Here is a 71,392-nt window from a genome sequence, read left to right on the forward strand (position 1 = left end):
AGCACACAGACCTAACCTGATGTTTCGAGGCCCTATCGCAAACTCTGGGTATGTTCTATCAAAATGTTTCCATGCCTCTGCATCTGAAGGATGACACATTAGATCATCTTCTGTTTCATGATTTGCATGCCAAGTCATGTGTTCAGCAGTGGCTTGAGACGCATAAAGCCTTTGCAACCTGGGGATTAAGGGCAAATAAAACATTTGCTTGTATGGTCTACGCTTCTAATTACGACCCTGCCTCCTGTTAATCTTGTACCTAGGTTGGCTACAGAATTTGCATGATTCTACATTTTCATCGTCTCTCCAATATAACATACAACCCCTACTACATACATCAATCCTTACAACTGGAAGACCTAAGTTATCAACTAGCTTTTTCATATCGTAAAAGTCACTTGGCATGATGTTATCACGAGGCATTGTTTCCCACATTACTTCAACAAAAGAGTTGAAGCAATCCACAGACACATTATGCTCTGCCTTGATATTTAACAGTCTTGTTGTCACTGATACCTTCGTGTGGTTGTCACAACCTGCCCATAAAGGTTCATGTGCTGTTTTCAACACTTCCCAGAACTTATTAGATTGAAAAGTTCCATCACACACATTCTCATCAAAACCTGTAACTCCTATCTCTTCCAATTGTGATGCATGACTAGTTCCCACTTGTTCAAGTGTAGGAGTAAAATTAGTACTTGCATGATTCGATTCTGAAACAAAATTATGACCGGCTTCATCAAACATCATCCCCTGATATGGGTTCAATTGGTCATAATAGCTACATTCTTCCCTAACTAAAAATTGGTCGCTTCTTCGATATCCATCATCAGATATAAATGGTTCACCATGGCAAGTCCAATTATAATAGTTCGGAGTAAACCCAAATCTACAAAGATGTTCTCTAACTTTGTCAATGTCTTGAAATTTTCCATTACTGCACTTTCTACATGGACACCTTAACTTATTTCCATCCATGAACTCATATTTATTACTAGCAAAGTCCAAAAATAGTTCCAACCCGATTCGAAACTCATCGGTCAATCCTCGACATCCAGGTAAATTCTTATTATACATCCAACCCCTGTCTCTTTGCATTGTGTCTGTATAAAAACAAAAAAATTCTCGTACAATATTAAAAATATCAAATCTATTGTTTAATATTGTTTATTAAAACCATAAATTTCTAACAATTACAATTTTGTTTTTTACAAAACAATTACTTTCAACTTGAAAAAATGAAAAAATTACAATGTCAAGAAGACTTACCAAGTATTTGACTGAAACCTTTGTAGTAGAAAGTGATCTATTTGATGAGAATTGTAACGTTCACTTGGATTGTGAGACCTTCAAATGGACACGTACCTAAAATAAAAATAAATTACTTAACATTCATTTTTTAATTATCTTTTATTTTTTTCTCTTTCTTTTTCTTTTCCTTTTTTTTCCTTTCTTCTTGGCCGGTCGCCGGTCCGGCGAGCTCGCCTGGGCAAGTTCTGGGCGAGCTCGAGCTCGCCGGCGGCGAGGCTGGCCCTCACGCACCGGCCGGCGAGGCGAGCTCGCCATGGCCGGCGAGCTCGGCCCTCGCCGTGCCGGCGAGGGCCAGCCAAGCCGCGGCGAGCTCGAGCTCGCCCGGAACTGTGCCGGCGAGCTCGCCTCGCCGGCACCGGCGAGGCCGAGCTCGCCCGGATCGGGCGGGTTACGGGCGAGCTCAAGCTCGCCGGCCATGGCGAGCTCGGCCCTCGCCGGTCTGGTGAGGGCCGGCCTCTCCGCCGGCGAGCTCGAGCTCGCCCGGATCTCGCCCAGATCCGGGCAACCTCGAGCTCGCCGGCCATGGTGAGCTCGGCCCTCGCCCGTGCCGGCGAGGGTCGGCTCGCCGCCGGCCAGCTCGAGCTCGCCGGCCATGGCGAGCTCGGCCCTCGCCCGTCTGGCGAGGGCCGGCCTCGCCGTTGGCGAGCTCTAGCTCGCCCGGATCTCGCCCACATCTAGGCGAGCTCGGCCCTCGCCCGGTCTTGGCGAGGCCGCCTCGCCGCCGGCCAGGGCCGAGCTCGCCATGGCCGGCGAGCTTGGTCGGCGAGCTCGAGCTCGCCGGCCATGGCGAGGCCCATGCGAGGCTAGCCCACCTGGGCGTCGGCGAGGCCGATCGGCGGCCATGGCCAGGCCACTGGACCTCGCCCCATGGCCGGCGATCTCTCCGGCGACCGGCCAAACCAGTAAGGAAGAGAAATTTTTTTTTCAATAACACCAACAAATACAAATCCAACGATGAATAATTTTGCGACGAACTGTTTTCGTCGCCAATTAGTCACGAAATTAGCCACGACACTTACCGGCGGAAAAGCTTTACCGAGATTGATTTGTGCGTGCACAGATAGGTAAATCGAGAGAAATGAAAGAGAGAGACGGAGAGAGAACAGCGAGGGGATAAGAGGAATCAATCGACATAGAGAAATTGGGGTGAGGACGGATATCAAAAAAATTATTTTCCGTGTCGCAAATTTGCCACGAATAATTTTTCGTCGCAAAGTTGGTTGGAAATTTGCCATGAATAAATTTCTGTCGTAAAATTCGTTGGAAATTTCCGACGAAAAATTTTTCGTTGCCAAAATTCGTCGGAAATTTGCGACGAAAAATTTTTCGTCGCAAAAATCGTCGGAAATTAGCGACGAAAAATCTTTCGTAGGAAAATTTGGTCGGAAATTTGCGACGAAAAATTATTCGTCGCAAAATTCGTCGGAAATTTGCGACGAATTTATTTTTCGTTGGAAAAGTCGTCGCAAATTTCCGACGAAAATTTTTTCGTCGCAAATTTTCGTCGGAAAATCCCGGTTTTTTTGTAGTGGTTCTATAAAATGGAGGTTCGTGTGATCAAATTTCTCACCATCAGCTAGTAAAACTGCATCTCTACCCTCAATAGGAAGAAAGAAATGGCTTCTCTAGTCGCTCCTGATCACTTCTCTCCCGTCGAAGATGCTGCAGCTCTCCAAAAGGCATGCAAAGGTACATAACAATCTCTCTTCATCAGATTAGAGGATGGACAAAAAGGAGAGCAAGTAATAACTAAGATCAATGTTGGGTCCACAATATAAGGGTGAGTGTTTGTCAATCCATATGATTATGTTGACCCCACGGCTCATAGGTGTTTCCAACCCTAATTAGTGTTTGCCATGCACCGAAAGGTAATTCGTAAGCATTGAGCAGATATCCACCTTTAAGATTTTGAATGAAGTTTTAGAATTTGACGAGAGATAAAATGACTATGTATCTTAAAGAGTTTGAGGTATCACGCTCGAACTTCACTCAATCTTTTGGAATTCGATCGTGAGGAAGTAATTTCTCCACGGTCCCCTAGTCTTTGATGCGAATGTTCAGTCTTAAACTAAACAAGATATTGTTATTTGTGCGGAAGAAGTATGAAATCGATTCAGGTATCACATGAACCCTACAAGAAAAGAGCAAAGGGAAAAGAGATTCTGAATAAAGAGGCCAAAGTCGTGCATTAGTGGTAAGATGTGCATGGCTCAGAAATTACGTATTTCGGTGCCAACTTTGTCTTAGGTCGAATGAAAATTGGATGTTAAGTAGCACAGTGAGTGAATGCCATAACACCTAAGCAAACACTTTATTAGGTAAACTGCTTCGAAAACCCAACCGGATCCCATTTGCTTAATTGCTAATTCTAAAAGTGCGATTGCGTGCTCAGATATGCTAATTTAAGTGTAGGATCTGGCTATTCATTTATGACATGGAGCTTTAGGGGGAAACAATGGATTCTGTAGGGGTCGATGTTCTTGATGTGGTTCTTGGGTCAGTGCAAATAGCGTAATGCTGTATAAAATGGGGATGGGGGATGCAAAGTTTTCCTTCACATCGCACCGTAGAGAGACTAGAAAGAGAGAGTGATAGTAATGGCTAGCCTTGTTGTTCCTGACCACTTCTCTGCTACTGAAGATGCAGAAACTCTAAGAAAGGCTTTTGAAGGTTTGAATCTCTCTCTCTCTATCTATCTATTGATACATATATTCAACTTCTGCCTATGCATTTATTCGTACACTTGTCGAGATTTGCTATGATTTTAAGCTGTTGAAAGGCTTATGAATCATTATTTTCCTATATTCGGGCAATGAAATTAGGATGGGGAACGAATGAGAAGGCGATCATAAAAGTGCTGGGACACAGAAATGTAGCACAGAGGAAGCAGATCAGGCAAGCCTACGAGCAACTCTTCGAGGGAAATCTCGTCAAGCGCCTTGAGTCTGAGCTCTCCAGAGACTTCGAGGTTATTTTCTTTTTGTTTTTAAGACACGATTTTCTTGTTAGAAGTGCTTTTAAATCATAGATTGTTTATAGTGTGGTCGTCATCTTCATCGACAGTTGTCACATGTTGCATGCATAGATTGCACTTGGCAATTGATATTGAATTGGTCTCGCATGATGCGTCCAAACGTTACCAATGGAAAGGCTAAAAGCTAGTCTCAAAGAACCACCTGTTTTTGACTTCATCTATTAAATGTTTTAGGCGGGCTAACCAAGCCCAACCAAGAACACTTAATGTTGCGTAGGACTCTCTCCTCAGAGCACCAAATCTGCACTACAAATTTAGGGATCGTATGTAAGAGTGGAAAAAGAAACTGGATGGTCTTCATCTTGTCAAAATTATGGAGGAAGAAAATGAACCATGCAATCTTGATTGTTTCTTGAGTACAGAAAACGATCTTATAGCTTGATATATGTTTCCATGACAATTTCTCGAAGAAAGCTGTGTACCGTTGGATACTGGACCCGGCTGATCGGGATGCTGTGTTAGCGAATGTGGCTCTAAAGAAAGCGAGTCCTGATTACCATGTGCTCATAGAGATTTCTTGCATTCATTCCTCTGAGGAGCTTTTGGAGGTGAGAAAGGCCTACAACCTTCGCTACAAGCACTCCTTGGAAGAAGATGTTGCTGCACATACCACCAGCGAAATCCGGCAGGTACGTTATAAAGCGAGCACAAAATTTAGTACTAATAGGCTACATATTATGGTATTCAAATTCGCCTTTACTAGGTCTAGATGAAAAAAAATGATAAGGTAGTTATCGTTTATGTACCACCGAGAATTTGCCAAGTACTTTTATGCTTTTGCTTGCGATTTGGAACGTGAATTCATAGATTATCTAATGCGGGCACTCGTTATGCAGCTCTTGGTTGGTTTAGTGAGTGCATATAGGTACGAAGGAGAAGAGATCAATGCAAGGTTGGCGAACTCGGAGGCTGATGTTCTTCACAATGCCATAAAAGATAAGGCCTTCAGCCATGAAGAGGTCATAAGAATCTTGAGCACCAGGAGCAAGGCTCAGCTCAGGGCCACTTTCAACCGCTACCAAGGGGACCAGGGCACTTCCATCACTAAGGTACCAAATATGTTCATATATGACTTGTACAGCAACTTTCCTCATACTTCTTTTGCAAAAGACCTGCCCAAATTAATAAAATTCACGTTACTACTTAAATTACTGTCAATTGTGTTTGTGTTTCTGGTGGGTTTCGAATTCAATTTTTCACACATTGTCTGGTTTCAGAATATGCTGGCTGACCATCCTGATGACTTCTCGGTGGCACTGCGCACGACCGTTCGGTGCCTCAATGATCCCAAAAAGTACTTTGAAAAGGTTAGAGCAAATTGTGTTACATTGCAATACATGCAATGCAGTGTTAATTAGGTGGAGAAATCAAATGTGTCGAGCACAGGTCTTGCGCAACGCAATCAAGAGGGCCGGGACCGATGAGGATGCATTGACCCGTGTGATCGTGACTCGGGCAGAGAAGGACCTGGAGGAGATCAAGGAGGAGTATTACAAGAGGAACAGTGTGTCGCTTGACGAAGCAGTGGCCAAGGACACCTCAGGGGATTACAAGGCCTTCTTGCTCACTCTCCTGGGCAAGGAGGAGTGATCAACCAACAATTTTCCCATATCGATGTTTTCGTCCTATGAACTTATTAATAAGTATGAGCTTTGTGCGATTTCAGCCGGGACTTTTTATGTGGACAATGCTTGTTATTTCATAATTGGCGTGGCTCAATTATCTATTTACGTGATATTTGTCTTTGCACAAGCACTTGTTCCATAGAAAGCACTCCTTCATTGATCAATCACTTGGATGGAACCTCATCAAATGAAGTATAGATAGTACACCAAAAGTACTGAATAAAAATCGTGATTTTGGTCGCCGTTTTCCCTAAGAAATGAAATCCGCGGAGTTTGGCTTGACTGTTTGCCCGTCTTTTATTGATGGCTTTTATCTTCTTTTGCACTAAACATTCGAACAGCCATCCACAGAACAGATAGTAGTAGCTGCAAAGTCGACAACTTTGGTTAGCCTTTGATCAATGCCAGACTATATGGTTCAGCAGAGAGTGGAAGATAAGAGTAATAAACTTGGTTGAAGGCAAAGAAGTATTCACATAGCCTGGATGTGAACTTGGTCGATTTGGTGGCAATGAACTTGGTCGATTTGGTGGCAGTACCTTGCGCGTGGCGTCAAACTCACAGAACACTGAAAGTCCATCACATGAAAACATCACATAAGAAGACATTCAGAGAGAGAGAGAGAGAGAGAGATGTGGGAAAGGAAAGGACATGCAAGATTGGTTCTTGAGGTTTTGATACGTGGTTTGAGCTATAACGTGAATGTGTTCCTTGCTTATGCATTGCCAACATGAGTGATTTGGTTGGTGCTGGCTGTGAATTAACATTCTTTAGCAATATGGATTGGGAATCTCCTTTAAAGCCAGACAAACCAAAACCCAAAACAGGAAAAAAATAAAAATAAAAAGACAGATCTTTTATTTGATGGTAAATCCAGGAGGTGATGATGACCCTTAAAATTGTTCTCTCGTATTAAATTATCAACTGTTTCAGTTATTTTTTTAAAATTTTTTTTATTAATAGTACTTGAGTTTAATAGTTTTTTTTTTATGAGAAATTGATAGTATTTCAAATTTCACGTCTCATTAATTTACTCGCCGAAAAAGTCATCCTCTTGAGAAAATACGTTAAAAAACTATTCTTTTGTCGTATGGTTTGGTGTATTGCGCAAACCTTGACCAAAGAACTTTGTTTTTACTTTCATGACCAACATCAAGCTTTCCAAATTAAGAAGAATTCGATTTTTTCTTTCTCTCAAACAACAACAATTGGATTCATTGAGCTAAGAGAAACTTGGTATAATTCTTTTAGTGATAATTCGGCAAAAAATCTTAAACTTTTCTTTGTGAGATTTTTTTCCTCTCACCAATATTGGAAGCTTATACCAACGACTCAAAGATACCTCCCGTTACACTTTTACCTGTTCATGTATTCAGCCATTTATTGCAGATTCTTGCTTTCTACTTCAACACAATGCTTGCAAATTGGGCTTTTAATCAAATAGGAATTGCATCCTCTTTTTTTTTTTTTTTTCCATAATCTTCCATCTAGAGTTAAAAATATAATATCAGTTGAGTTTTTATTTTTATTTTTATGTATCGTTCTAACGTAGGTACTGCTTCAAATTTGTAATGTTTTGTTTGAAATGAAAATTTATATCTAGCATAAACAAAAAGTAACTACCAAATTGACACACCTTTGAGTTTTAACAACGAGTAATACTACACTCTTCAAATGTATATGCCAAAAGCTAAGCCGACTAACGTGGCTTCTCATACAAGCAACCATGTCCCTTCCCTGGTTTTGTTCTACCTGCACCTTCGTCTTTCGTTATATTCATCCCCATTCTCCAGCTTGTCTTCTTCTCATCCGATGCTCTCCCTTGTCGAAAAAGTCTTACAAACATGGAAAAGAGTTCACTCGATGATTGTTTTCTCTTCATATGTAATCCACCCATTATTGCGCATGTTAATGGCGATTGTTTCCAAGGTGAATAGGTTCTACAACAAGAACTTGAATTTATTCTGTTAAAATCGATTTCCTCAGGAATCGGCTTGAAATCTAAGAGCCTAACTTTATGTAATATAAATGTTAACTTTCTAGATTCCTGACCCGTCCTCAACATGTCTATATATTTTTTAAACAAAGCAAAAGAATAAAAGAAAAACTAAAAACCGGTTCCACAGAGAATCGGCACTAGAACCAGTAGTTTACAATATAAAAGTGTGAGCCGAGTTGGTTTGTAACAGCCCAAATTTCGATGTAATTCCGGGATCAATAAAACTGATATTAATTCGCATTCCATTTTAGTAAGTCTCGCCCAGAGCTGATCATTCTCGGGATACTAACCAATAGGGTATGGCTAATTAAGAAGCAGTACGTGGACCAGGGACTCGACAGTGAACGGGACACCGATCTCGAGATCGATGAGTGAATATTTTGGGCCAACGTGGGTCGATATTAGGAAAGGTGATGGATTTGGTTTGGCCAAGGCCAACGATGTACAATCGGATCGCAGGTGATTCTGCAAGACCGAAAGTGCACGTGGCCAACCAAACCTGAACCTGAACCGAACAATCGTGACCTTTGGAACTAGTGATAATTTCTCATTCTCTCAATGATCGGGACCGTCGTAATTCGAATAACCCTAGATTGATACGCGTATGTCCTAAACAGTCGCTCGTTAGCCAGAGACCCTGAAATTGAAACTTGAGCGAGTTTTGATCAAGAAATTGGGCCCGGATTTCGATGTCAATTTTCGAAGGCTTAAGAGACTATTTTTGGGAATCTGATGTCATATTACGCTGGCCACACATGTTTGGAGTTAGTACGAGTAAAAATTGGAATTTCGGTCCGGAGATGAAAAATTACGATTTTGCCCCTCGGGACGCCAGCGTTGCTTTTCAAGGCCAAATGAGGTTATTTTTCGAGGCCGACGCCATTTTTGGGTGGCCACGCATACCAGGAGTCGTTATGGCCAAAAATTGGAGTTTCGACAAAAATTGGAAAAATAATATTATTTTATTCCCGAAATTTTGGCATGGATTTTCGAGGGCTTGCGCGATGAATTTCGCGATTCCGACACTGCATTATGTTGGCCACGCTCATGGAGGGTTGGTACGGGCGAAAAATGGAACTTCGCCCCGGGACCGGAAAAATGACGGTTTTGCCTCTGGGCTATTTTTGGTTCCGAATTTTGGGGGATAATTAAGGAAATTAATTAAAATTGGACTTATCCTAATTATGGAAGCAAAGGACCAAAATGCCCTTGAATTATTGGATAAGATTCAATATTAGCCCTTGGATGAGGGGTAAAATGGTCACTTTAGACTAGATCTTTGACACTTGGCACCCTAGCCCCTATGGTTTGACCAAGATAAGACTCTCTCTCTCTCTCCTCTCACCCTCATCTGGCCAGATCAGTCCTCCCTCTCCCGTAGATCACTCCCCCTCTCTTTTTTCTTTCATTTTTCTCTCTTGTTTGGCTTTGTCGGAGCAAGCCGCCGGTCACCGGAGCACCGCCGCCGGCCGCCGTGCCCCGCCGTCGACCACTACAGCCCCCAGCCTCAGCCTTGCCTATGTCCGACCCCTTTCTCTCTCCTTTTCTCTCTCTTTCTCTCCCTTTTTCTCTCTCGGGTTAGCACCGCCGCCGTGCCGGAGCCTCACCGCCGCCGCGCCGGAGCCCGATCGGCTGAGCTGCTGCCACTGTGACGTTGCCGACGTCCGTACGTCACTGTTCATCTCCGCCCCGTACACTGTCCGTACAGCGTCCGTACGGTACTGTTCACGCCGTCCGTACGGTCACTGTTCACGCCGTCCGTACGCCGTCGCCGGGAATTTCGCCGCCGGTTTCACTGTTCACCAGTGATCGGCTGTCGTTCCCCGTCGTCGTGACCTTGGATTAAGTGAGTAAAATTCCTAAACCTGGATTAGGACTGATAGTGCATTTTTCTAGACTGGCTTAGGTAGTATCAGTGTGTATTTCAGACTGGGTTGAGGACTAATTGGTAGAAATTGTTATCGGAAAAATTTAGTGGATTAATGAGAATTATTTGGGGAGATTAATTGGATTAAATGACCAATTTAGGAGCCCATTGGAAAATTACCGGGTATGTCCGGGTTGACTGGTTGTACGTAATTTGTGCTTAATTGTGATTGATTTCGTACTACCATGTCGCATGTTGTGTGGCTGAATTATGTGGAGTGCGATTGACCAATGATTGGTTTGAAATTAATTATTGAATTGTGAATCGCACGTTGGGTCACACGGTATTAATTGGGCCAATTGAGCCAGGGGTGTGATATTGAGTGATTGAATTTCATTGGTGCTCATGGTGCATTGCATCGCTTAACATGGACACGCATTATGTATGCCTAGAGTGAGGCATGTGGTGGAGTTGTGCGAGAATGCGTGCCTGCCATGAGTGTGTGATCACCTAAAATACCCTGAAGCGTTTTACGCTGGGTTCAGATAATAATTGGTTGTGTGATCACCTAAGGACCTTCGGGTCATGACCTTCGGGTCGATACCGTCCTCATGCACTTTGAAGCAGGACGATGCCCGGTACGTCCGGAAGACGACCATCCTCATGCACTTTGAAGCAGGCTCTGGTTCGTAAGGAGATCAGTATTGCGCCTCATGCACTTTGAAGCAGGCTAGAGACACTGGGCTAGATCGGTTGCTGCGCCTCATGCACTTTGAAGCAGGTTAGACGCACCGGGCCGTGAATATTGTTGACTCGAGTCGTAATAAATAATAAATTGGGCGATTGCCAGTGTGTCAGTGTGGGCCAGTGGGCCGGGAAATGCATATGACATGTCAACGACATTTGCATGCAGGAACATGCATGGACTGGCATGCGAGTGTGTGAGACTCGGTGCATGAGCATGTGATTGGCGTACGTGTGACTATGTGTGCCATGTATGTGCCGTGTTGATTATATATTGAACTGTCTAACCTGCAGGGTCAGAGAATCATTGATTGTTGTTGTGCTATGGTTTTTAAATATTTGTTTTCGGTCAGGAGATTGCATGCTAACCTAGCCTAGGTTTAGGGGTTGAACTCACTGAGATTCGTTTCACGGTTGTGTAAACCGAAACTTTTCAGACCCTCGGCCGTAAGGATGGAGAGACCACCGCCTCTTTTTGGGATTCCTGTACAGATTCGGCAGTATACTAGTACCTACCCCTCAGGAAATGGGGAGGCTTTCGTGAGGTATCGATCAGAACTAATTGTGAATATAGGCGAGTATTTTTACCAGAAGCAGGAGTACATGGCGTGGTGCCACCGGAATGCCAATGGAAATGAGGGAGAGCCCCTCAGGACCTTTGATATCCCGGTCGATAGTGTTGGGTTGTTGCACCCAATTATAGCTGATGGTGAGGTGATAAACCCTGAGGTCACGCCCGAGTGGATGAGGCAGGAGGAAGAGATGGATGAGGAGCCCGATGTACTAATGGAGGACCCCGAGCTTATGGATGAGGAGGAGGATGACGAACCCGAGGCCATGGAGCAGGACGTAGAGGAGGACGGAGAGGTTGCAGAGCTGGGATCAGACGAGGAGGGCTTCGAGATTTACCTGGACCCGGAGTTGGAGCTGGACTCCGAGGACGAGCGAGCTCAAGCTATGGATTCAGAGGAGTCGGGGACTAGCGAGGATGCCTCCGAGGAGCTGTCAGATGATTCTACTGAGTCGTCTGATCCTGACTGGGAGCCATAGAGTCGTCCCGTGTCCTTAGCTAGTAGTGAGGGCCGCTACTTTTTGGACTGTAGCCCTTTTCCCAAGTTTTAGCCTAACCTCCCTGGCCACTTACCACTTTTTGACCAAGTGGCTACTGATCGTGTGTACCTTTTGTTTGTACTTGTAAATATTGTACAAATGATTTTTAATAGCAATATAAATGTGTAATTATTTTCTACGATGGTGTTTGATGTATGGCTATCCTTGGCTCATATTGTAGTTGTCTGGGTTTGTTTATTTTATGCTTCCGCTTGTGTTTGATCTCTGTATGGGTGTGGGTCGACGACGCTTCCTGGGACGTCGCAGTCAAACGACCGAAGGTGGGATGCTCGCGCTTCGTGCGGTACGGGGCGTGACATGGTTGATGGCAGTTTCCTAAATTTTTACTTAGGAACTTACTTGATCCTTGTGCGAACCGGTCGGGTAAAGCCGGTTAGGAACCAACCCAATTTGCTAACCCCTAATGCACCCATATGGCAAGTCTGGACACTAGTTTACTTATAGAAGTATCAATAGCAGTCATATTTTTTTCTTCAATTCAGTCCTTGATTCATCTCGTCCTTCCTAGTCCTAGAGAGCACGGAAAGAATACTCAAAATACTTGTCTGTTCTCTTTCAAAAAGTTTCAACAAGATTCATGGGAATAAACAGTAAAGTACGTTCTTCAGAATATGTAACGCTTTGCTTTGAAACGTGATCTCTGTGAAGTGGCGCTGATATCCATGCTGGGTTTTTCATGTGAGAGAGTGCTCTATAAATTGGAGGTTTGTGTGACCAAATTTCTCACCATCAACTAGTAAAACTGCATCTTTACCCTTAATAGGAAGAAAGAAATGGCTTCTCTAGTTGCTCCTGATCACTTCTCTCCCGTGGAAGATGCTGCAGCACTCCAAAAGGCATGCAAAGGTACATAACAATCTCTCTTCATCAGATTTGAGGATGTACAAAAAGGAGAGTAAGTAATAACTAAGATCAATGTTGGGTCCACAACATATAAGGCTGAGTCTTTGTCAATCCACATGATTATGTTGACCACATAGCTCATAGGTGTTTCCAACCCTAATTAGTGTTTGCCATGCACCGAAATGTAATTCATAAGCATCGAGCAGTATCCATCTTTAAGATTTTGAATGAATCTTTAGAATTTGACGAGAGATAAAATGACTATATATCTTAAAGAGTTTGAGGTATCACGCTCGAACTTCACTCAATCTTTTGGAATGCGATCGTGAGGAAGTAATTTTTCCACGGTCCCCTGCTCTTTGATGCCATAACACCTAAGCAAACACTTTATTAGGTTAAACTGCTTCAAAAACCCAACCGGAACCCATTTGCTTAGTTGCTAAGTCTAAAAGTGGGATTGCGTGCCCAGATATGCTGGTTAAGTGTAGGATCTGGCTATTCATTTATGACATGGAGCTTTAGGGGGAAACAATGGATTCTTTTAGGGGTCGATGTTCTTGATGTGGTTCTTGGGTCAGTGAAAAGAGCGTATGCTGTATATAAAATGGGGATGGCGGATGCAAAGTTTTCCTTCGCATCCCACTGTAGAGAGACTAGAAAGAGAGAGAGTGATAGTAATGGCTAGCCTTGTTGTTCCTGACCACTTCTCTGCTACTGAAGATGCAGAAACTCTAAGAAAGGCTTTTGAAGGTTTGAATCTCTCTCTCTCTCTCTATCTATTGATACATATATCCAACTTCTATTTATGTGTTCGTGTACTTGTCGAGATTTGCTATGATTTTAAGCTGTTGAAAGGCTCATCAATCATTCTTTTCCTATATTTGGGCAATGAAATTAGGGTGGGGAACGAATGAGAAGGCGACCATAAAAGTGCTGGGACAAAGAAATGCAGCACAGAGGAAGCAGATCAGGCAAGCCTATGAGCAACTCTACGAGGAAGATCTCGTCAAGCGCCTTGAGTCTGAGCTCTCCAGAGACATCGAGGTTCTTTTCTTTTTGTTTTTAAAACACAATTTTCTTGTTAGAAGTGCTTCGAAATCATAGATTGTTTATAGTGTGGTCGTCATCTTCATCGACAGTTGTCAAATGTTGCATGCATAAATTGCACTTGGCAATTGATATTGAATAGTTTGGTCTCGCACGATGCGTCCAAATGTTACCAATGGAAAAGGCTCAAAGGTAGTCTCAAAGAACGACCCGTTTTTTACTTCATCTATTACATGTTTTAGGTGAGCTAACCAAGCTCAACCAAGAACACTTAATGTTGCGTAGGACTCTCCCCTGAGAGCACCAAATCTGCACTAACAAATGTAAGGATCGTATGTAAGGTGGAAAAAGAAACTGGATGGTCTTCATCTTGTCAAAATTTAGTTAAGATCTTTTGAGAAAGAAAATGAACCATGCAATCTTGACTGTTTCTTTATTACAGAAAATGATCTTATAGCTTGATATATGTTTCCATGACATCTTTTTCGAAGAAAGCTGTGTACCGTTGGATACTGGACCCGGCTGATCGGGACTCCGTGTTACCGAATGTGGCTCTAAAGAAAGCGAGTCCTGATTACCATGTGCTCATAGAGATTTCGTGCATTCATTCCCCTGAGGAGCTTCTGGAGGTGAGAAAGGCCTACAAGCTTCGCTACAAGCACTCCTTGGAAGAAGATGTTGCCGCAAATACCACCGGCGACATCCGGCAGGTACGTTATAAAGCGAGCACAAAATTTGGTACCAATAGTCTGCACATTATGGTATTCAAATTCGACTTTATAAGGTCTAGATGAAAAAAATGGCAAGGAAGTTATTGTTTATGCACCGCCCAGAATTTACCTAGTACTTTTATGCTTTTGCTTGCGATTTGGAACGTGAATTCAGAGATGATCTAATGTTGGCTCTCGTTATCCAGCTCTTGGTTGGTTTAGTGAGTGCGTATAGGTACGAAGGAGAAGAGATCAACGCGAGGTTGGCGAACTCGGAGGCCGATGTTCTTCACAATGCCATAAAAGATAAGGTCTTCACCCATGAAGAGGTCATAAGAATCTTGAGCACCAGGAGCAAGGCTCAACTCAGGGCCACTTTCAACCGCTACCAAGGTGACCAGGGCACTTCCATCACTAAGGTACTGAGCATGTTCATATATGACTTATGTAGCAACTTTCGTAGCGATTCTTTTGCAAAAGACCCGCCCAAATTAATAAAATTCACGTTACTACTTAAATTACTACTTAAATTACTGTCAATTGTGTTTGTGTTTCTGGTGGGTTTCGAATTCGATTTTTCTCACATTGTTTGGTTTCAGAATATGCTGGCTGAACATCCTGATGAGTTCTCAATGGCCCTGTGCACGACGGTTTGATGCCTCAATGATCCCAAAAAGTACTTTGAAAAGGTTCGAGCAAATTGTGTTACATTGCAATACATGCAATGTGGTATTAATTAGGTAGATTAACCGACCGTGTCGAGCACAGGTCTTGCGCAACGCAATCAAGAGGGCCGGGACAGATGAGGATGCATTGACCCGCGTGATCGTGACTCGAGCGGAGAAGGACCTGGAGGAGATCAAGGAGGAGTATTACAAGAGGAACAGTGTCTCGCTTGACCAAGGACACCTCAGGGGATTACAAGGCCTTCTTGCTCACTCTCCTGGGCAAGGAGGAGTGATCTGCTGGAAAATTGACTTCGAAAATGGGTAGAACAATGGAGTGAGACTTTGAGGCGTGATATTACTTTCTTTAAGGAATTATTTGCCTCACGAAATTGCTAATGGTCACCGGCAAATTTCCTTCAGGATACAACAAAGTCTCGATTGAGAATATCGAATAGCAATTTCGGTATATCTCTAGGGTCTCTCTAGGAAAACAATTAGAAAGAATGGCTGCAGTTTTTCGAAATGAAAAAGTGTCTAAAAAATCCGAATGAAGAGACTTGATATTCAACCATGTAAAAACTGATTCACTAATCGCAGCCTTTCGAATAAAGGCGTCCCTTCATCGAAAAGATGTATAGTGAATTGGTACGAAATCAAAAGTCACGTTGAAAAAGGATATATTAAAATTCGAATAAAATAATAATAAAATAAAAGAATAATATTTTTTTAATCATTTTTATTAATCCGAATTTTATAAATTCTGAAAAATAAACTTTGAACAAACACAACTTTTCAACGTTGAAGGAGTTATGTCCAAAAAGACATAACCTTCCAAAGGTGAAGTAGTTATGTCTGAAGGGACACAATTCTTCCAAAGGTTGTAAGAACGCCCAATAACCGTTAGGCTAAATAATAAATTTCGAAATTAATTAATAAAAAAATAACCGCAACTCTATTGCGAACAGTCACACTGTTTCAATAGGATAAAATCGTTATTTTATAATAATAAATTCGAAATTTAATAAATAAAAGTAATAAACGAGGATTAGTGCTAATCATCATCCGCAAGCGCGTCAAGTGCTAAGTGCGCCTAATAATCACACACCCACACGCGGGTATTGAGAAGTCTAGTCCACAACCCATTGTCTTCATTTTAACATTGAAGAAGACACTTACACATATAAAGTGGCCTACCTTCTCAAAATTTTCTTACGTGAGACAAAGGAAAATGCACTATTTTGTTTGTTTTACAAACAAACAACCAACATGATCAACCAACTATTTTCCCATATTGATCTTTTGTCCTATGAACTTATTAATAATTATGAGCTTTGTGCAATTTCGACCGGGACTTTTTATGTGGACAATGCTTGTTATTTCATAATTGGCGTGTCTCAACTATCTATTTTTGTGATGTTTGTCTTTGCACAAGCACTTGTTCCATAGAAAGCACTCCTTCATTGATCAATCACATGGAACTACATCCAATGAAGTATAGATAGTACACCAAAAGTACTGAATAAAAATCGTGATTTTGGTCGCCGTTTTCGCTAAAAAATAATCTGCGGAGTTTGGCTTGGCAACAGCCCGTCTTTTCTTGATGGCTTTTGTCTTCTTTTGCACAAACAATTCGAACATCCATCCACATAATAGATAGTAGTAGCTGCAAAGTCGACAACTTTGATTAGCTTTCGATCAATGCCTGACTATGTAGTTCAGCAAAGAGTGGAAGATAAGAGCAATAAACTTGGATGAAGGCAAAGAAGTATTCACATTGCCTTGAAGTAGCCACCCAATGAACTTGGTCGATCTGGTGAGTGTCTTGCGTGTGGCGTCGAGCTCATTGAACACTGAAAGTCTATCACATAAGAACACATTCAGAGAGAGAGGGAGAGGGAGAGGGAGAGAGAGAGAGAGAGAGATGTGGGAAAGGAAAGGACATGCAAGATTGGTTCTTGAGGTTTTGTTATGTGGTTTTATAGCATGTGTCCCTTGCTTATGCATTGCCAACAAGAGGGATTTTGTTGGTGCTACTGCTGGCTTATATTCATCACTGTGAAGAACATTCTTGAGCAATTTGGATTTGGTAATCTCCAATAAAGCCAGGCAAGCCAAAACCCAAAACGGGAAAAAATAATAAGACAGACCTTTTTATTTGATATTATATCCAAGAGGTGATGATATGACCCTTAAAATCGTTCTCTCTTTTGACCAAAAAAAAAAATCGTTCTCTCTTGTTAAATAGTCAATTGTTTGAATTTTTTTTTAAATTTTTTTATTATTGAATAGTATCTCGAATTTAATAGTTTTTTTACTGAGAAATTGATAATATTTCAAACTTCACGTCTCATTAATTTACTCGCCGAAAAAGTTGTCCTCCTGAAAAAAAAAAAATGGTCAAGAGCTATTGTTTTTTCGTATGGTCAAGTGGTGTCTCGGACTAGTCTTGCACAAATCTTGGCAGGAGAACTTTGTTTTTATATTTATGACCAACATCAAGCTTTCCAAATTAAGAATGATTCGATTATTATTTTTTTCACAAACAACAGCAATTGGATTCATTGAGCTAAGAGAAGCTTGGAATTATTGCTGTCGGTGATGATTTGGCAAAAAATCTTAAACTTTTCCATATGGAAATTTATTTTCCGCTCACCAATATTTGAAACCTGTACTCACGACTCAAAGATACCTCACATTAGACTTTTCCCTATTCACATACATATATTGCTAAGCCGAAATTTTAGGGATAATGACACAAACAGTCCCTAAATTTTGGCTCAATGTGCAATTTGATCTCTGAACTTTAGCCTAATCTTCAATGTGGTTCATGAACTTTTAATTTGTTCAATATGGTCCATGAACTTTTAGTACATGTTCAATTTAGTCTCTGAATTATATGAAAATGTAAAATATAGTCCATGAACTTAAATTAATAGAATGACTACATTGAATATTTTTGTAAAGTTCAGGGACTATATTAAACAAGTACCAAAAGTTCAAGGATCACATTGAACAAATTGAAAGTTTAAGGACCACATCGAACATTGGGTTCAGGGACTATATTGAACAGATCAAAAGTTTAGGGATCAAATTACACATTAAGTTAAAGTTCATTGACTGTTTGTGTCATTTTTCTGAAATTTTAATAGCTATTATGGACGAAACTGTGATGGGACATTAGGGAAAAAATTTATATGTTTTTAATGAAATTTTGCCTTGTCATCGACCGTTGTGAAAGTGAAATTCCCACAAACGGGCCGGACCGAGCCGGGTCGACCCGCCCATTCGTCACCTCAAAAAAAAACAGACGATATCATACTATCCGGTAACGGCGTCACCGTCGTCTCAGGCTTCCCCTCTCGCCATCAACAACCGTCGTCACTACGCCACTCCCTCCGCTACCTCCCCAAGATGGCCTTGGCTTCCCATCACCCCTCGTCTCTCCCTCCGGCGACCTTCCTCCTCCCCAAGTCGCCGAAACGATCTCGTCTTCCGAAGCCCTTCTTGCTCAGGGTCGCTCCTCCTTCCTCGTCCTCGTCCTCCTCCTCTCCGGATCCACCCGGCTCCGAACCGCCCTCCGAACCCGCGGCTCCGGCGGACCCCGTCAAGCTCGCCTTCGAAAAAGCCAGGGTGTACCGGAAGTCGCTGCGTTCGAAGCCGGAGGGTGATCTCGAGGCGAGCGCGGCCGTGGCCGGGAGCCCTAGCGATGAGAGTTACGGTCGCGACGGTTCGGCCGATGCCGGTAGAATCGCCATGGCCAAGGCGAAAGAGCATGTCTTGGAAAGCGACGCCGATTCAGGTGAGTGATGGTTAGATTTTAGCTGATTTTGACTGTGGATGATGAGATGATGTGCGGAGTTCAATGGGAGGGCGGCTTTGTTCCTCTTGTTGTAATAGATTAGCAAAGAATGTGAATTGGAAAGAGTGTTAAGATTTCAGCCGAAACTGTGGGCGGATTGTTCTGATCGATCTTCTTGCATTTGCTGAACGCTTGATATTGCAGAGGGATGATGTGGGTTGCCATGTGTAAAGTTCTTGCTTTTGCAGTTTTTGTGGAGCTGAGAGAGTTGGCTGTTTTGTTGAAATTAGGCTTGAAAGGTAGAAATGGAGGGAAAATTGGTAAAGCAAATTTGGAGGAAAGAACGAGTAAGGAACAGCAGCTGGTGGTTTCGGGCATCGACTTTGTGGGGCTCGACTTTGCAGACAAGAAAAGGACCAGGGGACTTCCGCCTGGTTTGATTCCGGCGAGTGACCCTTTTCCAGAAGGAGACGTACCTGAGGTGGAAATCATTCTCGGGGACACCACCAAATTCAATGACGCGACGGCGGTGAATCCTGCGGTCGCGCCACCCCAAGAAGATAATTCGGATCTTTACAAACCCAAAGTTTCGACTTGGGGTGTCTTCCCAAGACCAAACAACATATCCGAGACAGTAAGCTAGTTACTGAGAGATTTCTCATTTGATATCGAAGTTGATTCCTTTTCCCTCTTCTGCTGGTGCAGTTTGTTCTTGTAAAGCTTTTGAGCAATTTAGTAGCAGAACAAATATGGCTACACATTTTGACAATATATATATGGCTACACATGCTTATTAATTCCCCCCCAAGATAGTCATTCCTCGAAGGCAGCACCAGTTTACATTCCAATTATCCCTACAAGTTTGGCTTGAAGCATAACAGAGTTTGAATGAAAAATGGTTTTGTTCCTGCTATTGCATGCTAATGGGATGGCACACCTACCTATCTTGTCTTCGATCTGGGTATTATCATAGAAATAGGACATGAAGTTCCTATCGTGTGATAAATTTCAGCATTTCCATAATTTTTTTTTGCAAAACAAATTGTTATTACTCTTTCATGTTAAGTTGAATCACTGACTGTAATGAGGTGATAGACTTTGCCAGATTTGGATAAATAAATTCAGCATAAGTTCTACTGGCATTTTTCAATTTTTTCCCATTAAGATGATATTTTATTATATGAAATGTCGCTTCTTTTGTTAGGATATTTGGCCCTCTGAAATTTTCATATGCTCTGACTGGACTTGTCATCTAGTTGGTTGGTCGATAGAAGATTACTGCAGAAAATAAATTGAGGGAGGGGACCGGGGGGGGGGAGGAGGGGGCAGTGGTTGGTTTTTCTTTTTGAATGTATGATTATGAGCTAGTCTGGTGTTTATATGTTTAAGCTAGCTGAATTTTTGAGGAATGGTTGAAGAAGAACCTCTGATTTCTGTACATACAAATGAGAAAACTTATGTATCATGGATCTGTAATTTTCTGTGTTCTCTCTCTGGTGTCTTCCAATGAATCAAATGTCAGGCTAAGCTTTCTTTCGTTGTTCTTTTTATCGTTCAGTTTGGAGGTGGAAGGACCATTCGCCCAGGGGATGTGCTGGAAACAGCTGAAGATAGGGCTGCTAAAGATGCACGCACTAGAGAACTTGTTGCTGCTTACAAGAGAAAAACGGGCTTAAATATTGATGCAAAGTTGAAAGCTGAGTGTGAGAAGGTACCTTCCTAGTAAATTATGTGCGATGTGGGTATAACTGATACTTTTGTAGGATAGACCTAGCCCTTTGTCCTATTGTTATTCTTTCTCTGCCTTTTTGTAGAGATTTACATGACTATTTTTACTGTAGATTTAAAGTCACTGAATTGTTCGCTGTTGAAGGCTCTGAAGGATGGTGACTCTCTGATGGATGTTGGAAAACTTAAGGAAGCTTTACCATTTTATGAAGAGATCATGAGTAAGCTGCCATTTGAGGTAACCCTGCCAAAGGTGTAAAAGAGGTTTTTTGTTTGAGGCCAATTGTTACTTGTGCTTCGGTGCAATGGTTGTGCGCCCATTATGTTTCATTTCATAGTTTGATCCCCTAATAATTTGTATGTGCAGAGTGAACTTCATGGATTAGCTGCATTGCAGTGGTCCATCTGCCAGGATTCACTTGCCAGGTAATTAAATGTTTTCATAGGTGATGGAACTCCTAACAATAAAAAATAAATGAAGATCAGGCAGGGTAATTTTTGGACCTCTGGGAATTAGAGTTGCTTCTGTGACTCCCTTCTCCATTCTTGCATCCCCTCTCCATTGCCAGAGTATGCCTAGACGCTTTGCATTCCTTTCTGTCCCATGCTTGAAAATAATGATGTGATTGACATGATTGGCAGATCAAATGAGGCTCGTATGATGTACGAGAAGCTTCAATCTCATCCAAATGCTAAAGTCAACAAGAGAGCCATGCAATTCATGTTCAGCTTCCAGGTAATTGTAGATGTCATGTCAAAGAAGGCGTAAAGTATATCGGTGAATTTGTAGGCCATTTCTAGCTAAAGAGCATCTAAAATGATGGTTGTGATGCCAATACTCTTCAGGCCATGGAGATGATGAAGGTAAGAAGCTCAAAGCTCTCTGCAGAGAGCATAGGCTACCAAAACTACTTCGAGGCCTTCATTGAAGACAAAAGCAACTATCCACTTGACAAGGATGAAGAAGTCGAAGAAGGTGCACTCTCTCAAGCCTTTCCCTACATAGTCTTTCTTCTCTCACCCATTTTTGTTGTGCTTTTTATTGCTGTCCAGAGAGGAATATAGTCTCTGAAGATTGTAGGGTTACCTTTTTGTTTCTCTTTTCCCCTTTTCTTATTTTGGAGTTTTAATGTAGATTAATCATCCAAGTTGTTATTTCCACCTGGGTTATTGTTCTTACCTACCTCTCTGGAGTTATTATATATAGAGAATCGGGAAGCACTTCTTGCTTAGAATTTTCTTTGTCACAGTAGAATTTTAGGATGATAAACAGTTGCACTTTTTTCAATGGATGCTTGAAGTCACATGAAGATTCTGGGCCAGTGCAATGACGTGATGAGTATTCTGAAAGTTGTAGCTGATTTCTCGGGTTATCAGTATTCCACATCGCAGATTCATATACTGAGGATAATGTTCCCAGGAGCCACATTTGTCACAATCCCGAGGACGAGGTTTGCTAAAGTAAGAAGTACATAAATAGACTCATGGTCCATCCCTGCCAGGCTTACGCAAGTTTTTACAAGAAAAAGGCCGACAATCAATAATTTACTGATTTCTGGCTGCTGGTATTGAATAATTTTATAAAACCTCTCAATGAGAACAAAACTGCTTGGTTTTTTAATGCAATCAAAATGATCAACAGCTCAACCTACACGCACTTCTGCTCATTACCAACATTTTCAGGTACGTACGTGCATCCCCTCTCAAGTTAGGAAGCCAATCGGCTACCGTAGAGTTATAGCCTTACTCTTAAGCGCCGCGACTAAAGGAACAATCGTATATAAAATAACTCACATAGTATTTTGCAAGCACCCATAGGGCAAAGCGAATGAAAGCTGATACGATGACCACAAATGTAAGTTTTCCTAATCAAGAGTTATTCTAATTTCATTACCAATTCAACTCATGGAATCTTGCAAAATCAATATGTGGCAGATTGAAATATAGCAAGCCAAAACACCCGTTGTATCCACAATTCGGAGTAGCCTATTACAACATTGTCTACTAGAGCAAGCCCGAGTCTGATGGGGACCTATTGGTGATGAGGAATGTGACAGCAGGTTTGCACGAATAAACGGTATTGGCGGCAGCCGAAATCGCCTAGTTGAACACGTATTAAATAGATGTCACACTTTGAACAGCAAATAATATAACTGATGTATCGCTTTCAAGAGAATATCCTCTTTCCATCGTTCTCTTATTCCTTAATTAAAATTGAACCGGCACCCATATTTCCAAGAGCATCTAAAGGGAAATATCCATTTCTTATTATGCGGCCAACTGCATTTACTGCAGGCCGCTCGTGCATTCATACTAACCCTCATCATGTTATTTGACTTTGACACCATCCCAACGCGCAAAACATCGACCACGAGGGCAAACTCATCATCAATAGGTTGCTACTGGAAGCAGATCCAGTTCACATTGGACGAAGCTAAAATAAATCTGACCTCTGAACTGAACTTTTGGGAGCAACTAAACTCACTCCTAGTGGAAACGATCTCGAATGGGAGATGAACCTTTTGCAAAGCCCGTCAGGTCGTTATCTGGTTTTGCGTAGATGTTTATTGTATGTGTATGAAGATGTGCAGCACAAGATCGACAAGAAACATGACAAGGGTAACAGACAGCTAGCAGCATCTGGAGTATCAGCAACTCAGCGTATGTTAACGTCAAGAAACATAGTACCCTCTTCATTGTTTTTTTATTCTTTAAGGTAGATAATACCCTCCTCCTCCATAAAAACCATATATATAGTTAATGTACATCCATAGGTATTGGATCCTAAACATCCAACTCACGCCTCGGTCCTTCAAACGCATTCCCTCTCTCTCTCTCTCTCTCTCTCTCGCTTTATACTGAATCACACCTCTCTTTCTTGTGAGTATACAAAGAAAGCCTTCGGTTTCATCCATCCAAAGCATTTTGCTTCTCCAATATGGAGCTCCACATTCCCACACAACTCGCAATCTTTTCTATTTCCATCATACTTTTCACTTGCTTTTCTTCTTTTTCTTGTTCGTCCTCGTCGTCGTTGTCACCGTCGAACTTGCACCCGTTGGTGGTTGACTCCGCGCTCGAGCATCTCAACTACACCGCCATATCTGAGTTCCGGTTGCTGAACAGAAGGCGAATTCTCCAGTGCAGCGACCCGAACCCGTATCTCCAAATCAATGTCAGTGGCAACACCGCCGTCGGGAATGAGGAGTATCTCACGGTTAACGTAACCGGGGTCCTGGTTCCAGCAGACTCCGACTGGGTCGCCATGATTTCCCCATCGGACGCCGAGTACGAATCATCCCGATATCTAGTTCTTTGAAACATATCAGTACGCGTGAATGGTTACTCATTCAAGTTCCTTCTTCTCCTTGTGTTTTCTTTTGGGTTGCAGCGTCTCGGATTGTCCACTGAACAAGGCTCTGTATGTAGAGACCGGTGATCTTAGTGATCTTCCTCTTCTATGCCATTATCCTGTCAAGGTAATTTATCTACCCTTGTATCATTCCTCGTTGATGGCTTATCTATCTATCTTCTTCTTGATGAATAAGAGTATTAGAAACATAAAATAGCGAGGGGCTCTAGAGAAAATAGTGGAATCAACAGGGGCTGAACAGAAAAGCAATTGAAAAACAAATCACAGGGCACATGCCTAACTCCACTCATGATCCACCAACAAAGTCACGTCATGGAGTCCATAGCGTTCACGTAACAATGTCATATTTCATTTGGTTGGGGACATGTCCAGTTACCAAAAACCATATATATATATAAAAGCCTCGTTTGATGATTTTTCTTATGGTGGTAGACGGAATCAATTAAAATGCGAAAAATATGTGAAATTCGTGTTATTTTTAGAAATATTTCATGTACGTTGCGTTTTCTCTTATTGCGACTGATTTAATTTAATAAAATCAATTTAATATTTTAATGGTTGTAGTTGCTTTTAAGGTTTGAAATATTCTCGTCAAGTCTTCATCCACCAAAAGAAGCGGAGAAAAAATAGGAGTCCGTTTTATTTTTATTTTTTTTATTTTTGTCAAAGTGTCTCTTTTTTGGGTTCAAAAGAGAGAATCAAAAGAGTCTTTTGTTCCGTAATCTGCTAAAGTTTCAATCAATAAAGTCGATTCGGTTCTGGTTCAGATATTTTGCAAAGTTCTTTATCGAATTCTTTTATCATTGTTATTTTCATTTAGTAAATAAGTAATTGACTTATAAAACTGTCCTTCAGTAATTTAGGTAACTTTTTTACGGAATTTAAGTATGTACATTTTCCATTGACCATGAGAACACTGAACTTTGTTGAATACAGGAAAATAACGAAGATACTTCTCGGAGTTGGTTTTTTATTATTCAAATGGATACATTCCATAAGTAACTTTAATTTGAGTAATGCTAGATATTAAGAAGGTTTTAATTTTTTTTTGTATTTTTGGTATGTATAAAATGATGTATGTAGCGCGGTTATATCGAATATTGAAGCATGCCCTTTTTATCAAAATGCTTTAGATTTTTATTTATGGTGACAATTGGTATTTTACCTACATCTTTTTCTTTATGTTGTTGTCATGTGCCAAATTCCGTAGATCTTCTAGCATACCTACCATTAGTTGTCTAATTAGTTTGAGATTAGGAGAAATGTTTCCACTTCAACTCTTTGCTGCATGCTTATATGCATCATTCTCAGGCACAATACGTGAGCAATGATCCGGACTATCTGAGCTGCAAGAAGAAGGAATGCAAGGAGTACAAGGATGGTAAATGTGCCGTGACCACATGTGGCGGCACCTTGACGTTTCACGTTGTAAACATCAGAACCGACATCGAGTTTGTGCTGTTTGCTGGAGGGTTTGCAACACCATGTGTGTTGAAGAGATCAAACTCTTTGACTTTTGCGAACCCGAACCAACCGCTCTATGGCCATCTCTCCAGCATTGACTCGACCGGGACCTCGGTAGGCACTCAATTTGCCACCAACTGTGGTGTCGAGTTTGCGTGGGTCGTGTTGCCAACATTTGGCTCTATGGATGTCATGAAAAATGTCAATTTTATCATTAGCCCATGAAGTCGCGGTACCATGCCTCCATGACACACTGGCCTGAGTGTGGGATAACTCTTTACGTAAGACACTCGATAGCAATGCAGACTGTGAATGGTAATCAGACATGCTTTAATCTGCAGATGAGGATTACATGGGTTAGTGGAGACAAGGAACCCCAAGAGGTGCAATATGGAGATGGGAAATCACAAACTTCCGAAGTTAGTACATTTTCACAAGATGATATGTGCAGTGAGTTAACCTCAAACCCTTCCTAGGGAAATCTGTAAATGCACTAGGACTTCCTTGTCACACGCAAAAAAATCGAAGGCCTCATAAAAACTCATTCTTCACTGAATATAGTTTTTTTGGTCATTTTTCGACAGGTAATGTGCTACCTAGTCCTGCCAAAGATTTCGGTTGGCATGACCCCGGTTACATTCATTCAGCCGTGATGACGGGACTGCAGTCTTCTACCTCTTATTCTTACAAATACGGAAGGTAGAATCTTCTGACTGGAATGTGTTGTTTACGAGACTGATCGGTTTCAGATCAGCTTGAGGTATTCTTGCTGAGCATAGTTCAATATCTATGGCACTTCTACTTGATGCAGGGTCATCTAATCTGCAGTGAATGTGAATGAATTGATATGCAATGGACTTGTTCCTTACAATAATTGTCTATGAATCAACTACATTAGGTAGGTGACGGAGGACAGCAAATACTTCTATATGCCTTAGTCCTTAAAGATGTATTATAGCTGCATGTCTGATCGAGAGAGGATCGGATACACGGCTTTCATAGAAAGGAGCATCCTGTTATCATGACATTGGAGTAATACATTCTAAGACACTGCAAATGAGTTTCTGTAAATAGATGGAGTGATCTACTTTTCTCTGACATCAATTAGATGATTGGAAATTGAATTGATGAGAAACTTTTATACCATTTGCTGGCTCATCCAATTTATTTTGGTAATGCTTTTATGACGTCCAGTGATTCAGCTGGTTGGAGTGAACAAGTTCAGTTCAGGACACCCCCGGCAGGAGGATCAAATGAACTCAAATTTCTTGCATTTGGGGATATGGGAAAAGCCCCTCTGGATGATTCAGTCGAGCACTACATTCAGGTAAACATGTATTCCATAGAATGAAAACTCGCATTTCTGAAAGCAACACTCAAAAGATGCTATCCAAACTGGATATACACTAATATGAAGGTGTATCCTTTAAATGCTGATGGAAGGGACAAAATATGCCACGATTTGGGTGGAGTATCATCTTGAAAACCGGCTCTCCATGAAACATTATTAGCTCGTCACATTTATCTGAATTAACTGAAGTGGCACAAACTAAGCTATTTGTAAGAATTCAAATTCCTGATTATGAAGGTATCCTAAAATGCGACTTTATACGATTCTATAGCCAGGATCAGTCTCGGTGGCAAAGGCAGTGTTGGATGATGTAGACTCAGGCAATGTGGATGCCATCTTCCATATCGGAGACATAAGCTATGCCACAGGCTTCTTAGTGGAGTGGGATTTCTTCCTCCACCTCATCAGCCCTTTTGCCTCCCGAGTTTCCTACATGACTGCAATTGGGAACCACGAAAGGTAACTATCTCAGGTCGGCATGCATCTCTTCCTGCACATTATAAAAGACTCAATAAACAGCTAAACCAACATACTTAGCAGCATGAGTCAAAGATGATGTCTAATTTTCTTTTACATGAAGAGATTATGGGAGCTCAGGATCAGTGTACTTGACTCCGGACTCAGGTGGGGAATGTGGCATTGCTTATGAGACATACTTCCCTATGCCAACCCCAGCGAAGGACAAGCCATGGTATTCCATAGAACAAGCCAGTGTTCATTTCACTGTGATTTCAACCGAACACGACTGGTCTGAAAATTCAGAGCAGGTAAGGATCGAGTTGAACCACTTAGGTATCACATTTTCATGTCGATGAGCTGTCATTTTTATGTCATGGGAATGTCATATTGTCAGTATCAATGGATGAAAGGGGACATGGCTTCAGTCGACCGATCTAAAACTCCTTGGTTAGTTTTCATGGGGTAAGTACATTTGCTTCTCGGTGATCGTGAGTTTCACCAATTGCATACTCTCAAACTAAAAAAATCTCAAGACAACAGAGATCGAGTGTAACGGTTGCCTCTTGTAGGCACAGGCCGATGTACACTTCTGATTCCGGAGGAGGTGCTGACCAAAGCTTTCTTGAAGCTGTAGAGCCGTTGCTATTGGACAACAAGGCAACCTTCTACTTCTTACTTTGGTTCTCATGTTAAATAATTCGTTGACCTGTGAAATTGTACTCATCGAGCATTTGATATCACAGGTTGATCTAGTTCTGTTTGGCCATGTTCATAACTATGAAAGAACATGCTCGGTTTACCAAAATCAGTGTAAAGCCATGCCAAAGAAAGATCAAAGCGGGATTGATACTTATGATCACAGAAATTATAGCGCACCTGTGCAAGTGGTTATTGGTATGGCCGGGTTCAGTCTGGATGACTTCTTAGATGAGGTTAGAGTCTGTTCTCCCTCACACCCGTTGTAGATAGTAAACCAATATAGCTTTTTGTCCAAATCTGCACAATTCTTTGGCAATTTCTGAAAATCTGTCCTAGAATTCGTCAGTGCTTAATCCCAATTTCATTTCCTGCATTTACATTGGCTGAATGCTGCTTAGCCAAACCATGCCATCTTAACGACACCTCTCTGATTTATGGGCCTTGAAATATCCAGATTCCAGGGATTTTTAGCTTGCTCTTAACAAATTAAACTTTCTATGCTGATTCTGCTGCTCATATCATTAGACTCAAATCTATACGGTTACATGGGGATTATTAATTTTGTTGCTTCCATGAATAAGATTTGTACACGTTGATTTTTTCACAGCCAAGTGACTGGAGTTTGATAAGGATTTCCAAATTCGGCTATTTCAGAGGTCATGCAACTCCAGAAGAGTTACAACTAGAGGTCAGCAGTAACCCGTTCTGGAAAGTTGCATACTGCATAGCACTCTCGAATTTTCCTGTCGCCCTCCCAACAATCATCGTTCCTTTTGGCTTTATGACTGCTTATTTGATTACACATGACTCCATTTATTGAGAAATTGTTCTGGTCTCTTGTGATGCTGTAAAATTAGAAACTATGTACAGTTTCTGATGTCCTGCGCTGCAAGTAGAGTTTGGAACATCAAGCAGCTAGATGTTACTGCATTCACGACGATCATGCATACGTGCTCGTTTAACTTCAATGTACATCTTGCCTGCAGTATGTGAATGCCAACACGAGGAAGGTCGAAGACATCTTCCGCATCACCCGATAACCCGACTTTTCAAGTGAGCAGGAAGGCACTGCAGGCGAGTACAGGCGGCCATCGCTACATAGACGTACACTTCTACATTGTACTTTACACAGACAAAACATACAGATAACTTGTGCCTGTACACAAGTAATAAATCTTGATTGTCCCGTGACCTAATCGACTGCTCTTGATCTGTCATGAGGGAATACAAATTCATGATTTCAGTACTCATGCGAGCAACCTAACAAGATGTGTCTGATGGAGAAGTGATCTCTCCTTCCGAGCGAGAAACTCTTAATAGTTATTATAATCTTTCAAAAAATTGTTAAATATTTATGCAAATATAAGTGATTTAAACTGACGAATTTTCAAAATTTTTCGTCATGAATATAATGCAATGTAATAAAATTCATAAACAGCTTAGTAATCTTAAATTTTCTTTTGAATTGTTTAAGTCACTATCACTTAAGAGTAATGACAGTCGACCAACCTTGGTCATGAATATGATCAGCAAAGCATAATTTTCTAAATTACAGATGCAGGTGTTTTTATGTTTGTTCCCATTATTTTACTTTGCCTGTGAAAATGTACGTGCGCGTACATGAACCTTCTTAGTTCTCTCAATGGTTCTGAAAATTATATCCAACACCCTTTGTTATGCCCCGAATATGTGCTAGACAGTGCGATCGGACCAAACTATTTTCTTGAGTCACCGGTGAAATCAGGCATGTAAGCAACAAGCAACTTTTATTCCCAGAAAATGATGATAAATAAAGTCTTAGTTGATCTTCCTACAATTCTTCTTGATTTCACCATTTGATTCGGTGAGGGGCTTGATGTCGCCCATCTTGATCATGGCCCCGGCGAAGTTGGAGCTGAAGGTGCTCGGGCTGCTGGCATAAATCCTCACGAGCGAGTCGGTGGAACCGCCATTGAAGAGCTGCTGGTCGGAGTGAAGCAAGCCTTGTTCTGGAGGAGGTTCTTGTAGTAATTGTTGTCGAACATGGTGCGAGACTGCAAGTCGAGAGGCGCCACATTGTTGTCCCCTGAGCCAGCTATGCTCGGGCAGTTGTTCTGCCTTGTCTGGGCGAAGGAAGGGTCCAGGTTAGTCTCATTGTAGATCCTGGTTCTGAAGTTCGTGCACATTGCTTGTCCTATCGTATGTGAACCTGTTTTTACGGATTTGGTGATTTAGTATCTTTTTTTCTCCAGGTACAATCAAAGTAAAGAAAATGTTTTTTTATGAGTGTACATACCTGATAAAGCCACCATGTCTCTAGTGGACATTCTGGAATATGGAGATGAGGTTGTTGAGGTTCGAGGTAGGAGGAGGAATGCTATTGTTAGCAGCTGCTTGGCTTGCGGTTCTTGCGTCTCTCCTCCCGAGTTTCACATTCCAGCTTGGCCCTCCAAGCTGCAAATTTTGACACAATCTTAGTTAGATTCTAGAATATACATTAGCTATGGCATATTCGTGATTAGTACTTGTATGTAGTAGTGATTTTATGGAGGGATGGGAGGGCTTACGACCACGACAGGGTCTCGAGCAGTGACGGCCAACAAGTCTGCGCAGGAAACAACGCCGGGGCACACGTTCTCCACAGCGGACTTGATGTTGTCTACGACATCGAATCCTCTGGCGAAGTTTCGGTTCGGAGCCGCGTTCCTTTCTCTGGTGAATGTCGACGTGTCTTCGAGAAGAACTGATCTGTCGTAGCCCTGTGGCAATAGCAGCAAGACAAGAAATAAATTTGTAGGACACGTGTGAAGACAACGGAAAGAAAGATAAGTCAAAGGTAGCCTATTTGGTTACATTAACAAAGCAATCGTGGAAGAACATGCGGAGGAGAGAGAGACCCATTTCGGGATCCTTGTTGATGGCGGATTGCACTTGGGATTTGACCGTGGGGAAGATGTTGGGACACGTTTTTGAGTAAAAATCAGTGGAAAGTTGAGCATTGGAGCTCCCTATTAGAAATATACCAATGTCGTAAATCACTATCAGAAAATAAATTCTGAATTCTAAATACGAGAAACGTATTCAACTAGCAATACGTGCCCAAGAAACGATGTTCTATCACTGATGAAAAACTGATACATTATAATCACGAACGTACATTGATATCCACACATTAAGTGCCCTCTTGTAGCAGCCTTGAGAGAGATGTTCCTTGGAAGTCACGGTTTTTCGTTGCGTGAGAGAAGAAGCGTTGAAGGAACGGAGGTAATCTTCCTTTTTGTTATCTTGTTGATAACCGCTATTACTTCTCTTCTTTTTTTAGATAATCTTTTATCTTTTATTTTGAATTCTTAAGTAACCGCCATTTGAACTTGGGCTGGGTTAGCCCAACATGGGTGGTCCATACATATTACCCAATAGCCATCATTTCCCACTTGCCCATGATGGGCTAAGCTTATCTCTCTCTTCTTTGCAAAGCTCATACTAGCAAATAATCTGTGCGACCAACATACCTTGAAAGCTCGTTGCCATACATTTGTTAGGAATATATAGCAGTTCAAATTGGGCATAATCATTAAGAGTAGATCTTGTATGTTGTACTCTAGATCAATCAGTCACATTTATATCATTCTTGATCTCTTTAAGTATCTCGTATATTGTATTCACAATTATGATTTACTCAAAAATCATAATTGATCGACCTGTTAATACAAAATAAAATGTGACATCAGAAACAAATTGATCTTCTTTCTTTAAATCTCTTCATTTCAGTCTAGCTCACTTTTCTAGAAATGCCCTGTTAGACCGAATTATTATGATCATTGGCAGCATCCTAAGATAGCAAACATTAAATAGAAATTTTGAGAATAAATAAGAGTCGTGAGGGCACTTGATTAAGGAACTGTTATCCTCAAGAATCTCACATGGCATAAAAGTAGAGATCAAAACTTTTGCCAATTCTTGTTGGTCGTCTTATGCATACGTAGTATGAAATACGTATTACGGTATTCTCTCCTTTCTCATAGAGCGTATGACTTTACTTTCAATACTGTATAGATGATAGTTTAGACATACCAATGTCTAACTGAAGTTCACAAATCTACTTTATTCATAAGCATCCATCAGAACTCACATTTGGCATTAAAGACAGGTAAAACGATATATGTGGGTCATTTCACTTTTGGATATGATAATCTATATGTCCTCATCTTAACATTCTGTTAAGGTGACGTCCATGCTTCAAGGTTGAGCTCTCAATTATCACCTAGATAACAAACTTAAAACTAACTCATTTCTATTCATCACATAGTAAGTAGAAGCGATTACCTGTGTGAGTGGGCTAATCTCTCATCTGTTTGACATACCTTTCTTAATATAATGCACTAAACATATGCATAAATGTCAAATAAAATTCATAGGCATTAATAGTGATAAAAAAATAGCATTGAATGTAAACTTCTAGGGAAATACAATGTCTAGTACATCAACCTCTACACAGTTCTAGAGATTTTACATGACAAAGGAAAGCATTTCTAAGGATTGGCTTCGTCATAGGATCTGCCATCATGCTTTGCTTAGATATGTACTGAACGTTCATATCTCTTCGTGCAATCATATGCTTAACAAAATTATACTTGGTATCTATATGTTTGGTCTTGCAATGAAATTTGGGATCCTTGGTGTAAGCTATCGTTGCTTGGCTATCACAATTAACCAACAATGAGTTTGCAGAATTCTCAGCAACACCTAAGTGATCCAAAAATCTCTTAAGCTAAACATCCTCATGTACTGCTGCTGATAGTGCTACGAATTCGGCTTCCATCGTGGATAAGGCTATACAAGTCTGTTTCTTACTGCTCCAAGATATGGCACCATTATTCAGTAAGAACATAAATCCAAAAGTAGATTTCCTTTCATCTAAATCTCCTCCCTAGTCAGCATCTGAATAGCTTTCAAGCCGCCGATCCTTTCTTTAATAATTCAATGAATAATCAGCAGTACCCTTTAGATACCTCAAGATTTTTTTGACGGCTGTCTAATGTGCTTGACCTAGATTGGATTGATATCTACTTACCATTTCAATGGCAAAACATATGTCAGATCTTGTACACATCATAGCATACATTAAGCTTCCAACAGCACTAGCATTAAGAACACGTTTTATTTGTTCCTGTTCTTGTGGAGTCTTAGGATATAGTCTATGGCTCAATCCTTCACCTTTTGCAATAGGAGTATCTATGGATTTGCAATCTTGCATACGAAATCGTTCAAGAATTTTGTTTATATACGTCTCTTGCGAAAGAGACAATGATCTCTTTGAACGATCCCTTGAAATCTTAACTCTAAGAATATATGCAGCTTCTCCCATATCCTTCATTTCAAAATTGGAAGATGACCAATTCTTAACAGTATTAACAAACTCTATATTGTTTCCGGCAATTAGTGATAAGAAATTGATCTTTGGATAACAAATTGATCTTTGGATCTTTTGATATATACACAATGATCTTCATCGATCATATCAAAATCATATGCCATTATGGCATTATGAAAATGTACATACTATCGTCTCGGAGACCGTTTAAGGCCATATATCGATCTTAAAAGTTGACATACCTTTTGTTCTTGGCCTTTTGTAATGAAACCAATTAGTTGTTCCATATAAATTTATTCTTCTAATTCTCCATTGAAAAAAGCAGTCTTTACATCCATTTGATATAATTCAAGATCCATACTTGCCACTATTTCCAGAATAAGGTGAATTGAAGTAAATCTCACTAAAGGAGAAAAGGTTTCTTCATAATCAATTCCTTCCTTTTGATTATACCCTTTTGCCACAAGGTGGGCCTTATACCTTTCAATTGAGCCATCAACTTTACGCTTTATTTTGAAAACCCACTTGTTCCCAATGACTTTGCGCTCTCCTGGAAGATCAACCAATTCTAAAACTTGATTTGATTTCATTGACTCCATTTCTTCTTCCATTGCTTGCATCCAGTTTTTCTTATTAGGGCACGTGAGAGCCTTATTAGCATTCCTCGGCTCATTCTCTTCTTGTGGGACAACTATGAAAGCTTCCCCTTCAATGTCAAAACGTCGACGGGGAATGCTTTTGCGACTTGTTCATCGTATGTGAGATTGTACACTTGATACATCATGCTCTATTACGCTGCCACTTGGATTAGCTAATGATGATATCGTCTCATTAGATGGTTGTAATTGAGACTGGTTCGAATTTAATTCTCCACCTCTCACATTGCTCCCACTTAGACAAACTCCATTAATTTCATTATCAAGATCCAAGGTTTCAAATAGAGAATAATCCTCACCTATTTCGCCTTTATTTGAAAATTCATTTTCTAAGAATGTGACATCTCATGACTCAATTTCAGTTACACTTCCACTTTCTTGCTCACCTATAAACACATATCCTTTTGAGTGCTCCGAGTATCTTATAAAAATACTCTTTTTGCTTCTTGGACCCAATTTTCCATGAGTGGGAGGGTTCGTGAGTATAGGTAGCACATCCCCAAGGTTTAAGAAAACTTAAATCGGGCTTTCTAGCTATTCATAACTCATATTGAGTAGAAGTAACTGATTTAGAAGGCACAGGTTAAGTATATAGGCAGTAGTTAACAAAGCATCACCCAAAAAAAGTGATTGGTAAGTTAGCTTATGCCATCATAGACCTAACCATTTCTAGTAGGGTTCTGTTTCTCCTCTCTGCAACACTATTTTGTTGAGGAGCGTATGGAATAGCAAATGTCTTTCTATTCCTTTTTCATCACATAAATTTCTAAACTCATCATATAAATATTCTTGACCTCAATCGGATCTTGATGCTTTTATGTTCTTGTCTAATTGGTTTTCTACCAAGCTCATAAATTTCTTAAAGCAACTTAATGCCTCATATTTATGAGAAATCAAATAGACATATCCGAATAGAGTATAATCGTTTATAAACGTGATGAAATATATTGCCCCATGCCTTGCTCTTACATACATTGGACCACAGATGTCAGAATAGATTAATTACAAATGAAATTCAACTCTTGTTCCTTTTCCAAATGGTTTCCGTGTTGTTTTTTCCTCTAGGCAATGCTCGCAAATAAGCAATATTGCCCAATAAGCCCTCTTTGGCTAATCTATTCATTCGTTATTGGCCTATATGACCAAGTCGAGCAAGCCATATATTCACATCATTATTATAAGAGTTAGTAGATGTGAATAAGGAATAACAAATATTAACATTACTGTAGTTAACATCCAACACAATAAAATCATCCAAAAAATATCCACAACCATAATAACTTGTACCTAAATATAAGTTAACACCACTGTTATGAAAATTTAAATTGAAACCAAGCTTAACCAATACTAACACAGACACTAAATTCCGACGAATTTCCGGAACATATAATACATCACGTAGAAACAAAGTGCGTATACCACGCAAAGTCAATTGACATGTGACAATCCCTTTGACTTCAGCTCTGGAATTGTTTCCTACATAAATCCATTTCGTTCCATGTGAAACTCGTCGGAACTCCCCGAAGGCATCTCTATCCTTCGCTACATGATCTATGGCTCCCGAATCTACGATCCACAAAGGATTAGATTTAGTTAGAAAAATCGAACTTGATACAAAAGTAGTATTCTCAGAGAATAAAGGGTGTCTACATTCTTTAGCTCGCCACAGTCGCGAGCGAAATGACCTTTTTTACCACAGTTGTAGCACTTCACCCTTGACATTTTCTTCATGAAAGGACGGTTTCCTTTCTCATGTTGGTTCAACTTCGGTTTCTTATCTGAAGAACTCGCTCCCTTGCCCTTCCATCTCTTGAACCCACCCAGGCGCTTGCTTTTGGAACCCAAAGGTCCATGTGAGCCAGAACCAGCAAAATAAATATCAGTTTCTGATTTAGCCACCAAAAGGCGGTCCTCTTTCAGCTCAAGATGGCGCATAGCATCCTCAAAAGTCTTAGTATTTTCATTGTGGGTCAGGTGGACTTTAATATACTCCCAGCTTTGAGGCAAAGAACGTATCACTACTTGCACTTACTGCTCATCAGTCAATATGTGGCTAGCATCCTTCAGCTCACTGATCATATTTGACATACACCTCAAGTGCTGTTTCATGGTCTGTCCATGAGGCTTCTTGTATGAATCAAATCTTATTGTCAGTTGTCTCAGTTTGGTCACAGATGTTTTGCCAAATCTCGCTGCTAATACTGCCCACATAGCTTTGGCATTCTCAAAATGCCTCTACTCTCGCATATTATCATTTTTCATTCTACTCAGTAAGGTGATGCGAGCAATGGAGTTCTTTTTCTTCCAAGCGGCAAATGCATCCTTATCCCTCTTATGCTGTACAGTGTTTCCATCTTTGGGCTCTTCTATAACTTGGTTAAGAGTTTCTAGTGCCTCTTGCTCTTCTAGCACATATTGAATTTTCATGTTCCATATCTCATAATTCTCGCCGTTCAATTTCTCTCCTTTGTTCAGTTCAGCCACTATGTTCTTTGATGCTGAAGTCATTGCATTTGAATATTTTAGACATAAATGCACGAATTATTAATGCCTCATATTTATGCATCTATTTTACACAAACCTATTACATTAATGAATAATTTTATATAAGGTTTTAGAGTCGAAAGGTTACTATGTTCCCAATCATCATCTAAGAATCTTAATATGAAATTATCATTAATATAATTATTTATGTAAAATTAAGTTCCTTAATGTCACTAAAACTTCCTTGAACTTCCCACAAGAAATGCAAATAAAATAATAATAACAACAGTAAATACTGGTATTCAACATTTATTAACTAAACTTCATTTACAAAAGGTACGAATCCAGCATAAGAGAAAGGGTAATATAAACAGCGAAAGAAATATCCAACTAAGATATTTAAAACTAGTCTAAAATGAAATAAATGAAATCAACGCCACTCATCTATCCTATAAACCAGGAAGGACTTATCAAACTTCTTAGACAAATCCTCAGAAAATTCTAAGGTCACATTGGGCAACCATGGAAAAGTCCTCGAAAAACCCTTATGATTCCTCCATGGTGCATTCATTTTGCGCTAAGATGAATTCATGCCAAGGGTCGCCGTCTTTGTTGCCCCAACCCTTATGTATTCTTTCAGGAAATCCACCGCAAGTTGTTTATATTTCGGAATAATAGGGTTTTCACCACTTTCCCATTCACCATCCACCACTTCGATTTCCGGAGCTTTCCATTAATCATCCATCACGTCTCGCCATTCATATGGGGGAGTGCTTCTCAGGGCATCAATCATCTCGCTGTTAGGCATACGGTAACCGTTCTAGATGACATTTTGTATAATCTCATTGACGATGTGTGTCACCATGTAACATCCATCTCATCAATAGGCAGCCAACTCAGCTCTTAGCCTATCAAGTCTCTCCCTTTGTTCATTCGTCCTTATAAGAATAGGCATACAAATGAAATGAAGTGACATTGTTCCTGCAGCAATTGCAGAACAAAAGAATTACTCATAATCCATGTGACATCATAATAAGCATTCCAATACGCACATACCATTACCAAAAACACTCCAATTGGAGCTCCCACGTGACTATTCACGCGGTCTGATTTTTTATCTATTCGATCAACGGTCAAAGGTCAACGGTCAATGGGCGAGTCAATCGGGTTGGGTTGGTCAACCGGTCAATCGGGTCAGTTAACATGCGAGGGGTAGAATTGTAATTCTGCAGTAAGGGCAGAATAGTAATTCCGCGGTGAGGGCATAAAGGTAATTCCCGGAGGGACAGCAGATGTGTGTTGAGCACGTGCCTGCGGTTGCTGCGTGCGTGCCGCACACGAGCTGTCGAGGCCTCCCCTTGCGGCCGTGTGGGGAAGCGTCCGACCTCCCTTAGAGACGTGCCACCCACCGATCTTCTCGTCTTGACGAGAACTACCATCCCATATAATCAAAATCAACTTTTGATGGACGAAATTTCGAGAAGCGGTCCCGAACCCGATTGGGTGTCGTTTTCGTACCCGAGCAGCTGTCGGAGCTGGTTCTCATTTTCCGGCCAACGATTCGTTTATTAAACATGTTCAACGATCAAGAAATAAGAACACAGGCTTTGATACCAATATTAGAAATATACCAATGTCGTAAATCACTCTCAGAAAATGAATTTTGGCTTTGATACCAATATTAGAAATATACCAATGTCATAAATCAATCTTAGAAAACGAATTCTGAATTCTAAACACGAAAAACGTATTCAATGTGCAATACATGCCCAAGAAACGATGTTCTATCACTGATAAAGAACTGGTACATTACAATCACAAACGTGCCTTGATGTCCACAGATTAAGTGCCGTCTTGCAGCAGCCTTGAGAGAGATGTTCCTTGGAAGTCACGGTTGTTCGTTGCGTGAGAGAAGAAGCGTTGAAGGAACGAATGTAATCTTCCTTTTTGTTATCTTGTTGATAACCGCTATCACTTCTCTTCTTTTTTTAATTATATAATATTTTATCTTTTATTTTGAATTCTTAAGTAACCGCCATTTGAACTTGGGCTAGGTTAGCCCAACATGGGCGGCCCATACATATAACCCAATATCCATCACTCCCCATGAGGAGAAGCAAGATGCAAGACACGGCCACAGAATATGATGATGATGATGGTGAAGAAAACGCCATTGGCAGTGTCACAAGACTAGCTAAAGAATTGACCGATTTTTGTGTGGAAGACGGTGTGTGTGCATCGGGGTTTATATAGTAGAGGCTCTAAATGTGGAATGGGGCGGCAGGTGACCTAACACATAGACTGGCACGTGAGTGTATGGGCATCTTTGTGCTTCTAAAAAGTGTTAGAAAATGTTACACAAAACGATAAGCTAAAAGTATGGATTGAGAGTGGCACGCCCCGAACCCTACGAGCACGCGAACATCCCACTAATGGTCATTATGAATGCAATGTCCCAGGACGTATCGCCGACCCCATTGAATTACTAACGATTAAACGCGTGCGGAAGCGAACTAACAAAACCCCAAGCAACAGTCATACGAGGGATAGAAAAGGAAGCACTTGATACACAAACGAACGAAGCCACTTTTATAAACATAAAGCCAACCTTAGGAAGGTTAATACATACAAGCCTTAGTAGAGGCACTTCCTAAGAGACTACTCGCATACAAAAATGGATTGGTAGTCGGGTTAGCTTAGATTTGCTCTCAAAAGGGGGATGGTCCAAAAGGATGGGGTATCCAAACCATCGACCCTACTGGTGGTAACTAGGAGGCGGTTCAAGATTGGACTCCATGCCGTCCAGGTTAGACTCTGGATCAGACACTTCCCCATCCGGGGGATCGAGGTCCATGGGATCCCAGACCTCCTCCCCAATGCCACCCGCAGAAGGTCCGTCAAAACCACGGATTGTACCAAAAACCACGTCCCCTTCTTGGATAAACCATGCTACAAACCGATGAGCCTTCCACTTGGGTAAACCCTCGTCCACCCAAACAATGGACTCGTGCTTCTGGTAAGCCATGTCTGGACCAACTGCATACTCCATGAACTCCGTGTCTATGTCCATAGGCACGCCAAAATGCAAGGGAGGACGACTCATGGTCGGGGGTCTGAAATGGTTAAATAACAATAATGAGATCAAACTCAATAAATCAGCTTTCTAAGCCTTGCTTAGGATAACACGTATCTCCGAAATGCCCTAACATGCAATTCTAACCCAACCAAGCATACCACACAACAATCACATGTATTCTTACCTGGTATTGGCACACACATGCCTTGCACATTACAACCCAACAAGACATGGCAAATGCTTCCCCAAGCACATAACGAAATCATAATATCACAAGTGGTATAACATGGCAATTGCTTCCCCGAAAACACATGATACATACCATTGCATAAACATGCATATCAACAATTAACAATTGGACATGCTTGATATCAATCTCAGGCACATAGGATTCCTCAATGCATATCACACTTGTAATTGTCCGGATTATTAAATGACCTCTTAGGTCTACAACCGAGCTCCTGCCAGTGTCTTCCGACGTAACTAGGCATTGTCCTGCTCCGTCGGGTACGGCAAAGTTTGGAACCCCCGCCCAGACGGCATTCCATAAGGAGCATCGGTCCGGCATCAACGGCGACACGACATTGTCCAGAACCACCCCTAAACGGCACTTTCATGACCATGCACGCATATCAACCACTCATTACCAATTCTTATCTTCGTGAATTAGCCAATGCAAGTGTTTATGACGTACATTTATCTACGAACTAAGATGTCATGAAACGCATCCATTTCGAAACACGATTAGTATGTCCATTCAACAAATATATCCAATTAGTCATTGAAGAACCGAATTCAATCACCATGTTCCAATTCAGCCACTAATCAAGCTATAATCAAATCAGCCACAATTTAATTGAATCAAGCCATCAAACAATCGAACACAATCGGCCATTAATTTAACAAGCATAAACAGTCATTAATTAGCCAAGATCAGTCCCTAATTAAGTCCACTAAACGGCCACTTAACCAAACCGAAATTAACTACTAATCAACCATTAATCGATCAACAAATCAGCCACTAAACGGTCTGCAATCCAGCCCCTAAACAGCCACTAAATCACATCCATTAGTCACCTATCACTCTAACCAAGGTTTACGAAGTAACTTACTCAAAACCTAAGAAAAAACCAAGCAACAAGGTCGGCAAATAGCTTCGGCGAGCAGCGGCGGTGACGCGTGTAACCGGCGGGCGGTCGTAACAGCAAAGCAGCTCACGGCAGTACAGGTGACTGGACGGCGATGGCCACGATATGGTGGTGACGGTGAGGGGTGATGATGGCCGAAATAGAGTGAGAGAGTGTCGCGGTGAGGGTGGCTGGTTGGCGAATAGTCACGACGAGGACAACGGTGGCGGACGGCGATTCTTGGCGTTGGACGGCATTGGACGGTGTCAACTGGAAGGGCAGTAGCTACGGGGGTGGTGGTGGTGATCGAGCAAGGAAAATGGAGAAAAAGGGAGTGAAAATGGTGAGGGTGACCGTGACTGGTGGTGGCCGGCGAACGACGGTGGCGAGCGGCGGCAGACGGCGGCTGCTGTTGGCCGGCGCCGGCTGAGCAGGTCACGGTTGGGATGGTGGTGATCGGCCGAAGGTGAGGGGGAGAGGGAGAGTGAGAGAGATGAGTGTTATCTTGCTCAAAATGGAAGAGAGAGAGAGAGGGAGTCTAACAATCCCACTAAACCTCACTAACTACCCCACTCAAAATCAATTGTCTAGATTTCATCTTGTCCTCTAAGCCAAGATCTAAGGATCAAAATTAAATCTTCCTAAGCAAGCTTGATCAATATCTAGTGGCAAACTTGTAATTAAGAGAGAGTGAGAAGGGCAAAGGTATCCAATATGGCCGGCCAAGATAGGGAGGGCACGCTGACCAATTTGCCCTTCAACATAACCAAGGAATCCAAAATAACTCAGGGGTAAAAAGATCTTTTCCAACTTCTGGTCCGAATTTCACTTTTCCAATAGTTTCCAAGCGAACTGATAATTAGATGAGTTTAACGAGGCGGCGTCCAAACGATTAGCCTTGATATCCTTGAAAGTTCGATACCCAAGTTCGGATTCTAATTCATGGCCAAAATTGATTAATTGCGACTTTAGTGCATCTCAAACTAACGGCCAGCTCTTAGGAGTTACGCGTGTTCGACCGTGGTCGATTCGATATCGAGTCACGTTTAAGCTTACTCAAGCCATGTCGACCTCAGTTGTCATGTAATTGCGAGGGTCAATCACTAGTTCCGAAGGACAAGATCGTTCGGAATTGGTTTAGGGTTGTTCGTAATCTATACAATGGTCAAGCGGAATCATACGCGATCCAATTGCATACTATTGACGAATCGTTCCATAATCATCCCTTGATCGGTCTATAGTGGCCCAAAATTGTTATTTGTCAATCCTTATAATCGAATTGTCAATTCATGGTTGAGTTCTTAGGTTGTGCATACTTAATTCCTAGCTAGCCTTTCCCTACTGGTTAGTCATCTCATAAGTGATCAATTCAGAGCGAGATTTAACTAATAGTGCATTGATGAAATAATCATTTCATATATCCCGAAAAGGGTCGAATTTCAGAATGTCACATAGAGTGTATTGAGACACTATCACGCCCCGATCCCCACGAGCACGCAACATCCCGACTCGGTCGTTAAGTATATGACATCCTAGGACTTGTCGCCGACCCAATCGAATCACAAGGATAATGCAATTGGAAGCAAATTCAAACTTGTCATACAACATACAATTAAATGGGATAGTAGAGAGACATGTGATACACATCAACGAAACACTTTTATAAATATAACGTCAGTAACAACATATACACTTGCAAGCCTTCTACGAGGCAACTAATTGCGGACCACATGTAATAAAAAGGGTCAAGTGGTCGATTAACCTAACTCCTCTAAACCAAAAGAGGGCTCCTCAAAAGTCGGGATACTAAACCTATCAGTCGTCCCCATGATGTCCCGGCGGTGTCCCCGGTGTTGACACCTGATTTTTAGCTCATTTTTTTTTTCATATTTTCAAAAATCTCAAAATTAGGACTAGGAATCTTGGTCAAGCCTAGAAACCTACTTCTAAACCAAAAATAAATTTTTTAGCATTTTCCTACATTTTTTCTTAATTTCTTTTAGTCAAAATAAGTGAGAAAATCAAGAAAAATGGCAAATGGAATCAGAAAATTCCATAAAAATAGTCATTAGTCTTATTTTAAATCCAATTTCATTAATACATCATCAATTTTTAAAAATCTCAATCGGGTATGTGTTTTTCCCAAAATTGGGCAAAATCAAACCCGAATTGAACTAAAAATGCAATTAAATCTTTTCTAGTCATTTTTAAGTCATAGTATCTTCATAACAATTGATTCTGTGACCTTGAATTACATAATGGTCGGTCCAATTGCATAATTTGTCATAGAAATAAAAAATCCCAAAATTCAATTGAAAATTAGGAAGTTTGAGCCCAAATTGCAAATCGTGCCCAATATGAAATTGTCGAATCATGAGACCATCGTTTCTAGGGTTAATCAGATATGGGTAATTCAATTTTGGCATCAATTTTGCCTAATCAGGTCATTAGGACATCAAATTGAATAAAACCCTATTAACCTGAATACAAAAATGTGAAAATCTTGGACATGATTATAACAAAATTGGGGAAAATCACATATTTGGGTTCAAAATGTGATGAAGAATTCAATTTTGGGGTTTAATTTTGAAAATTGGATCAAAATTGAGCTTAATTTGCGAATTTAAACCAACCCGGGTCTGCCGGGTCGACCGGGTCAACCTGACCCGACCTGGGTTGTTCATCTTCATTACCCGACTCACCCAAAACGTGCATAAAACCCAGAAAAAAGCAGTTCAACCCCGCGACTTTGCCGACCTTCTCCGATCAAATTAGCACGTTTTAATCAAGTTGGCCAGCTGGAGATTCTCCAGGTGGCGTCGGAGATCGGTTACAACAGATTGGAAGGCGGTGGCAACTGATTTTAGGTGGGAATTTTGATCAACAAAAAGCTGGAAAAAACTGAACGGCGGGAGGAGAAGGTGTTCGAGAAAATTCTCGAGAGAGAAGAGAGAGAGAATACGTGCGAAAGAGAGAGAGATTGAGTGTAAGGTGAGTTGAGGCTCCGAAGACCGAGTGATCAGCGTTTTTCCGGCTGGAAAAACGCCGGTGAATCGGCTTAAACAGTGAGCTTCCTCATCTGAGATGATCGATGCAACCCTGATCGCCGACGCCTGAAATTGGAGCTCGGCCGGCGTGTCCAGAGCCCTTCCGGCAAAGCCAAGACCATCTATTGGAAGCCTGAATATCGGAGAGGGATCCTATAGCAGTGAATTGGCTCGGAAAAATCATTTGATCGTCGAACGAAGAAGGTAAAAATCGTTCATGGCCTCGATTTTTATAAATTTCTAGAATAGGTTTTAGGTTTGCTCGTGCATATTTCCTCCTGATTTCGTTATATTGATGCCTAAAACTTGTTCTGATCACCTTTTGTTTGTTTGTTTGCGTTTGGAATGATAAAAAATGCATTCAAATCGAGTCGGCTATGATTGTTAAGCTTCACCGGAAATTCCAAACCCCAAAGGAGCTCGGAGATCTTCGCCGGAGCTTCATTTTTTTGCCATAAGCCACCCAAGTCAGTTAATCCTTTCTCTGATTGATGTGCTAATGTTGATTTGGATCGTTTTAGATGGCTAGGGCGATTAGAATAAGGATTTAAAGCTTGGAAAAGCTTGTTTTGGTCAGTTATGACTTAAGGTTTTTGAATCGGTTTTTCGCCGGTCAATAGTAGTTCGTCGGTGTAATGGTTAGGCTAGATTGATAGTGGATGATCAAAACAATATTCAGAACCTGAAACAATGGTAAAAAACTCACCGGAAGGTCGTTGATGGCGAGCTCAAACCGGCGGCCTTGAGGACCTTCAAACCTGGTTTGTGTTCACCAAGTGCTCGACCAAATGCCCCAATGAAAAAATGTCAAAACGGCGCCGTTTTGGCGCTGAGTTCGCCGAAGAAGACAACCGGCGACCGGCGCCGGTGAGGCCCGTTTCGGCTTGGCCTAACCGGGTTGAACAGGGTCGGTCCGGTTCGTTTTTTAGCTGGAATTTTAAAAAATAAATAAAATATTGAAAATATTGAAAAATCGATAAAAATAATAAAAAATCTAAAAAAATTCATAAAAAAATAAAAATTCAGAAAAATTTTAGAAATTCAGAAATTTCAGAAAAATAGGAAATTCACAAAAATATAAAAAATCAGAAAATTCAAAAAAATTTCAGAAAATTCATAAAATTCAGAAAATTCTAAAAATACAAATAAAAAATGTGAAAAATTCAGAAAATCAATAAAAAATTCGAAAATTCGAAAATTCATAAATATTTTCAGAAAATCATAAAAATCAATTCTCGGTTAATGAAATGATGAGAAATTCAATTTTCGAAAAAAAAAAAAAATTAAAAAATCGAAAATTTCAAAAATTCACAGAATAGTTCAAAAACACTGTGGCCAACCTTAGAAAGTGAAATTTGAATTTTTGGAAGTTCCCAAGTGGCATTTTTAGAAAATCTTAAATTCAGGGGTTATAACTCTTAAAAAACCCTAAAACCCTAAAAAATGCAAATCATGAAATGAATAAGCTTTTAGGGCTTCATTAAGTTTTGGATGTCTTGATTGATTTTCATTTTTAGAGACCATTTAGGATTGATTGATTTGATTGACATTGATTGCGCATTTAATTCTTGATTGATTTTCCTGCGATTAGAATGGATAGAATTAGTGGGTAAGCCTCGGAAACTTGCATGACACGTTAGACATCGTATCGTTCTTAGGTACCGAAAGGGCGTTAGGGATCTCGATTTGGGATCATTAACGTAACCAATTCCCCGTACTCAGAATCTCTGGTTCGTAGAATCGTGGTATTTCTCCCATACCCCGATTAGGTTTCTAGTCTACCTGCCAATAATGACTAGTGGCGACTCCAAAATAAAAAATTTAGACTAAATAGGAAATTACCATCCGCTGTCACGTGAGATATGGTCTGGGAGAGACCCTTACACGGAAATACCTCCTTAGCGCGCAAATCCCAAAAGTCCAAAAAAAAAAGTGCGACTCGACACCCGGATCGGACTTGAAGTACTCAGGCGATCTCGGATCGGCCATGTCGTCGGATGGCTTGAGTTTGGATTCAACAGGCTCCGGCTCGAGGTCAAACTCCATAGGCTCCAACTCGGGATCCGAATCTTCAAGACCGGTGTTCGGACTAGTAACAACTCTGTCTGGTGGAAGGATCTCTATGGGGTCCTACTCTTCTACTCTGTCATCAGGGGGAACATCAAATCCCCAGAGTGGACCAAATAACTCGTCTCTATCCCGGTATAACCAAGTCAAGAATGTATGTGGCTTCCAAACGGTCTCGCCCTCGTCTACCCAAACAGTACTAGCATGCCTAACGTAAACCCTACCTTCTCCCATCGGGTATTCCATCAACATATGCTCCATATGCATCGGTACCCCAAAACATTGCGGTGGATCATTCATGTTCATGGTCGAGGGTCTGAAATGTTTGGGATATAACAATGAGAATAAATCTCAATAAGTAACTACCTAAGCCTCGCTTAGGCTAACACATACCTTCGGACAGTTCCGAACATGCAATTCTATCAATCAACGTGCCACATCAATCACAGGCGCTCTTACCTCACCTTGGCACATACACAAGCCCTGCACGTTAGAGAACTACCACAACATAGCAAACACTCATCGAGCATAACAACCCAAATCAAAGCACGAACATGCATAGCACACTTAATAATCTAGACATGTCCAACGTTAGTCTCAAACATGGCTTTCTTTAATGCAAATCACACTTACTAAGTCCAGATTATTAACGGCCCCTCGGGCTCCCCCTGAACCTATGTAAAGCGCATCAAGTTATCGGTCTTCAGGTGTAACCGGGCATCGTCCCACTACGTCGGCGACGGTAACGTCCCACGTTAAACGCATCAAGATGGCATTCCATGAGGTGCATCAATTTGGCCTCCACTGCGATTGGCATCCAGGCCCCCACCGGGCATATGATAAATCGGGCATCGTCTCGCGTAAAACGCATCAGGACGGGTTAAATCCCCGCATAAGATGCCTCAAGGCATTATATGATCACACGAGCATTCAAGCACTCATACCAATTCTCATCTTTTTGATTAGTCAAATGCCACTAAATCTGTACTCATCTAACAAAAAGCCGCGCCTCTCATATGCAACAATAACATTGAATAGTTCTCAAGAGAGAGAAAATCAAACTTGCACAAAACCGGGGCAAATCTGGGTGGCTGCACAGCGACCGAAATCCTTTCAAAATAAATAGTAATTCAACTCCAAAAATTATGAATTTTTGATATGTCATAGAAAACATCTTGATAAACATTTTTCATGAAGAACATGAAACCCAGTTCTGAATGTAAACACCTCTTTTTGTCACTCGAAGTCAGACAGAAATCAGTTCGTTCGGACAGGCCGACCGGTTTTCAAAATGCATCTCAATCAATACCCAAATCTATTTAGAAAGCTTTAGAATTTTTATATGTCATAGACACAAGTGTCCTTAACAATTTTCATGAAGGAAGTGTGTTGAAAAGAGGCTTGAAAAATTTATAAAAATTTTGAAAAACAAGAAGGTCGGGTGAACATAATTCCGGCAGTTTTGAGACGGTCCGAAAATGGGCTTCCGAATGACCCCAAAAGATCTCCAAAAATTCTAGATTTAATTTATTTATACTTCAAGATGTTAGGGACAATTTTCACGTGGAACACCACCTCAGATTCAGCCCACACAAGTCTCCACAAAAATAACAAAACACAGAGGCACAACAGCAACCAAACCTAGAATCAACCAACAAAGAACCAACAAGCAACCAAACTCATCCAGCCACTAAATCATCTCTAAACAGCCCTTAATCAGCCCTTACACATGCCATTAGTACCCCATTATCCTAACCAAGGTTTAGGGAGCACTTACTAGGAATCCTAAGCAAAGCCAAGCCAAGAAAGCAGCTGCTTCGGCGGACGGACGGGAGGCTCGGCAGCGGCGCTGGTTACAGGCGGGCCACGGCTGGGACGAGCACGGGGTGGTGGTGACGGTGAGGGGCGGCGCTGGTCTCGGCTAGGGGTGGTGGTGACCGAAAATGAGAAGGAAGGAGGGAGAAAGAGAGAGTGGTGGCGGTGGTGAGCAGTAGCGGCGTTCGGCGGTGGTTCTGGTGTGTCTCTGGTAGCTGAACGGTGGTTGAAGTGGCTGAGTTGGTCCGGCAAGGTGGAAGGGGAGAGGGTCGGCCGAAGATGGTGAGAGCAAGGGAGGGAGAGAATGAAGGAGAGAGGGAGACAATGATGATTGATCATTTACTAACCCCACTAATTCACAAAACCCCAATAGGAACCCCACTATCATCCAAGGGTCTAGAATCCTTCTCCTTCCCCAAGCCAAGATTTAATGGCTCTTAAATTTCCTCTGACTAATTACCCAAAAATACAAATAGCAAGAAAATAAATAAGCAAGGAGAGGAGGGGCACAATGGTCCAATAAGTTCGGCCATTGGAGGGAAAATACTAAAGTCCAAGTTGCCCTTTAATGTCTCAAATGAATTCAAATATCCTCGGGGGTAAAATGGTCTTTTCCAATACCCAGTCCAAATTACACTTTTCCGATAATTCCGAACGATCTAATAGTTGGCCACGCTTGATGAGACGACGTTTGATAAATTTTCGTGGAATCTTGAAAGTTCGACATCCCATTCCAGATTCTAATTCATGGCCAAAACTAATCAATCGCGACTTTAGTATATTTCAAACTAACGAGCGGCTTTTAGAAGTTACGCGTATCAACCAGTGGCCGATTCGATATCGAGCCACATCTAAGCTTACTTGAGCCATGACGACCTCGGTTGTCATGTAATTGCAAGGGTCAATCACTAGTTCCAATTGACGCGATCGTTTAGATTAGGTTTAGGATCGTTCAAAATTCATACAATGGTCAAGCGGAATCACCCACGATCCAATTATATACAACATTTGCGAATTGTTCCATAACCATCCTTGAATCGGCCTATAATGGCCCAAAATATCTCCTCGTCAATCCTTATGGTCGAAGTATCGATCCATGGCCAAGTTCTTAGGTCCACGTAATTGATTCCTAGCTAGCCATTTCCTAACGGTTAGTCTTCTCAAGAGTGATCAATTCCGAGTAAGATTTAACTAAAAGTGCATCGAAGATATATATTCATTTCATAAATCCTGAAATGTGTCGAATTTCAGAATGTTACAGACACGATTTTATTTGCAAAAGAGGATTGATTAGAGATTAAATGTTGGAAAGAATTCAAGGGAGGATGGAGATGTGGTGGATTCGAATTTGTCAAAAGGAGGCTTAGGTTTGATGGGTGAAAATGTCAAAGATAAACCGGCGTGGGTACGCATCAAGCGATATGTCTCCCTCTTTTATGGTATATATAAAGCTAGCTATACAGATCCACATGATGATGATGGTGAAGAAAACGCTTTTGGCAATGTCACAAGACTAGCAAGAGAACTGACCGATTTTGGCGTGGAAGACGGTGTGTGCGCATTAGAGTTTATATAGTAGAGGCTCTAAATATGGAATGGGGTCGGTAGGTGACCCAAATGGTACATGAATTTTAACTTAATGTGCAATGTGGTCCCTGAACCTTAGCTCAATATGTAATGTCGCTCATGAACTTTTAATTTGTTGAATATGGTCTATGGATTTTTGGTAGATATTCAATTTAGTTCGTGGACTCAACATTGAATATTTTCATATACTCCATTGTCTATATTAAACATGTACCAAAATTTCATGTACAGCCATTTGGATTAAGCTACAGGTATATGGGCGGTGGATTCAAGGAGAGGGCCAGGACAAAATAGGGTTTAGGGTTTAGACAACTACCACGGAGGTAGAGGGAACTCTCTAGACTATAGAGGTTCAAGATAAATTTTTTTCTTGATATATGTTTCCATGACATCTATTTCGAAGAAAGCGGTGTACCGTTGGATACCGGACTGGTTGATTGGGAGGCTGTGTTTGCAAATGTGGCTCTAAAGAAAGCAAGTCCTAATTACCATGTGCTCATAGAGATTTCTTGCATTCATTCCCCTGATGAGCTTTTGGAGGTGATAAAGGCCTACAAGCTTTGCTACAAGCATTCCTTGGAAGAAGATGTCCCCACACATACCACCGGCAACATCCAATAGGTACGTTATAAAGCGAGCACAAAACTTAGTACTAATAGGTTACCCATTATGGAATTCAAATTCGCCTTTACTAGGTCTAGATGAGAAAATGACAAGGTAGTTATTGTTAATGTACCACCGAGAAATTATCTAATACTTTTATGCTTTTACTTGCGATTTGGAATGTGAATTCAAAGATTATCTAATGTTGGCTCTCGTTATGCAGCTCTTGGTTGGTTTAGTGAGTGTGTATAGGTACGAAGGAGAAGAGATCAATGTGAGGTTGGCGAACTGGGAGGCTGATGTTCTTCACACTGCCATAAAAAGATGAGGCCTTTAACAATGAAGAGGCCGTAAGAATCTTGAGCCCAGGAGCAAGGCTTAGCTCAGGGCCATTTTCAACCGCTACCGAGATGACCAGGGCAGTCCATCACTAAGGTACCGAATATGTTCGTTCATATATGACTTATGTAGCAACTTTCCTAATAATTCTTTTGCAAAAGACCCGCCAATTCATGTTACTACTTAAATTACTGTCAATTGTGTTTGTGTTTCTGGTGGGTTTCGAATTTGATTTCTCTCACATTGTCTGGTTTCAGAATATACTGGCTGAAACATCCCGATGACTTCTTGGTGGCAGTGCGCACGGCGGTTCGGTGCCTGAATGATCCCAAAAAGTACTTTGAAGAGGTTAGAGCAAATTGTGTTACATTGCATATTTGCAATGTAGTATTAATAAGGTAGATTAACCAATTATGTCAAGCACGGGTCTTGTGCAATGCAATCAAGAGGGCTGGGATGGATGAGGATGCACTGATTCACGTGATCGTGACTAGGGCGCAGAAGGAACTGAAGGAGATCAAGGAGGAGTATTACAAGAAAAGCAGTGTGTCGCTTGACCAAGCAGTGGCCAGGGACACCTCAAGGAATTGCAAGGCCTTCTTGCTCATCACTCTCCTGGGCAAGGAAGAGTGATCAACCTAACTATTTTCCCATATCGCATATTGATCTTTTCATCCTATGAACTTATTAACTATTATGAGCTTTGTACGATTTCGTCCGGGACTTTTTATGTCGACAATGCTTGTTACTTGGCATGTCTCAACTATCTCTATATGTGACATTTGTCTTTGCACAAGCACTTCTTCCATAGAAAGCACTCCTTTATCGATCAATCACTTGGATGGAACTACGTCAAATGAGATATGGGTGTTACACCAAAAGTGTCGAATACCATGAGAATCACGACTCTTGTCGCTCTGCAACGTTTGGCTTTCATCTTCTTTTGCACAAAACATTCGAACAACCATCCACAGAACAGATAGTAGTAGCTGCAAAGTCGACAACTTTGGTTAGCCTCCGATCAATGTCCGACCATATAGTTCTGCAGAGAGTGGAAGATAGAGGACAAAGATTGTGGTTCTTGAGGTTTTGATGTGGTTTGAGCTATAACATGAATGTGTCCCTTGCTTATGCATTGCTAGCAAGGGGGATTTCCTTGGTGCTACTGCTGGCTGTGAATAAACATTCTTAAGCAATGTGGATTTGAGAAGCTCCAATAAAGCCAGAAAAGCCAATACCCAAACAAGAAAATGTTGTAAATTAAGTTGGATCGCAATCGATCGTTGCGGAATTCTAATTGTCAGAATCGCGCAAGATCTTGCCCTTTATTCTCTTTGCAAAAAAAAAAAACATAAATAGCATAACAAAAAAAAGAACGATACACTAGAAGTTTTTACGTGGAAAACCCAATATAAGAAAAACCACAGGACGCTGATCCAAGAACTGCTCCACTATAATCAAATGATTACAATTAACACCCTAACGGTGTTTCTCTTACAATAAATTCTCACAATTGTCACAAAACATATCTTCACTTGATGAACTCTCAAGATCTCTTGTGTTTACGCATATTGTTGAAGACTCTTGTGATTTATCTAGAATATTTTCAGGTGCGCACCGAAACCTCCACCCAAGCCCTTCTATTTATAGCGGTAGATCTCCATTCAAGTTAAGAATCCTTCCTAATTGATTGAAAATCACCTCCCAATTAGAAATCTCCCCGATTTATTGGAATTTTTGGGCAATCATTAGAATTGATTCCATCATAGTATTCTTTTTAAATATGGAAAATGCCACAAAAAACCCCAAACTATACCACTTGTGACAAATTTACCCTAAACTTTTTTTTGTGACACAAAAAACCCAAAACTATGCCACTTGTGACACATTTACCTCACAATACTTTGGCCCAAGGGCATTTTCGTCTTTTTCCTTTTTCTGTTTTTTTTTCCTTTCTTCTGTTTTTCCTCTGCCAGCCATGGCGGAGGAAAGTTGGCGAAGGCGATCCTTGCCGGCGTTGGGGTTGGGCGAGGGCTGCCCTCGCCCGACGCCGGCGAGGGACTCGGGCAAGGGTCACCCTTGCCAGATTCGGCGAGGGCAGCCCTCGCCAGATTCGGCGAGGGCAGCCCTCGCCAGAGTAGGGCGAGGGCGACTCTTGCTCGACATTGGCGAGGGTTGCCCTCGCCAGATCCGACGAGGGTAGCCCTTGCCCAACCCCAGCGTCAGCAAGGGCCGCCCTCGCCGGCTTCCCTCCGCCGGCCATGGCGGAGGGAAGAGAGAATAAAGGAAAAAAAACAGAAAAAGGAAAAAGACGAAAATGCCCTTGGGCCAAAGTATTGTGGGGTAAATGTGTCACAAGTGGCATAGTTTGGAGTTTTTTGTGTTACAAAAAAAGTTCAGGGTAAATTTGTCACAAGTGACATAGTTTGGGGTTTTTGATGATATTTTCCCTTTTAAATAAGACTTCTTATTTAGATTTTTTCCTTATCTGCGTTTTACCATAATAGGACTCATTCCTATTAGGTATTCTTGATGAGCAATTTTCGAGATATTTCAAATCGATTCCCAAACATGTCGGGATGCTCCCAACAAAAAATGAAGAAGATGGATTGATCTTCTAAACGATGGTAAATCAAGGAGGCGATGATGACTCTTAAATTATTGTTCTCTCGTATTACATAGTTAATTGTTTGAGATTATTTTTGTAATTTTTTTATTATTAAATAGTGTCTTGAGTTTAATTTTTTTTTTGGGGGTGAGAAATCGATGTTATTTCAAATTTTTTGTCTCATTAATTTGCTCCTCGAAAAAGTCATCCTCTTGAGAAAATATGTTAAAAAACTATTCTTTTGTCTTACGGTCAGGTCAGGCAATGCCTCGGACTAATCTTGCACAAACCTCGATCGGAGAACTTTGTTATTACTTTCATGTAACATCAAGCTTTCCAAATTAAGAAGAATTCGACTTCTCTTTTTTCACAAACAATGACAATTGGATTCATTGAGCTAAGAGAAGCTTGGTATTACTGTATCTAGTAGGGGTGTGCAACCGGACCGGGTTTACCCGGAAACCGGACCGGCCCACCCGAAAAACAGGTCCGGGTACCGGTTCTTGTTAGAACCGGTTCGGGAACCGGTTCTTGTTAGAACCGGTTCGGGAACCGGTTCCATTTTTTTGGAACCGGTTAGAACCGGTCCGGTTTTCGGTTTCAAGTAAAAACCGAACCGGACCGGTTTTAGAACCGATTTTTAAGATAATGTAAAAAAAAAAACCCTAAATGAATATCACATTGCCCTACCTCTCTTCTCTCTTCGCCGCTCCCCTGTATCACTTCTCTCTTCGCCGCTCCTCTGTCTCAGTTCTCTCTTCGCCGCAAGATCACGTTCGCTTCCCCCGTCCGGCTCTCACCAGCATCCCTTCACTCCATCCACACAACGCCATCGCCAGACCCCACTCCCCTCCTCTCCAGCCAATTTCGCTGCACCCCCGCCCAAACCCATCACCCGCCAGCCACTACCCCCCGCCGCCGCCGCCGCCGCCGCTCGCCGCCGCCGCCTTGGCGCGGTCCGGGTTCGGCTCCCTTGATCTTCGCCCGGCCGCCGATCGTTGGTCCGGCTTCCCCCCGCGTCCCCGCCGATTCCCGATCCGAGCGGGCCGGGGCTTGCCGGCCGTTTCTTCTGCCCGGGACCAACGCTCTGCCCCTCTCGCGGAGCCGGAGCCGCCGCCGCCGTTGGTCTTTCGCCCAATCTGCTTTGGCTCGTTGCCGCGAGGAGCTGTCCCGAGCCGTCGCTGGGTGGCCGCGCCGAATTGCCGAGAGCTTTGCCGAACTGTTGCTGAGTAACCGTTGCTCTTCGCCCCCGCCGCCTGCCGCCACAGCTTTTGAGCATTTTTTTTGTCACGATCAGGTAAAGTGGAGCTCGGGTTTTGAAGCGATTTTCTTGAATTGGAGTTTGGAAATGATTGATCTTTAGATTTGGCGTGTGCCCTTTTTGATCGTAGTCTCAATCACGTGAAGCAATGCATGCTTGGTGCAATCGATATTGATCAAAATTAGTTGGTGTTTGGAGTTGAGGGGATTATTCTTGATTAGGATTCTGGAAATTTTTGATAAGGAGAGAAAGTGATGTCATTTCAAGTTTCAACTGTCTGTCGATTCTCTTCAGGCGCGCGCACTTGTCCCGAGTAAGATGATATACGATTGTTCATCCCTTCTCTTCTTGCTTCGCATCTCGGCCTCTTGTTCCAATTGTTGTTGTCTCTCACTGCTTGATTGATCCGGCTGCCTCTATATGCCCTTCGCTTCTCTTTCCATCTCTCGCACATCACCTGTTCGACTGAATTACCCCTGGCAATGAACTACGCCCTGAAAAAAATGAAACCAGAAAAAAGGAAAAAAAAAAACAGGTTCTCGGGTAGACCCTGAAACGGATCGGAAAAACAGGGTCGGTTCCAAAACAGGGTCCAAGTAAAACAGGGTCGGTTTCAGGTTCTATAAATTGGGAACCGATTATAACAGGGTTGGTTTCAGGTTCCAGGTCTGGACCCAACCCACCCTGGAACCGATCACCTCTAGTATCTAGTGATGATCCCACAAAAAATCTTCGACTTTTTCCTATATGACTTTTTTCTCCCTCTCATCAATATTCGAAACTTGTCCCAACAACTCAAAGATATCTCCCATTAGACTTTTTCCTGTTCACGTATGTTGCTACGCCAGAACTTTAATTGCCATTATGGATGGAGCTGTGACGGGATATAAGTGTCTCGTAGGTCAAAACTTAAGATTTTATTTTGGGTTAATACCACGAAAAACCTCAAATTAGTATATCTATGATAATTTTACCTCGAACTAATTTTTTGATCACTAAAAACTCTAAACTGGTACACCTATGACAAATTTACTCCGAACTATTTTTTTGACCACCAAAAATCCCACAATGGTACACTTGTGTTAATTTTATCCCGAACTAATTTTTTTACCATAAAAAATCCCAAATCGGTATACCTGTGACAATTTTAGTCCAAACTAATTTTTTGTCCACTAAAAACCCTAAACTGATACATTTGTGACAAATTTACCTTCCGTTAGTGTCTATTAAATTGGATTAATATCACGAAAAGTCACAAATTGATAAACTTATGACAAACAGAGGGGTAAAACGCCAAACTGGTACACCCGTCAACTATCTCGTGTTATCAAACTCGGCAATTTGATAGTAAAATGTAACGTAAACTAACAGAGGGTAAATTTGTCACAGGTGTGCCAGTTTTGGATTTTTGGTCGTAAAAAAATTAATTCGGGGTAAAATTGTCATATGTGTATCAGTTTAGGGTTTTTCGTGATCAAAAAATTAGTTCAGGATAAAATTATCACAGGTGTACTAGTTTGAGGTTTTTTGTGGTCAAAAGAATAATTTAGAGTAAATTTATCATAAATGTACCAATTTAGAGTATTTCGTGATATTAACCCCTTTATTTTTATAAAATTTTCCCCGTGAAAGTGAAATTCCCACAAACGGGCGTAGAAGCGGTTGAAAAAGACAATATCAAACTACCCACTGTCCAGTAATGGCTCCCCTCCCGCCATTAACAACCGTCAATCTGCCACTCCCTATGAAACCCAAAATGGCCATGGCTTCTCATCAAATCGCCGAAAAGATCTCATCTTCCGAAGCCGTTCTTGCTCAGCGTCACTTCTTCCTCTCCGAATCCACTCGGTTCCGAATCTCCCTCTGAATCCGCGGCTCCTGTGGACCCTGTGAAGCTCGCCTTTGAGAAAGCCAGGGCGTACAGGAAGTCGCTGCAATCGAAGCCGGAGGGTGATTTTGAGGCGAGTGTGGTCGGGAGCATGCGAATAATAGTCGCGACGATTCAGCCTATACCGGTAAGATCGCAATGGCCAAGGCAAAAGAGTATGTCTTGGAAAGAGACGCTAATTCAGGTAAGTAATGTGTTGTGGGAAGCTTTTCTTTCTCTTTCTTGGTGGTTAGATTTTAGCTGATTATGACTGTGGATGATGAGATGATATGCGGAGTGGAATGGGAGGGCGATTTTGTTCCTCTTCTTGTAATATATTAGCAAAGAATGTGAATTTGAAAGATTGTTAAGCATTCAACAGAAACAGTGGGCGGATGATTCTCATCGATCTTCTTGCATTTGCTGAACGCTTGACGTTGCAGAGGGATGATGTGGGTCGCCATGTGTAAAGTTCTTGCTTTTGCAGTTTTCATGGAGCTGAGAGAGTTGGCCGTTTTGTTAAAATTAGGCTTGAAAGGTAAAAACGGAGGGAAAATTGGTAAAGCAAATTCGGAGTTAAAAACGAATGAGGGACAGTAGCTGGTGGTTTCGAGCATCGACTTTGTGGGGCTCGACTTTGCGGACAAGAAAAGGACCAGGGGACTCCCGCCTGGTTTAATCCCGGCGAGTGGCCCTTTTCCAGAAGGGGACATACCTGAGGTGGAAATCATTCTCGGGGACACCACCAAATTCGACAACGCGACGGCGGCGAATCCTGCGGTCGCGCCACCCCAAGAAGATAATTCGGATCTTTACATACCCAAAGTTTTGACTTGGGGTGTCTTCCCTAGACCAAACAACATATCCAAGACGGTAAGCTAGTTACTGAGAGAATTCTCTTTTGATATCGAAGTTGATTCTTTTTCCCCCTTCTGCTGTTGCAGTTTGTTCTTGTAAAGCTTTTGAGCAATTTGATAGCAGAACAAATATGGCTACACATGCTTATTAATTTCCCCCCAAGATAGTCATTCCTCGAAGGCAGCACTAGTTTACATTCCAATTGTCCCTACAAGTTTGGCTTGAAGCATAACAGATTTTGAGTGAAAAATGGTTTTGTTCCTGCTATTGCATGCTAATGGGATGGCACACCTACTATCTTGTCTTCGATCTGGGTATTATCATAGAAATAGGACATGAAGTTCCTATCATGTGATAAATTTCAGCATATCTTTTCAATTTCCTTAATTTTTTTATACCAAACAAATGTTATTACCCTTTCATGTTAAGCAGAATTATTGACTGTACTGAGGTGATAGACTTTGCCAGATTGGGAGACAAGTGCAACATAAGTTCTGCTGGCATTTTTAAATTTCTCCCATGAAGATGATCTTTTATCTTTTTATCATGTGAAATGTTGCTTCTCTTGTTAGGATATTTGGCCCTCTGAAATTTTCATATGCTTTGACTGGACTTGTTATCTAGTTGGTTGGTCTTTAGAAGATTGCTGTGGAAACTTACACAACAAAGTGAAGGTGGGGTGGGGGGTTGGTTTGTCTTTTTGAGCATATGATTATGAGCTAGTCTGGCGTTTATATGTTAAGCTAGATGAACGTTTGAGGAACGGTTTAAGAAGAACCTCTGTTTTTTGTACATACAGATGAGAAAACTTATATATCATGGATATGCAATTTTCTGTGCTATCTCTCTGGCGTCTTCCAATGAATCAAATGTCAGGCTAAGCTTTTTTTGTTGTTATTTTTATTGTTCAGTTTGGAGGTGGAAGGACCATTTGTCCAGGGGATTTGCTGGAAACAGCTGAAGATAGGGCTGCTAAAGATGCACGTACTAGAGAACTTGTTGCTGCTTACAAGAGAAAAATGGGCTTAAATATAGATGCAAAGTTGAACTCTGAGTGTGAGAAGGTACCTACCTAGTTAAATTATGTGGGATATGGGGTATAACTGATACTTTTGTAGGATGGACTTAGCCCTTTGTCCTATTGTTTTTCTTTCTTTGCCTTTTGTAGAGATTTACGAGACAATTTTTACTGTAGATTTAAAGTCATTGAATTGTTCGCTGTTGAAGGCTTTGAAGGATGGTGACTCTCTGATGGATGTTGGAAAACTTAAGGAAGCTTTACCATTTTATGAAGAGATCATGAATAAGCTGCCAATTGAGGTAACCCTGCTTTTTGTTTGTGGGCTAATTATTACTTGTGCTTCATTGCAATGGTTGTTTGCCCATTATGTTTTGTTTCATAGTTTGATCTCCTAATTATATGTATGTGCAGAGTGAACTTCATGGATTAGCTGCATTGCAGTGGTCCATTTGCCAGGATTCACTTTCCAGGTAATTACATGTTTTCATAAGTTAACTCCTAATAATAACAATCTTAATGAAGCTCAGGCAGGGTAATATTAGGATCTCTCGGAATTAGAGTTGCTTCTGTGACTCCGTTCTTGCATCCCCTCTCCACTGCCATACTAGGCCTAGAGGCTTTGCATTCCTTTTCTGTCCCATGCTTGAAAATAACGATGTGCTGGACATGATTGGCAGACCAAATGAGGCTCGTATGATGTACGAGAAGCTTCAATCTCATCCAAATGCTAAAGTCAACAAGAGAGCCATGCAATTCATGTTCAGCTTCCAGGTAATTGTAGATGTGATGTCAAAGAAGTTGTAAAGTACGTCACAGTAAATATGTAGGCCATTTCTAGCTAAAGAGCATCTAAAATGATGGTTGTGATGCCAATACTCTTCAGGCCATGGAGATGATGAAGGTAAGAATCTCAAAGCTCTCTGCAGAGAGCATAGGCTACCAAAACTACTTCGAGGCCTTTATTGAAGACAAAAGCAACTATCCTCTTGACAAGGATGAAGAACCCGAAGAAGGTGCACTTTCTCAAGCCTTTCCGTACATTGTCTTTCTTCTGTCACCCATTTTTGTTGTGCTATTTATTGCTGTCCAAAGAGGATCATAGTCCATGAAGATATATGGCTACCCTTTTGTTTCTCTTTTCCCCTTTTCTTGTTTTGGAATTCCAATGTAGATTAATCATCCAAGTTGTTATTTCCACCTGGGTTACTGTTCTCACCAACCTCTCTGGAGTTATATATAAAGAATTGGGAAGCACTTCTTGCTGAGAAATTTGTCTGTCACAGTAGTATTTAAGACGATAAACAGTGGTACCTTTTCCCATGGATGCTTAAAGTTACATGAAGATTCTGAGACAGTGCAACCACGTGATGAGTACTCTGAAAGTTGTAGCTGATTTATCGAGTTATATACTGAGCATAATGTTCCCAGGATGCAGATTTGTGACAATCAGGAGGACGAGAAGAGGTTTGCTAACGGAAGAAGTATATAAATAGACTAATGGTCCACTCCATCCTTTTCAGGCTTACGCTATTTTTTACAAGAAAAAGGCCGACAATCAATAATTTACTGATGTCTGGCTGCTGGTAATGAATAACATATCACAAGACCTCTGACTGAGAACAAAACTGATTGGTTTTCTAATCTAGTCAAAATCGATCAGCAGCCCAACATGCACGCACTTCTGTTTATTCCTAACATTTTCAGGCACATACTTGCATTCCCCCTCGGAAGTTAGGAAGCAAATCGACTCGCGTAGAGTTACAGGGGGCTTCTTAAGTGCTGCGACAAAACGGACAATCCTATAGAAAAGCACTTACGATTTTTACGTAGCATTTCGCAAGCACCCATAGGGAGAAGCGAGTGAAAGCTGATACAATGACCAAAATTGTAAGTTTTGCTAATCAAGAAATTATTCTAATTTCATTACCAATTCTAACTCATGAATCTTTCTAAGTCAATATGTGGCAGATTGAAATATCGCAAGCCAAAACACCCGTTGTATCCACAATTAGGAGTAGCACATCACAACATAGTCTACTAGAGCAAGCCCGAGTCTGATGGGGACCTATTGGAGATGAGGCGTGTGACAGCAGGTTTGCACGAATAAATGGTATTGGCGGCAGCCGAAATCGCCTAGTTGAACACGTATTAAACAGATGTCACACTTTGAACAGCAAATAATATAACTGATGTATCGCTTTCAAGAGAGTATCCTCTTTCCATCCTGCTCTTATTCCTTAATTAAAATTGAACCGGCACCCATATTTCCAAGAGCATCTGAAGGGAAATATCCATTTCTTATTATGCGGCCAACTGCATTTACTGCAGGCCGCTCGTGCATTCATACTAACCCTCATCGTGTGATTTGACTTTGACACCATCCCAACCCGCAAAACATCGACCACGAAGGCAAACTCATCATCAATAGGTTGCTACTGGAAGCAGATCCAGTTCACATTGGACGAAGCTAACAAAAACCTGACCTCTGACCTGAACTTTTGGAAGCAACTAAACTCACTCCTAGTGGAAACGATCTCCAACGAGTGATGAACTTTTTGCAAAGCCCGTCAGGTCGTTATCTGGTTTTGCGTAGATGTTTATTGCATGTGCATGAAAATGTGCAACACAAGATAGACAAGGAACATGACATGGGTAACAGACAGCTAGCAGCATCTGGAGTATCAGCAACTCTACGTATGTTGACGTCAAGAAACATAGTACCCTGTTCATTGTTTTTTTATTCTTTAAGGTAGATAATACCCTCCTCCTCCATAAAAACCATATACATATTTGATGTACATCCATAGGTATTGGATCCTAAACATCCAACTCACGCCTCGGTCCTTCAAACACATTCCCTCTCTCTCTCTCTTTCGCTCGCTTTATACTGAACCACACCTCTCTTTCTTGTGAGTATACAAAGAAAGCCTTCGGTTTCATCCATCCAAAGCATTTTGCTTCTCCAATATGGAGCTCCACATTCCCACACAACTCGCAATCTTTTCTATTTCCATCATACTTTTGACTTGCTTTTCTTCTTTTTCTTGTTCGTCCTCATCATCGTTGTCACTGTCGAACTTGCACCCGTTGGTGGTTGACTCAGCGCTCCAGCATCTCAACTACACCGCCATATCCGAGTTCCGGTTGCTGAACAGAAGGCGAATTCTCAAGTGCAGCAACCCGAACCCGTATCTCCAAATCAATGTCAGTGGCGACACTGCCATCGGGAATGAGGAGTATCTCACGGTTAACGTAACTGGGGTCCTGGTTCCAGCAGACTCCGATTGGGTTGCCATGATTTCTCCATTGGATGCCGAGTACGAATCATCCTGATCTCTAGTTCTTTGAAACATATCAGTACGCGTGAATGGTTACTCATTCAAGTTCCTTCTTCTCCTTGTGTTTTCTTTTGGGTTGCAGCGTCTCGGATTGTCCACTGAACAAGGCTCTGTATGTAGAGACCGGTGATCTCAGTGATCTTCCTCTTCTATGCCACTATCCTGTCAAGGTAATTTATCTACCCTTGTATCATACCTCGTTGATGGCTTATCTCTCTACCTTCTTCTTGATGAATGATAGTAATAGAAACATAAAATAGCGAGGGGCTCTAGAGAAAATAGTGGAATCAACAGGGGTCGAATAGAAAAGCAATTGAAAAAGAAATCACATGGCATATGCCTAACTCCTTTTGCCAAGACTTGGTTCAGCACTCATGATCCACCAACAAAGTCACGTCATGGAGTCCATAGCGTTCACGTAGCAATGTCATATTTCATTTGGTTGGGGACATGTCCAGTTACAACAAAACAAATATACATATAAAATCTATTTAATATATACAAACACCAATCCAACCTCAAGCATTAATGGTTGTAGTTGCTTTTAAGGTTTGAAATATTCTCGTCAAGTCTTCATCCACCGAAAGAAGCGGAGAAAAAATAGGAGTTCCGTTTTATTTTTATTTTTCCTTTTGTCAAAGTGTCTCTTTTTTGGGTTCAAAAGAGAGAATCAAAAGAGTCTTTTGTTCTGTAATCTGCTAAAGTTTCAATCAATAAAGTCGATTCGGTTCTGGTTCAGATGTTTTGCAAAGTTCTTTATCGAATTCTTTTATCATTGTTATTTTCATTTATCAAATAAGTAATTGACTTATAAAACTGTCCTTCAGTAATTGAGGTAACCTTTTTACGGAATTTAAGTATGTACTTTTTCCATTGCCCATGAAAAAACTAAACTTTGTTGAATACAGGAAAATAATGAAGATACTTCTCGTAGTTGGTTTTCTATTAGTCAAATGGAGACATTCTATATGTAACTTTAATTGGAGTAATGCTAGATATTGCCACGTGGATGCCGGCCGGCGCCACGTCAGCCGGCCTGCGGCCACGTCAGCGCTGGCTAGCCAAAAGGACTGAATTGGCTGGTTTGTAAAAGGTTTAGGACTGAATTGGCCAAATTGAAAGGTTTAGGACTGAATTGGCACAAATGCAATAGGTTGAGGACTTTTTTGGTAATTTTCCCGGTCGCGGTACCATGCCTGCAGGACACACTGCGGCTGAGCGTGGGATACTCTTTACATAAAACACTAGAAAGCAATGCAGATTGTGAATGGTAATCAAACATGCTTTAATCTGCAGATGACGATTACATGGGTTAGTGGAGACAAGGAACCCCAAGAGGTGCAATATGGAGATGGGAAATCACAAACTTCCGAAGTTAGTACATTCTCACAAGATGATATGTGCAGTGAGTTAACCTCAAACCCTTCCTTGAAAAATCTGTAAATGCACTAGGACTTCCTTGTCACGCAAAACAATCGAAGGCCTCATTAAAACTCATTCTTCATTGAATATAGTTTTGTTGGTCTATTTTTCGACAGGTAATGTGCTACCTAGTCCTGCCAAAGATTTCGGTTGGCATGACCCCGGTTACATTCATTCAGCCGTGATGACGGGACTGCAGCCTTCTACCTCTTATTCTTACAAATACGGAAGGTAGAATCTTTTGACTGGAACGTATTGTTTATGAGACTGATCGGTTTCAGATCAGCTTGAGGTATTCTTGCTGAGCATAGTTCAATATCTATGGCACCTACTTGATGCAGGGTCATCGAATCTGCAGTGAATGTGAATGAATTGATATGCAATGGACTTGTTCCTTACAATAATTGTCTATGAATTCACAGCATTAGGTAGATGAGGGAGCACCAACAAATACTTCTATGTGCCTTAGTCCTTAAAGATGTACTATAGCTGCATGTCTGATCGAGAGAGGATCAGGTACACGGCTTTCAATAGAAAGGAGCATCCTGTTATCATGACATTGGAGCAATATATTCTATGACACTGCTAATGAGTTTCTACAAATAGATGGAGTGATCTATTTTTCTCCGGCATCAATTAGATGATTGGAAATTGAATTGATGAGAAACTTTTATACTATTTGTGGGCTCATCTGATTTATTTTGGTCATGCTTTTATGACGTCCAGTGATTCAGCTGGTTGGAGTGAACGAGTTCAGTTCAGGACACCGCCGGCAGGAGGATCAAATGAACTCAAATTTCTTGCATTTGGGGATATGGGAAAAGCCCCTCTGGATGATTCAGTCGAGCACTACATTCAGGTAAACATGCATTCCATAGAATGAAAAATCGTGTTTCTTAAAGCAACACTCAAAAGATGCTATCCAAACTGGATATACACTGGCTCCGTTCGTTTGGCGGAAAATATTCTCCCGGAAAATATTCTCCGGGTTTTCCGGTGTTCGGGGGGCGGAAAACGTTTTCCGTGGGAAAATATTTTCCTTCCCCTCACAAAATAGCTAAGTCTACGGAAAATGACTTCCGCTTCTTCAAAAGGGGAAATCATTTTCCGAACTTCTTCTTCTTCTTCACTAAGGTCGCCGACCGCCGGCGGTCGCCGGTCGCCGGCCGCCCGGCCGCCGCCGCCCGGTCGCCGCCGGCCGCCGCCGCCGCCGGCCGCCGGCCGCCGCCCGCCGCCGCCGACGCCCGGGTCGCCGCCCGGCCGCCGCCCGGCCGCCGGTCGCCGCCGGCCGCCGCCCGCCGCCAACCGCCTGCCGCCAGCGAAGCGGCCCGGACGTTAGCCGTCGGTCGCCGCCGCCGCCGATCGCCGGCCGCCCGCGCCACCGGTCGCCGCCGGGCGTCGGACGTTAGCCGTCGTTCGCCGGCGCCCGCCGCCGGGCGTCGGACGTTAGCCGTCGGTCGCGGCCGCCGCCGCCGCCCCGATCGCCGGCCCGTCGCCAACGCCGCCGCCGCGCGCCGATCGCTACCCGCCGCCCGTCGGTCGCCAAACGCCGCCGCCTAAGCGCCGGGCCGCCAGGCCATACTCGGCCGGCCCGCCCGCCGCCCGCCGCCGCCGGCGCCGCCGCCGCCGCGCCGCCGCCGCCGGCCCACCGCCGCCCGGACACCCGGCCCGCCGCCGCCGGACGCCCGGCCCGCCGGAGCCGCCGGCAGCCGGGGCCATTCCATCCCTCCAAGACGCCGGACGCCTTGGCCCGGCACCCGCCGGACGCCCGGCCGCGTGCCGCCCGAGGCCGAGCCCGGCAGCCACTCCCGGACAGCCCAGACTGCCGCAGAAGCCCGCCCGCCGAGACGCCCGGCCGCCTGTCGCGCGGCCGCCGGTAGCCGGACGCCGGCTGGCCGGCCGGTCGCAGGACGCCGGCCGCCGGCGAAAAATATTTTCCGAAACTTTTACATATTGGTCGCCGAACACCGAAAAAATTATGTTCCGGGAAAATATTTTCCAAAAGGAGAATATTTTCCGCCAAACGAACGGAGCCTAAGAGGAAAGTGTATCCTTTAAATGCTGATAAAAGGGACAAAATATGCCACAATTTGGGTGGAGTATCATCTTGAAAACCGGCTCTCCAGGAAACATTATTAGCACGTCACATTCATCTGAATTAACTGAAGTGGCACAAACTAAGCTGTTTGTAAGAATTTAAATTCCTGATTATGAAGGTATCCTAAAATGCGACTTTATATGATTCTATAGCCAGGATCAGTCTCGGTGGCAAAGGCAGTGTTGGATGATGTAGACTCGGGCAATGTGGACGCCATCTTCCATATCGGAGACATAAGCTATGCCACAGGCTTCTTAGTGGAGTGGGATTTCTTCCTCTACCTCATCAACCCTTTCGCCTCCCGAGTTTCCTACATGACTGCAATTGGGAACCACGAAAGGTAACTATCTCAGGTTGGTATGCGTCTCTTCCTGCGCATTATAGAAGACTCAATAAACAGCTGAACCAACATACTTAGTAGCATGAGTCGAAGATGATGTCTAATTTTCTTTTACATGAAGAGATTATGGGGGCTCACGATCCGTGTACTGGACTCCAGACTCTGGTGGGGAATGTAGCATTGCTTATGAGACATACTTCCCTATGCCAACCCCAGCGAAGGACAAGCCATGGTATTCCATAGAACAAGCCAGAGTTCATTTCACTGTGATTTCAACTGAACACGACTGGTCCGAGAATTCAGAGCAGGTAAGGCAATCGAGTTGAACCATTTAGGTATCACATTTTCATGTCAATGAGCTGTCATTTTTATGTCATGGGTGTCGCGACCTAAAATTTATCAGGCTAATGGATTGTTAAGACTAAGCCTAACTCGGGCCCTCCCAAGCCCTACCAATTCGCAACTTAGGGTTTAAGTTTTTAACATGCAAAAGTTTTATGCTCGGAGTCGCCACTAATCAATTTATGGTAGGTTGATTAGAAACCTAAATAAAACATAGGGAGATATGTTTTATTCCTACGAACCAGAGATTCTAAGCCCGGGGACTTGATTACGCTAGATCTGGTCTAACGCCCTTTCGGTACCTTTTCTTTTCAAAAATATTTTGGCAAGCAATTTGGATCCATTTCAACTTAGTTACTAACATGTGAGGTGTTCATGCGAGTGCGCAAACCACCAATTTAACACTCAGAAAGCATTAAATAAATTGCAAGTTTGGAAGAATTACTTACCTGGAAGTAATGTAAGCATCTGCATTGTTAGCTAGAAAATCACATTGACACCCTAATATGATTTCTAATTAACAAACAATTCACTCAATTTCTTTTTTGGATTTTCACTTATTTAAATGAAATCTAGCCTATATGCAATGACATGCGAAAATGACATGCGATTAATGCAACCTAGCATGCAAACTATATGTCGTGTGACGACGTGACCTATTTCTAATGACAGGACGAATGATTATTTTTGGTATTTTCTCAATTTAAATTCGGAATAATAAAAATGTCTAAATTAACATGCAAACTATGATGACTTAATCTACCCTAGCATGATTTCTTTTTAGGATTTTTGTTAAAATTCGAAATAATAAAATAACCTGAATAATCTATTAAGATTAGAATATTACTTAATTTAAACTAGGAAATAGATCATCTCAAGTCCTAATTTAAATTAAATAACTACTTTATCTTCTAGATATATTTAGGATTCCTAGACATGCAAAAACTCTAATTCAAATCTAATTAATATTTTTTGAATTTTCTGTTTATTTGAAAAAGGAAAGCAATTAAATAAACAAGGATAGCAACCACATTCAAAACGTCCACGCGATCCGCCATATTTGTTTCAAACTCGGATTAGGCACAAAAATCAAACTATCGGTCATATCTATAGGGTTATAGATATCGACGGAAAGCCGATTATTCAAATTTGGAAAGCGGATAAAAATCATTATCGTACCCAAGTGGTTATGAATAGGATAATAATTTTCCGTATCGCCGCGTATCGAACCTTAGAGATAAGGTCGGATAGTCGTCCAGATACGTTGCTAAATTAGGAATGATTCCTAATTTTAGGTGTTTTCGAATATTGCGGATATCGCAAAATTATCCTAAGATATATAGCTATCCACCAAAGAATATCCACGAAATATTCAAACACCGAAAACTTAGGAAATTAAATATTTCAGAAAATATTCGGATAATGATCTTACCTAATTTGCGGATATCTTCTAAATTCGAACCCGGTTTTGGATTGAGGCTTGCGGATCGCAGAACGCGTTGTGGCCAACGACGGCGGACCGGCGGTGACAACGGCGGCGGTTCGACGGGGAGCGGCTCAGCTCGTGGTGGTGGTGTGTCGGACAAGCACGTCGGGGATGCGCGAACTTCACCACGTTGGTATGGCTTCACGGATCACCAATGTCGCCATCCTCCTCCCGTGAAGAAGTGCATGCGATGATGATGCCAGATGTGTCATCCAGAGAGCACACTTGTGCATGCGATAGCTTTTTGCATGAATCTTGGTGGATGTCAGAAAGAAAAAATGTGAATTGGACCAACACTTGACTTTTCTGGACTTGGTGGTGACTGGGAACCCACTAATGCTTCACTGCAGAGACACCACCGAGAATCAGTTAGAGGGTACAGCAACGTTATCGTCGATGGAAGCAAGGACGGCAGTTCACGGCCACAGGCCTGGCCGGGAGCAGAGGGCGCGGCAACGGACAGCAAGAGGAGCTACGGCAAGGGCAGCAGCAGCACGGGCGGTGACTCGACGATCAGCAAGGCGACCACAAAAGGGTGCAGGGACTTGATGAAATCGCTCGGGAGTGCTGTGGCTTCAGAATTGCTGGTGTTCGCAGGATGAGCTGGACGTGTCGTGGACGACCAGCAACGATGGCAGGAGGAAACCTGGAACGGAGGGACTGATTCCTGTGCGACGTTGGAGCTGTTCTTCGCATTGATCTCTCAGTTTTTCTTTTCTTTTCTTTTTCGTTGAATGAGTAGTGGAGAGACGCAATCAACAGGTAGCGTCTCTGTGGCTTCTGCAAAGGGAGAGATATTTTTATGGTTTGTGCACCACCTATTGTGGCAGTGAAGGACCTTGCTTTTGTCGAACTTGTCTGCAAGTGGATGTTTGACAATTTGGTCAAACTGCGCTCGCCAGTATGAATACAAGCATCACCACTTCATCCATCTTCAATCTCCGAGGGTGCTACCACCTCTCTCAGCTTTCGCTCACGATTTCTCTCTTGAAGCTGTGTCTCTCTCTCTCTCACTTTGCTCTTACTCTCGCTCTCTCTAGGAATTCTGATCTCTGAAAATTATGAGAGCCCCCTAAAATCCTGACCTAATGATGTATATATAACACTAATCTAGGTCAATTAGATGGGCTCTCTAGTCCTAATGGGCTTAGGCTTGGGCTTAGATTTTAATTTAATTTAAATGGGCTGAATTAATTAAGGATAATGGGCTGAATTAAGCTCAAATTAAAACAACCGAGCCCGTTTGACTTGTAATTCCCGGCCCTTGCCTTCCGAGCGAGCCGAGTCCCATTCGATGAAATTTAAGCTCGTTCGTCACTGCCGGTCCGATGCAAAATGCAATTAATCTAAAATGAATTTAAACTATATGTTATGCAACCTAAATATTTTTGTTTAGGGGTTAAAAATTTAATCCCTAATTTTCTATTCAAATTACGACTAAATGGTCGCTAAAATTTAGGTGTCAACAATGGGCATGTCATGTTGTCAGTATCAATGGATGAAAGGGGACATGGCTTCAGTTGACCGATCTAAAACTCCTTGGTTAGTTTTCATGGGGTAAGTACATTTGCTGCTCAGTGATCGTGAGTATCACCAATTGATTTTGCATATTCTCAAACTAAAAAAATCTCAAGACAACAGAGATAAAGTGTAACGGTTGCCTCTTGTAGGCACAGGCCGATGTACACTTCTGGTTCCGGACGAGGTGCTGACCAAAGCTTTCGTGATGCTGTAGAGCCGTTGCTATTGGACAACAAGGCAACCTTCTACTTCTTACTTTGGTTCTCATGTTGAATAATTCGTTGATCTGTTAAAAATTTGTACTCATCGAGCATTTGATATCACAGGTTGATCTAGTTCTGTTCGGTCATGTCCATAACTATGAAAGAACATGCTCGGTTTACCAAAATCAGTGTAAAGCCATGCCAAAGAAAGATCAAAGCGGGGTTGATACTTATGATCATAGCAATTATAGCGCACCTGTGCAAGTGGTTATTGGTATGGCTGGGTTCAGTCTGGACGACTTCCTAGATGAGGTCAGAGTCTGTTCTCCCTCACACCCGTTGTAGATAGTAAACCAATAAAGCTTTTTGTAATCCAACATGGTGTGGAAGTACCTACACTTACTGTTGCTCAAAGAGCTGGTCAAGAAGCTCCAGCAGAAAATGTTACTGCTAATGCTCCTGCAGCACCAAATGTAGAGGAAACACGAAGAAGAAGAGCAGCACATACTGTTAAAGCTAAACATCTTCTATACTGTTCTTTATCCATGACTGAGTATAACAAAATTTGCACATCTGCCACAACTAAAAAAATCTTGGATCTACTAGAACTCACATATGAAGGAACTGAAAGAGTAAAGGAGACGAAGTTAAACATCCTCCTTGGACAGTACGAGCTCTTCAAGATGAAATCAGACGAAACAGCAGCATAAATGTTCAACATGTTCACAAATATAATGAACGGTCTTGCACATCAAGGAAAAGTATTCACTAATGGAGAAAAGATGAATAAAACTACTGAGAACTTTACCAAAAGAATGGAACAATGTGAAGACCTCAGTTCGAGAAACAACAAGGATTCAATCAATCACGTTGGAAGAACTAATCGGCACATTCACTTCCTATGAAGTAGAACAACAAATCAAATAAGGTAGCTCAAAAGATAAGAAAGTTATAGCATTTAGAGCTAACAACAATGATTCAGGTGATCAATTGTCATCAGAAGATGAGGATGAAGACATGGCACTGTTTACTCGAAGGTTTAACAACCTCATGAAAAAGGGAGAAAAATTCCAAGGCAAACGACAAATGAAGTTCCTCGAGGAAGAGGAAAGAAGAACCCACAAGAGCAAGGAAGAACTCAAAGGTAAAGATCTTGTCTGTTATGAATGTAGAAAAATAGGTTACATAAAACCAGACTGCCCATTGCTCAAAAAGAAGAAAGGAAAGTATGAGAAGAAGAAGAAAGTGCTGAACGCTGAAACATGGAGTGACTCAGAATGCGAAACCAGCGACGAAGAAGAGGCAAATCTCTGTCTGATGGCCGACTTAGATCATGAAGAAGAAAATGAGGTAATTCAGCTTGAACTATCATATAAAGAAATGCAGGATTTTTTTAAAGGAAATGCTTGATGAACACAAAAAGGCTTTAAAAAGAATTTCTATTTTGAAAAAGGAAGTATTTGATCTTACCACAGAAAAACTTGCTTGCAAGATTGCATTTGATAACTTGAAAAAGGACTATGACCTGCAAGAAAAGGAAGTTAAACTTTCTCAAGTTAAGAATGACTCTCTCAAGGAAGAGATTTCAAAAATCAATAGCAAGTTTTCTCTCGGTTCAAAAACCTTGAAGTGCATTATCTCGATTCAGATTCCTCACTACAATAAATATGATTTAGGACATGAGGAAAATAAAGATGAGAATAATCCTTTTCCAAAATTCAGAAAAAATTGGCTAAACGACCTCCTGCACATTTTTATAAGAGTCATTATGCAAAACACTTCACTACATCCTCTGGTAAGCAATTTCCTGATTGCTCAATCTGCAATGAATATGGTCATTTCAAGCTAAAATGTCCAAACCAGCAGATGAAGCCCAAAAAGGATCACAGAAAATTAAATTATACTTCTAAATCTAACACCAAAGGACCCAAGTTTAAGTGGGTACCAAAGAAAAAGATGGGCATCTCTCTCAATGCAGGTAGTATTGAAGAAAAACAAGTGGTACTTGGACAGCAGATACTCATGACACATGAGAGGAGATAGTTCCAAAGTTATAAGTCTCGTCACCAAAGACGGAGGCATTGTCACTTTTGGAGGAAAAGATAAAGGACGAATCATCGGTAAAGGAAACATCATGTTGGGAAATCTGATCATTGAAGATGTTTCACTAGTTAAAGGACTAAGTCACAATCTTGAAAGTATAAGTCAACTTTGTGACAAATGATACAAAGTCAGCTTTGAGGAAGATAAATGTATCGGTATAAGTCAGGATAGATCTCAATCAGTCACAGGTAAAAGGTATGGCAACATCTACTTACTAAATGTGAATTTTGATGATGTTCAATGTCTAATGTCTATTAAAGATGAATGTGATCTATGGCACAAAAAATTGGGACACATCAACGCTAAACAAATCTCTAAGATCTCATCAAAAGATCTAGTACGTGGTTTTCCAAAAATCAACTTTAGCAAAAGTAATTCATGCAATGCCTGTACTCTGGGAAAGCAGGTAAGATCGTCTCTTAAATCAAGAAATACAATTACTACTGACCAATCTTTGCAGCTCATGCACATAGATTTATTTGGACCTTTAAGGACCATGAGACCAGGAGGAAGAAGTTACTGTTTGGTGGTTATTGATGATTACTCAAGATTTACCTGGGTAATGTTTCTATCTCATGAGAATGAAGCATTTCATTCATTTGAGAAATTTGCTCAAAAAATCCAGAATGAAAAATGATACAACATCTCAACAATCAGAACATACCAGGGAGGAGAATTTGAAAATCAAATGTTTGCTGATTATTACGATGAGAATAAAATAGAACACAATTTCTCCGCAGCATACACCCCTTAACAAAATGGAGTTGCTGAAAGGAGAGATCGTTCTGTACAAAAAATAGCCAGAACCATGATGATTGAAAGCAGTACACCTACATATGTCTGGGCTGAAGTAGTTGCTACCGCCTATTACACATTGAATAGGGTACTACTAAGACCATTGATGGAAAAGACTCCCTA

At 41.6% G+C, this 71,392-nt stretch overlaps 4 protein-coding genes and 3 pseudogenes across 5 annotated transcripts; 6 read left to right on the top strand and 1 right to left on the bottom strand.

Annotated features, from left to right (window-relative positions):
• Positions 1–3,892: 3,892 nt before the first annotated feature.
• On the top strand, positions 3,893–6,069 carry LOC115661606 (annexin-like protein RJ4). Its single transcript, XM_030583836.2, has 6 exons — positions 3,893–3,981; positions 4,134–4,279; positions 4,756–4,974; positions 5,182–5,394; positions 5,563–5,652; positions 5,732–6,069. Exons 1-6 carry the CDS (start codon positions 3,909–3,911, stop codon positions 5,933–5,935), a joined length of 945 nt encoding a protein of 314 aa, XP_030439696.1. The 5' UTR covers positions 3,893–3,908; the 3' UTR covers positions 5,936–6,069.
• Positions 6,070–13,187: 7,118 nt separating this feature from the next.
• Positions 13,188–15,272, top strand: LOC115661605 (annexin-like protein RJ4; annotated as a pseudogene).
• Positions 15,273–18,279: 3,007 nt separating this feature from the next.
• LOC115661600 (uncharacterized) lies at positions 18,280–21,828 on the top strand. The gene is made up of 7 exons (XM_030583833.2): positions 18,280–18,778; positions 19,069–19,412; positions 20,337–20,489; positions 20,652–20,744; positions 20,874–20,932; positions 21,149–21,242; positions 21,353–21,828. Exons 1-7 carry the CDS (start codon positions 18,391–18,393, stop codon positions 21,569–21,571), a joined length of 1,350 nt encoding a protein of 449 aa, XP_030439693.2. The 5' UTR covers positions 18,280–18,390; the 3' UTR covers positions 21,572–21,828.
• A 1,359-nt stretch (positions 21,829–23,187) lies between these two features.
• On the top strand, positions 23,188–30,136 carry LOC115661601 (probable inactive purple acid phosphatase 27). Of its 2 annotated transcripts, XM_056313519.1 has the most exons (13): positions 23,195–23,794; positions 23,898–23,985; positions 25,191–25,457; positions 25,685–25,793; positions 25,928–26,042; positions 26,538–26,670; positions 26,966–27,153; positions 27,275–27,461; positions 27,548–27,615; positions 27,723–27,810; positions 27,897–28,085; positions 28,460–28,540; positions 28,839–30,136. In XM_056313519.1, the coding sequence occupies exons 1-13, from the start codon at positions 23,445–23,447 to the stop codon at positions 28,890–28,892; spliced, it is 1,917 nt and encodes a 638-aa protein (XP_056169494.1). In that variant the 5' UTR covers positions 23,195–23,444; the 3' UTR covers positions 28,893–30,136. The 2 variants fall into 2 exon arrangements, with proteins under 2 accessions (XP_056169495.1, XP_056169494.1); XM_056313520.1 differs by lacking the exon at positions 28,460–28,540 and having other exon boundaries at positions 23,188–23,794.
• LOC115661602 (peroxidase P7-like) lies at positions 29,650–38,519 on the bottom strand (annotated as a pseudogene).
• A 10,330-nt stretch (positions 38,520–48,849) lies between these two features.
• Positions 48,850–50,639, top strand: LOC115661599 (annexin-like protein RJ4). The gene is made up of 5 exons (XM_056313384.1): positions 48,850–49,027; positions 49,468–49,604; positions 49,891–49,946; positions 50,264–50,354; positions 50,409–50,639. The coding sequence occupies exons 1-5, from the start codon at positions 48,850–48,852 to the stop codon at positions 50,637–50,639; spliced, it is 693 nt and encodes a 230-aa protein (XP_056169359.1).
• A 4,984-nt stretch (positions 50,640–55,623) lies between these two features.
• On the top strand, positions 55,624–58,984 carry LOC115661597 (uncharacterized; annotated as a pseudogene).
• Positions 58,985–71,392: the final 12,408 nt, after the last annotated feature.

Source organism: Syzygium oleosum, unplaced genomic scaffold (genome assembly GCF_021117445.2).
Source record: "Syzygium oleosum isolate NSW1041296 unplaced genomic scaffold, Sole_v2.1 Sole_v2.07, whole genome shotgun sequence".
Taxonomy (NCBI): domain Eukaryota; kingdom Viridiplantae; phylum Streptophyta; class Magnoliopsida; order Myrtales; family Myrtaceae; genus Syzygium; species Syzygium oleosum.

Bases quoted from the DNA above. Each gene is read 5' to 3' on its own strand.
- LOC115661601 (XM_056313519.1), top strand. From the start codon at position 23,445: ATGGAGCTCCACATTCCCACACAACTCGCAATCTTTTCTATTTCCATC. The intron at 25,794-25,927 runs GTGAGTTAACCT...ATTTTTCGACAG, and splicing joins TTCACAAGATGATATGTGCA to GTAATGTGCTACCTAGTCCT. The intron at 26,671-26,965 runs GTAAACATGTAT...ACGATTCTATAG, and splicing joins CAGTCGAGCACTACATTCAG to CCAGGATCAGTCTCGGTGGC.
- LOC115661599 (XM_056313384.1), top strand. From the start codon at position 48,850: ATGGGTGAAAATGTCAAAGATAAACCGGCGTGGGTACGCATCAAGCGA. The intron at 49,605-49,890 runs GTGATAAAGGCC...CTCGTTATGCAG, and splicing joins CCCCTGATGAGCTTTTGGAG to CTCTTGGTTGGTTTAGTGAG. The intron at 50,355-50,408 runs GTTAGAGCAAAT...TTAATAAGGTAG, and splicing joins CCAAAAAGTACTTTGAAGAG to ATTAACCAATTATGTCAAGC.
- LOC115661600 (XM_030583833.2), top strand. From the start codon at position 18,391: ATGGCCTTGGCTTCCCATCACCCCTCGTCTCTCCCTCCGGCGACCTTC. The intron at 18,779-19,068 runs GTGAGTGATGGT...TGTTGAAATTAG, and splicing joins GGAAAGCGACGCCGATTCAG to GCTTGAAAGGTAGAAATGGA. The intron at 20,933-21,148 runs GTAATTAAATGT...CATGATTGGCAG, and splicing joins TGCCAGGATTCACTTGCCAG to ATCAAATGAGGCTCGTATGA.
- LOC115661606 (XM_030583836.2), top strand. From the start codon at position 3,909: ATGGCTAGCCTTGTTGTTCCTGACCACTTCTCTGCTACTGAAGATGCA. The intron at 3,982-4,133 runs GTTTGAATCTCT...CAATGAAATTAG, and splicing joins TCTAAGAAAGGCTTTTGAAG to GATGGGGAACGAATGAGAAG. The intron at 5,653-5,731 runs GTTAGAGCAAAT...TGTCGAGCACAG, and splicing joins CCAAAAAGTACTTTGAAAAG to GTCTTGCGCAACGCAATCAA.